Source organism: Argopecten irradians, chromosome 11 (assembly GCF_041381155.1).
Source record: "Argopecten irradians isolate NY chromosome 11, Ai_NY, whole genome shotgun sequence".
Lineage (NCBI taxonomy): Eukaryota > Metazoa > Mollusca > Bivalvia > Pectinida > Pectinidae > Argopecten > Argopecten irradians.
The window spans coordinates 1,784,153-1,856,241 of NC_091144.1; the positions used below are offsets into that span (position 1 = coordinate 1,784,153).

The following is a 72,089-nucleotide window of genomic DNA, read 5'->3' on the forward strand; positions in this document are numbered from 1 at the left end:
ATGAAAATGTAAAATCATGTGTGAAATACAATAGTCATATATCAGAATATTTTGATAACAAAATCGGTCTCTTCCAAGGCGAAGTTCTCTCACCAATTTTATACAGTCTTTTTGTGAATGATTGTGAAATGAATTTTATAAAAAAAAGTTGTCAACCGGTTGAAATTGGTATGATATCCCTGTTTTACTTATGTGCGCGGACGATACAGTGCTTATTGCAGAAAGTCCGCATGCTTTACAAACTATGTTGGATGCAGTGTTTTTGTATAATAATGAATGGAAGCTTACACTTAATGTAGAAAAAAATAAAATTGTAGTTTTTAGAAATGGTGGTATTGTAAGACAAGAAGAAAAATGGTTTTACAACCATAAAGAAGTAGAAGTGGTAGATGATTTTAACTATCTAGGTATGCTTGCAAGATACAAGATACAAGAAACTTTATTTAGTGTCGAATATATAAAAACATGGTAACATAAGCTCGGTCGAGCTTGTATTTCGACAAAACAAAGTATATTGTATATATAACAGAAAATTAAAACTAAAGCATCACAGTTGTCAGTAATTATAAGTACAGGCACTACATAAGCTATCACAGAATTTTTCACAAATTTATATTAAAAGGGGTGACAACACAAGCAACAAAGCAAACCAAAATAAAAATAAAATAAAGACATAAAGACATGTGTTACACCACAGGATGCAGGGAGACATTAAGAACAAAGTTTACACTTACAGTCCGGGCCGTCCCACTTACGGAGCAGCCTCCGAAACTCTGCATAGTTTTCAACCTTACGCAGGTCATTTGGGAGGCTGTTCCATATGCGGGACGCCTCGTACCTGAATGATTTCTTACCATACCTGGTGGTGTTAACTCTGGGTAGGTTTGCTTTGTTTTCAGATCTGAAATTATAAGTGTTTTCTTGTTTTTTAATAAGGTTACGTATGTAGTCAGGAGCAATATTGTTAAAAATTTTAAAAACCTCACAGGCCATATTTTAATCCTGTGGAAATGTAAAAAAGACAAATTTGATCCGGCTAGCAGTTCTTTAAGGTTAGAGGTGTGGTCATTATGAATGAATCGCAAGCCCCTCTCTTGCACTCGTTCGATTTTTCTAGTTGCAGAAATACTGCAGAAATGCCAAAAAAGGGGACAATAGTCAAAGTTTGATAAAACAAAACATTTGTAAATTAAAATTTTGGTTGCTTTAGGTAAAAAATGTCCGATCCTTTTCAGAACTGCTAGTTGCTTAGATGCTTTCCTGCATATATCTGAAATATGTTTATCAAATTTTAAAAGATGGTCGATTTCGATACCTAAAAGTTTAACACTATCTTCACAAACAATTTCAGTGTTAGAGATATTAAAATGTTTCACAGTGTTCTTACCCAGAGAGATAGCCTGAAATTTCTCTGGATTTGCCTTCATTCCATTTATGTCAAACCACTTAATTAAAACACTGGCTTCATCTTCTAAAACTTTCTTAAGATTGTTTATATTTTGACTAAAATAACCTAGGGTATTGTCGTCGGCATAGTTATATAATGAGGCTTCTTTGATGAAATAAAATATATCATTGATAAAAATGTTAAAAATCAAAGGCCCCAGTATCGAGCCCTGGGGGACGCCTTTAATGAGGGACACCCACTCGCTGGTGATGCCCCCCCAAACCAACCCTCTGCTTCCTGTTCCCCAGGTAGCTACCCATCAGACGAACAGCATCACCCGATGCCCCATAAGTTTGCAGCTTCCTGAGGAACAGGTCATGCGGAAGACAGTCGAAGGCCTTGGAGAGATCCATCAAAATAGCCCCAACCTGGTTGCGGCAATCCAAGGCCTGTCTCCAGTCCTCCAGCATGCGCAGCAGAGTGGTTTGGCACCCAAAGCCCGATCTGTAAGCAGCTAAAAAAGGATGGAAGATATCTTTAAAAAAGGATGACAGCTGATCATGCAGAATTCTTTCGAAGATTTTAGAGATGCTAGGAAGTATGCTCACTGGTCTATAATTACTTTTGTCTAAAGGGTCGTTTTTTTAATACTGGTGTTACTTGAGCATATTTTAATTGATCCGGAAAGGTACAGTGGGATATAGAAAAATTTAGAAGATCCGAAAGAATTGGGCTAATAGAATCATTACACGACTTCAGAATTCTGCATGATATGCCGTCATCCCCTGTGGCTTTCTTCTTTTTCAGTTTCGTAATAACCTTTGACACATCTTTATTTTCCACTCGAGAGAAAGTAAAATTGGAGGTACTGGTAGGGTTTACGTGATCTTCAATGTTAACAATACTTTCATGAGTATCAAAATTTCTGTCTACCATGTTTTGTCCTATGTTCTCAGCCACAGTGCTAAAATATGACTTAAAAATTTCACAGACTTTGGCTTGTTCGCTTAAAACTTGATCTCCATCACATAGTATAATATTGTTGTCCCCCTTGACAACTTTCTTCGATAAAAAAGGTTTGATGGTAGGCCAAAAATCTTTACACTGTGGACCTTCCCCACATCGAGCTTTGAAGTATTCTGAAATGGATTGCTTTTTTAATTTATTCACAAAATTTCTCTGTTTCCGGTAGCATTCCCAGTTTTTGGTAGTTTTAGAATTTCGATATTTATTAAAGCTCATACGTTTTTTGTAAATAGCTCGTCTGAGGTTTCCATTCATGTAAGGTAATTTATTTGGTCTGTTACGCCTCTCTTTAATAGGAGCATGATCATCAATGACATCCTTTAAAAGTTTCTCATGAGCCCAATACACATCATTTGGGTCATCAAAAATATAACAGACAGAAAAAGGTATTTTATTTACATCATTGTTAAAATTTTCTTCATCAAAATGATTTTTTTCTTTTCTTTTTAATTATGATGGTAAATTTAACAAAACTCAACAACATGTAGCTGAAAAGGGCAGAAAAGCGTATTTTGCATTATCAAATAAATTAAAAAGTCATAGTTTAAGGACAGAACCATTATGTTCAGTATTTGACACTTACGTAAGTAGTGTATTAGGTTATGCATATGAAGTATGGGGTTTTCATAGAGCACTTGAGGTTGAAAAAGTACATGTTAGTTTTTGTAAAAGAATTCTAGGCGTCGGTAAAAACACTTGTAACGATCTTGTATACTATGAGTTAGGTAGATTGCCTATATATGCATATTATCCGGAAAATGAAAATATTGAAATACTGGGTAAAACTTAAAGAAACCGATAATTGTATATTAAAAGCATGTTATGAGCAAAGAATATTAGATAATGATGATTGGATCATGAATGTACAAGCCGAACTGAATAAGCTAGGATTGGGGTATTTGTGGAATAGTACGTATGAGAGTAATATTGTATATAAACTAATTGAACAAAAAATTTTTGATGTATGTACTCAAGAAATTTTATACAGGATACAGAATTCCTCAAAAGGAATTTTATATCAACATCTAGTAGACAATTTTGGTTTACAATATTATTTAAAGAAACCCACTGATCAAAAGTATAAAAACAGTATTACAAGTATTAATTTAAATTTAAAATATATCCGGAATAGGAAGTGCATTACGTTACTATTACTAGTATTAACGCTGTTTTCTGGCTCACAAAGATGTTTGTAATGTGAAATTGTATACTAGAACCTACTCAAGCGTTTCAACGACATCGATGGTATAGGAAATGAACAACAAAAACATTTTACTAAACCGATCTGCTAACTGTCTCATCTGAAGTGACGAATTATGATTAAGAGGTCATGATGTCTTGAACAGATGTTAAGTCGATGATGTCATCACTCGCTTTAGCACTGCTTCTATTTGCCGGGTCCTTGTTTGGTGATTCTGAGGGAGAAACGGCTGGAAATGCAACGTGCAATGATGGAGAGTCAGGAGACTGTGACAACGGCGAACAATACAACCCACTGTCACCTTTAGTATTGTGTAAAAACTTGTAAGTCAATGAGAATATTGGGGAATAGATTGGGTACTTAAATTTTATAAATGGGTAAAACATACCAATACAATACAATACATAATACAATTTATTTTATTAAAGTGTCACATGTCAATTTACGTAAAACAACAAAGTACTGTACAAAATATTCAAATTTAAAATTGACACCCAGTCTATAACATAAAGGCTTATGAGACACTGATATCTATAGTTTGTACTTAAAAATTCATTTTTCTACTTACCTGTCATTGGCTGTCAACCCTCCCGTATTCTTCGAGAGTCTTCTGGAATATCAAGACACACCAAGGAATCTCCCACACTCGCTAAATCTCCCGGTATGCCCCGTTTTCCGCCATTCTTATTATGGGGGAAAACGGGATATTCCATGGTGTGTCTTGAAATTCCGGGAGGGTGGACAGGTATGCAATTTCTGCGCAGTGTGAATCCTGCCTCGATTGTTAGAGGTTAGACCCGACGTTATGATCAAATGGGTCTTCTCGTACTATACCTCTAACATTGTTGGAGAATTCATCCTCATGTTCTGATGAAAAAGATGTAAAATCCAAGTTTTCCAATTGAAATATGCCACATATCTTGTTGTTTATGAGCCGACTAAGGACTTTTTGCACATGGTCAATTTTGCAAGGGATCGTCATGCTCCAAACACACCTGTGGTCTGAATCTTAATCAGGTGGATGCTTATCTGCAGACAACACAGCGATGCCATATTCGATTGACTTGCTATAGGTTGTTTTTTTTTTTTTTTATGAAGGAATAGTGATTACAAATACAAAATAATTGCAACAATGGAATTTTTAAAAATCGCCTGAAAATGAGCAAGTAGGCAAACATTATTCATATCACTGACTTACATGTTTCATCATCCATGTTTTCATACTGCATGAGAAATATGTGACCAGACCTCGCCTGTTTGTTTACATTTGTCCACTATACAGGTAGTCAGATTTGGATATATAGCCAAATCTAGCTATATAGCCAGATTTAGCGGTGCTACCAGACCTGTTAAGATAAAATCAAAAATTGAAACACAGTAGTAGGCCCCACTAGACAGTTGGGAACACTCCCGTTTATTTTGCATTTGAGTAACTGTCCTGCATTTGAATAATCAATATTTACCAAAATGCAGGATTCTGTGAAATAAAAATGCATAAACTTGCTTTAAACATTTTTATCACATAACTTTTACATGACACCATCACTAGTACAACTTACTTCATTAATATGACTGAAGGCAAGGCCTTAAAGAGGGTGCAGGCAGATGTTTAAAAAGTGCAATTTATTGGAATAAACATGGACACCTGCAAGCCTTGACAAGCCTCGGGTTGGCATGTCAAAATCTTTCACTCAGGTTGAGATATTCCTGTCCACTTGACAGAATTATATTAGATTGTATTAGTCTTAAAGTGCTGCATTGTTTTTCTTCAGACCTTTGGACTTTCTCAACTGTAGTGAACCTCTGGACTTAGGAGGGAATGAGACCAAAAGGAAGGAGCTAGGCTATGGCTGTACTAAAGTAAGTCTCTCATCATTAAGAGATTGAAATAGGTTCTGATACAGCGATATTTCTGATTGTGTATCAAAACAACTTGTAACAGTAAAAAGTGTGGATCCACTTACAGTATCATTGTGAATGTAACACTTTGATAGACTAGAAGTTTGGGAAGTAGGCGGGGCCAGTGTTCATCAGTGTTTTTTAAGTTTTTACCAAAGATACACATAATTGCACAATACCAGAAAAAAAGAAAGATTTGCTGATTTGTTTCTCTCTTCTTTCTGCCTACATATAACCTAAATTTTAATTTAGTTGAAAATATGTGTTTTGCAAACTGAAATCTGTAATGAAACAGCAACAATATATGTACATGTATATTAACATTTGCTTAGGTAATCTCAAAGTATGATTTTCTGAAGCTTTTCATGAAATATCATTGGCAGACATGCAACATTACTATCAAAATATAGATATTTGAATGTTGAAAGTGTTAAAACTGTTAGAGGATGTTTTGAATATTCTGAGAGTTCTACATTTACAAATTTTCAGATTATTTATATACTGTATGATATGTATCAAAATACCATATCCAACCCTATAAACGCCCCTCACCCTTTTTGAGGCCTCATTTTCAATTGGCCAGACATAAATAAAGACCAAAACCTTACAAAACTTTATAGATTTGCATTAATTTTGTCTTCTCAGCCTCTATACATTTTTTTCAAATTTCAAAACGCCCTGGGCGCTTATTAAGTCGAATATGGTATTAGATATTTAGATGGTGAATGTGTTGAAAACTGTTAGAGAAAGTTTTGAATATTCATATACAGCAGCAAAAAATGGTTTGAACTGGTTTTAATAAACTTTCATAAAACATTTTCGCTTTGGTGTTACAGTGCTGTATTAGCGTTTTAATTTCTAGGTCAAATTTCAAATACCGTTGAAATTGATACATGTATATGGTAATAAATTGTTATTTTCCTATTTTATGTAACACATACAAAATGTAAACAAATTTGGTATCAAATTGAATGCTGCGTTTAGCGAGCGTGAACATTTGAATAGTATCTAAACAATTGCAAAGCAAATTGATAAAGAAATAAAGGATTTTTACTGGCAAGCATTGGTACCACCTACTGGCAAAACTTCTAGTCAATCAATGCAAAGTGTTACACTCATACCGATACTGTTCCCTGGTTGATCGGCAAATTAGAAACGTTTTGAAAACTGATTGTCGCCGAGCTGTGTGGGAAATCAAGGGGATCCAAACTATATACTGTTACAAGTTTGCTAAATAATAAGGTATGACTGTAGTAAAAACCATGATGTTCAGCATTTATTCTTCTGGTAACGTTGTAAATCATTTATGATAATACAAAATTGCATGCTCCATCATATCATCTAATATCGTTCAGGAAGTATTGTTCAAATCATTTATTATTTTGTTGTATTGTTTAGATTAGAATATTAACTTCAGCAACATTAATAATGTATTCCTCCTTTTAGTAAATACTGCAATCTTTTTGTACTTATATGTGCAATTAAAGTTATATGTGCCGTATTTTTCATACTCACGAATCAAGATAAGCTTTTAATATGTTATTCATCACCAAAAGTTATTAACATTTTGAAAATTACAGTACTTTCAATGCATTGGTTTTAATTTCACAACTATAAATAAGAGCAGAAAATGATTTTTAGCAGTACTGCCAAAAATCATTATATGTACATCTATAGTAAAGCGAAATGAGTACCTACGGTCAGACCATGAAGCCAAATTGTGGTCAACAATTTCATTTCACATATTTACAATGTTATTAGTAATTATAAAGCGATTTCTGCAGGAAAGTTTCCATCTAAATATACATAAGGCATAAAAAACAACAATTTTCCAGTACATAATTTCTGTCTTGTAACTAACGTTTATAAGGCATTTGAAGCCATCTGAATGATTTTCATGGCTTAATTAATCAAACCTTGTGATTTTCAATAGATTAACGAAGAAAAATCAACATGCCAAAATTTTCGCCCAGTTACGGCATATATTACTTTAGCTGCAATATTGTAGCTCAAAAGACTTTTGGACAGAAAATGATGTCGTCTTTAGAGCTACAATTGGTGCCTATTACTGCTAATGGAGCAAAGTAATGATTATGCAAACCATTATAAAACGTCTGTTTGCATTATATCGTACTTGTTTGATATTGCTTACCTGCTCGACAATAAAATTGAACCACATAAAATATCAAATTCTCATCGAGGCATTATTTTTTTTACATAATACATATGAAGGTCTTTCTGAAGGGAATTTATATGGCAAGTCCACAAATTGTGAATTTGACGTCTTGTGAGCGGAACGGTAGATATAAAGAATGGTAGTTATGTTTGTTTTGGACAGAAATAATATGTAAATGCATGTATACGCATAAGATAATCTAAAACCGACAAAAAAGTATAGAAAACTGTGCCCGAGTGATTTTCGGAGGGAGTGCTCCACTACAACACATAGGGACCAATTCGTACCCGGCCGAATGGTATAGTAGGCCGGGTACGTTTATTCGTTCTAATATAACTTTAAAGATTACAAATTGTAAACTGAGCAATACTTTTTTCTAAGAAGTCACTATGTCATTGTTTAGCTCATATACCATGTAATTTCAAACATAAATTGAAATATGACTTGATATAAAAGATAGAAACATTCATGTGTATAAAATAGAGTTTTTAAACCATTGTAAATGCCTGTTACATGTACAATAAATATGATAAACATAAATATCTCTACTGTTCCTACATTCAGTATGGGGGAGAGCGGTATGAAGATGTTCAGAAGACAGGAGTGATGTGTGATGTCTTACCAGGCATTGAGTGCTTCGGTAAACGGACATTTATACGTGAAGGATTTCCTTGTATAAAGTGAGTAAGTTGTATAACCCTGGTAGCTCGAACCGCTTTCCTCGAATACCCCCATTTGTTCAACTAATTGCATTGTCCCAACCGTGCTTGAACAGCTATCAATCAAATACGCCTTATTCCTCGAACAGAAATATATCGCTGTTTGATCAAATACATAGTATAAAACCATATATTCATCAAACACAGTAATTAAAATATCATTGACATGCATTTTTGTCATAGTTTGGGACAAGACATTTTGACTATCGATGACCAATCATGACCAACCTCTGATTAGTTGAATACTCTGTATTCCTTGACCTATTGATCTGGTCCCCTGTAGTTTGAGTTATAGGGGTTTTACTGTATTCCTTGACCTATTGATCTGGTCCCCTGCAGTTCAAGTTAAAGGGGTTTTACTGTATTCCTAGAACTATTGATCTGGTCCCCTGCAGTTCGAGTTAAAGGGGTTTTACTGTATTCCTCGAACTATTGACCGGGTCCGCGCTGTTACAGGGGTTTTACTCTATGTTTGTACACTCAGGATATCTATACGAGCATACCTGTATTAGTATATCACACGACATCTATAGTGAGTATGTTTGTACACCCAGGACATATATACAAATATACCTGTATCAGTATATCACACGACATTTATAGTGAGTATGTTTGTACACTCAGGACATATATACAAGCATACCTGTATTAGTATATCACACGACATTTATAGTGAGTATGTTTGTACACTCAGGATATCTATACAAGCATACCTGTATTAGTATATCACACGATTTGTACACTCAGGACATATATACAAGCATACCTGTATTAGTATATCACACGACATTTATAGTGAGTATGTTTGTACACTCAGGACATATATACAAGCATACCTGTATTAGTATATCACACGACATTTATAGTGAGTATGTTTGTACACTCAGGATATATATACAAGTATACCTGTATTAGTATATCACACGACATTTATAGTGAGTATGTTTGTACACTCAGGACATATATACAAGCATACCTTATGTATTAGTAATCACACAAACTGTATTTATATCACGACATTATAGTGAGTATGTTTGTACACTCAGGACATATATACAAGTATACCTGTATTAGTATATCACACGACATTTATAGTGAGTATGTTTGTACACTCAGGACATATATACAAGCATACCTGTATTAGTATATCACACGATTTGTACACTCAGGACATATATACAAGCATACCTGTATTAGTATATCACACGATTTGTACACTCAGGACATATATACAAGCATACCTGTATTAGTATATCACACGACATTTATAGTGAGTATGTTTGTACACTCAGGACATATATACAAGTATACCTGTATTAGTATATCACACGACATTTATAGTGAGTATGTTTGTACACTCAGGACATATATACAAGCATACCTGTATTAGTATATCACACGACATTTATAGTGAGTATGTTTGTACACTCAGGACATATATACAAGTATACCTGTATTAGTATATCACACGACATTTATAGTGAGTATGTTTGTACACTCAGGACATATATACAAGTATACCTGTATTAGTATATCACACGACATTTATAGTGAGTATGTTTGTACACTCAGGACATATATACAAGTATACCTGTATTAGTATATCACACGACATTTATAGTGAGTATGTTTGTACACTCAGGACATATATACAAGCATACCTGTATTAGTATATCACACGACATTTATAGTGAGTATGTTTGTACACTCAGGACATATATACAAGTATACCTGTATTAGTATATCACACGACATTTATAGTGAGTATGTTTGTACACTCAGGACATATATACAAGCATACCTGTATTAGTATATCACACGACATTTATAGTGAGTATGTTTGTACACTCAGGACATATATACAAGCATACCTGTATTAGTATATCACACAACATTTATAGTGAGTATGTTTGTACACTCAGGACATATATACAAGTATACCTGTATTAGTATACACACGACATTTATAGTGATATGTTTGTACACTCAGGACATATATACAAGCATACCTGTATTAGTATATCACACGACATTTATAGTGAGTATGTTTGTACACTCAGGATATCTATACAAGCATACCTGTATTAGTATATCACACGACATTTATAGTGAGTATGTTTGTACACTCAGGACATATATACAAGCATACCTGTATTAGTATATCACACGACATTTATAGTGAGTATGTTTGTACACTCAGGACATATATACAAGCATACCTGTATTAGTATATCACACGACATTTATAGTGAGTATGTTTGTACACTCAGGACATATATACAAGCATACCTGTATTAGTATATCACACGACATTTATAGTGAGTATGTTTGTACACTCAGGACATATATACAAGCATACCTGTATTAGTATATCACACACATTTATAGTGAGTATGTTTGTACACTCAGGACATATATACAAGCATACCTGTATTAGTATATCACACGACATTTATAGTGAGTATGTTTGTACACTCAGGACATATATACAAGCATACCTGTATTAGTATATCACACGACATTTATAGTGAGTATGTTTGTACACTCAGGACATATATACAAGCATACCTGTATTAGTATATCACACACGACATTTATAGTGAGTATGTTTGTACACTCAGGACATATATACAAGCATACCTGTATTAGTATATCACACGACATTTATAGTGAGTATGTTTGTACACTCAGGACATATATACAAGCATACCTGTATTAGTATATCACACGACATTTATAGTGAGTATGTTTGTACACTCAGGACATATATACAAGTATACCTGTATTAGTATATCACACGACATTTATAGTGAGTATGTTTGTACACTCAGGACATATATACAAGCATACCTGTATTAGTATATCACACGACATTTATAGTGAGTATGTTTGTACACTCAGGACATATACAAGCATACCTGTATTAGTATATCACACGATTTGTACACTCAGGACATATATACAAGCATACCTGTATTAGTATATCACACACATTTATAGTGAGTATGTTTGTACACTCAGGACATATATACAAGCATACCTGTATTAGTATATCACACAACATTTATAGTGAGTATGTTTGTACACTCAGGACATATATACAAGCATACCTGTATTAGTATATCACACGACATTTATAGTGAGTATGTTTGTACACTCAGGACATATATACAAGCATACCTGTATTAGTATATCACACGACATTTATAGTGAGTATGTTTGTACACTCAGGACATATATACAAGCATACCTGTATTAGTATATCACACGACATTTATAGTGAGTATGTTTGTACACTCAGGACATATATACAAGCATACCTGTATTAGTATATCATACGACATTTATAGTGAGTATTGTTTGTACACTCAGGACATATATACAAGCATACCTGTATTAGTATATCACACGACATTATATGGTATGTTTGTACACTCAGGACATATATACAAGTATACCTGTATTAGTATATCACACGACATTTATAGTGAGTATGTTTGTACACTCAGGACATATATACAAGTATACCTGTATTAGTATATCACACAACATTTATAGTGAGTATGTTTGTACACTCAGGACATATATACAAGCATACCTGTATTAGTATATCACACGACATTTATAGTGAGTATGTTTGTACACTCAGGACATATATACAAGCATACCTGTATTAGTATATCACACGATTTGTATGTTTGTACACTCAGGACATATATACAAGCATACCTGTATTAGTATATCACACGACATTTATAGTGAGTATGTTTGTACACTCAGGACATATATACAAGCATACCTGTATTAGTATATCACACGACATTTATAGTGAGTATGTTTGTACACTCAGGACATATATACAAGTATACCTGTATTAGTATATCACACGACATTTATAGTGAGTATGTTTGTACACTCAGGACATATATACAAGCATACCTGTATTAGTATATCACACACATTTATAGTGAGTATGTTTGTACACTCAGGACATATATACAAGTATACCTGTATTAGTATATCACACAACATTATAGTGAGTATTTTGTACACTCAGGACATATATACAAGCATACCTGTATTAGTATATCACACGACATTTATAGTAGTATGTTGTACACTCAGGACATATATACAAGCATACCTGTATTAGTATATCACACGACATTTATAGTGAGTATGTTTGTACACTCAGGACATATATACAAGCATACCTGTATTAGTATATCACACGACATTTATAGTGAGTATGTTTGTACACTCAGGACATTATATACAAGATATCAATACCTGTATTAGTATATCACACAGGACATATATTATACTGTATTGAGTATGTTTGTACACTCAGGACATATATACAAGCATACCTGTATTAGTATATCACACGACATTTATAGTGAGTATGTTTGTACACTCAGGACATATATACAAGTATACCTGTATTAGTATATCACACGACATTTATAGTGAGTATGTTTGTACATCAGGACATATATACAAGCATACCTGTATTAGTATGTGAATGTTTGTACACTCAGGACATATATACAAGATACCTGTATGTATATCAACACATTATTGAGTATTTTGTACACTCAGGAATATATCACATACTGTATTAGTTATCACACACATTTATAGTGAGTATGTTTGTACACTCAGGACATATATACAAGTATACCTGTATTAGTATATCACACGACATTTATAGTGAGTATGTTTGTACACTCAGGACATATATACAAGTATACCTGTATTAGTATATCACACGACATTTATAGTGAGTATGTTTGTACACTCAGGACATATATACAAGCATACCTGTATTAGTATATCACACGATTTGTACACTCAGGACATATATACAAGCATACCTGTATTAGTATATCACACGACATTTATAGTGAGTATGTTTGTACACTCAGGACATATATACAAGCATACCTGTATTAGTATATCACACGACATTTATAGTGAGTATGTTTGTACACTCAGGACATATATACAAGTATACCTGTATTAGTATATCACACGACATTTATAGTGAGTATGTTTGTACACTCAGGACATATATACAATATACCTGTATTAGTAGCATCACACGACATTTGTAGGAGATTAGGTATTAACAGCATACCTGTATTAGTATATCACACGACATTTATAGTGAGTATGTTTGTACACTCAGGACATATATACAAGCATACCTGTATTAGTATATCACACGACATTTATAGTGAGTATGTTTGTACACTCAGGATATCTATACAAGCATACCTGTATTAGTATATCACACGACATTTATAGTGAGTATGTTTGTACACTCAGGACATATATACAAGCATACCTGTATTAGTATATCACACGACATTTATAGTGAGTATGTTTGTACACTCAGGACATATATACAAGCATACCTGTATTAGTATATCACACGACATTTATAGTGAGTATGTTTGTACACTCGGGACATATATACAAGCATACCTGTATTAGTATATCACACAACATTTATAGTGAGTATAAGTGTATATCTCTTATGTTTCCTCAATTTTTTTGTGAGAACTTACGATCCCATTGTTTGATCCAATTCAAACTTCTTAGGCATGTAACAGAAGTGCTTGATTGGGATTGTTTTCAAGGTCTGAAAATTACTTTTACTAAAATAGCAATTCCTGTCCATCAGTGGGAAAACAAAATTTTTCTTATTTTAATAAGTGATAAAACACAAACTTCTTTTTTATAAAAGTTGCGTGCTAGTGATTCATTTTAGGTCATCATGAACTGTTCATCGTCGTGCGCCGTCAGCCGTGCGTAAACTTTTCATTCAAACGATGTCTTCTCTTAAAAAAAAAGCCCAGGATACTCATATTGGGCCTACGGCATACTGGCATGAAGGGCTACTTAGTATGTTCAAATGAATGACCTCAACCATCATTTAAAGTCACAGGCTTAGAGACCTTACATTGGGCCTGTGACATGCTTGAATGAAGGGCTACCAAGTTTGTTCAAATAAATGACCTTGATCTTCATTCAAGGTCACAGGGATCAAATAGGCTAAAATATTTCAACTACTTCTTATGAATAACTAAGAGGCCTAGAGACCTGATTTTGGACTTATAGCATGGTAGGGATCAAGGGACACCATCTTTCTTCAAGGTCTAATTTATCAAATATATCAGAACCTGGACTTCCTCTATTAAGAGTTCTTTTGTATTGCTTTCATTGTTTACCACTACTATATATACTTGTATTGTGACTATAGTCAGATGACAATTAAGGCCCACAGGCCTCTTGTTTCATGTTGGAAGGTCAAATGTGTTTAATATAACTGAAGTTTTTTAAAATGTGTTTCAGTGCATTAAATTAAATTTATGACCAACTTTTAGCAATGGCTTTCACTGAAACTTACTACAATGTAACAGTAGTTTGAAATGTATCAGTTACCTCCCTTTAAACACTATCCAATGGATCTAGATAGACCACATCATCCTATTTCAGGGGTTACTATCACTGTTGTTATATCCACCTCTGAAATATTTCATAGCAAACTTGAAGTAAATCAGAAGGTGTAAATTAAGCAATCACAGGCCTGTAGAGACTTTCATTGTAGGTTACTAAAACACTCACGCCAAACTTCAAAGTCTCACAGTCAACCGAAGTGTATGCTATTCAATTCTTTTGATGTACATCAAAGGACAAAACTAAATAACATATAAAACGGAAATAAAATTAATTTTCTGTCTTTTTCAGGTATAATGGCCATTATTTTGTGACAACTTTGATATATTCTGTTTTACTTGGATTCCTTGGAATGGACAGATTCTGTCTTTGTCATACAGGTAAATTTTCCATTGATAGAATAGTGTACGCCATGGCTATAATCTAGGTCACTGTTTGTCATGCCTTATAAAGGTCACTGTTTGTCATGCCTTATAAAGGTTAGTTTGTCATGCCTTATAAAGGTCACTGTTTGTCATGCCATATAAAGGTCACTGTTTGTCATGCCTTATAAAGGTCACTGTTTGTCATGCCATATAAAGGTCACTGTTTGTCATATCATATAAATGTCACTGTTTGTCATGCTTTATAAAGATCACTGTTTGTCATGTCTTATAAAGGTCACTGTTTGTCATGCCTTATAAAGGTCACCGTTTGTCGTGCCTTATAAAGGTCACTGTTTAACATGCCTTATAAAGGTCACTGTTTGTCATGCCTTATAAAGGTCACTGTTTGTCATGCCTTATAAAGGTCACTGTTTGTCATGCCTTATAAAGATCACTGTTTGTCATCCATATGTCACTGTTTGTCATAATATAAATGTCACTGTTTGTCATGCTTTATAAAGTATCACTGTTTGTCAATCTTATAAAGGTCACTGTTTGTCATGCTTTATAAAGGTCACTGTTTGTGTGCCTTATAAAGGTCCACTGTTTGTCCATGCCTTATAGGTCACTGTTTTGTCATGCCATATAAATGTCACTGTTTGTCATGCCTTATAAAGGTCACCGTTTGTGCCTTATAAAGGTCACTGTTTGTCCGATGCCTTATAAAGGTCACTGTTTGTCATGCCTTATAAAGGTCACTGTTTGTCATGTCCTATATAAAGGTCACTGTTTGTCATGTCTTATAAAGGTCACCGTTTGTCGTGCCTTATAAAGGTCACTGTTTGTCATGCCTTATAAAGGTCACTGTTTGTCATATCTTATAAAGTCACTGTTTGTCATGCCTTATAAATTGTCACTGTTTGTCATGCCTTATAAAGGTCACTGTTTGTCATGCCTTATAAAGGTCACTGTTTGTCATGCCTTATAAAGGTCACTGTTTGTCATGCCTTATAAAGGTCACTGTTTGTCATGCCTTATAAAGGTCACTGTTTGTCATGCCTTATAAAGGTCACTGTTTGTCATGCCTTATAAAGGTCACTGTTTGTCATGCCTTATAAAGGTCACCTGTTTGTCATGCCTTTTGTCACTGTTTGCATGCCTTATAAAGGTCACCGTTTGTCATGCCTTATAAAGGTCACTGTTTGTCATGCCATATAAAGGTCACTGTTTGTCATGCCATATAAAGGTCACTGTTTGTCATGCCTTATAAAGGTCACTGTTTGTCATGCCTTATAAAGGTCACTGTTTGTCATGCCTTATAAAGGTCACTGTTTGTCATGCCTTATAAAGGTCACTGTTTGTCATAGGTCTTATAAATGTCACTGTTTGTCATGCCTTATAAAGGTCACTGTTTGTCATGCCTTATAAAGGTCACTGTTTGTCATGCCATATAAATGTCACTGTTTGTCATGTCTTATAAAGGTCACCTGTTTGTCGTGCCTTATAAAGGTCACTGTTTGTCATGCCATATAAAGGTCACTGTTTGTCATATCTTATAAAGTCACTGTTTGTCATGCCTTATAAAGGTCACTGTTTAACATGCCTTATAAAGGTCACTGTTTGTCATGCCTTATAAAGGTCACTGTTTGTCATGCCTTATAAAGGTCACTGTTTGTCATGCCTTATAAAGGTCACTGTTTGTCATGCCTTATAAAGGTCACTGTTTGTCATTCATATAAAGGTCACTGTTTGTCATGCTTTATAAAGATCACTGTTTGTCATGCCTTATAAAGGTCACTGTTTGTCATGCCTTATGTCACCGTTTGTGTGTTTCATATAAAGGTCACTGTTTGTCATGCCTTATAAAGGTCACTGTTTGTCATGCCTTATAAAGGTCACTGTTTGTCATGCCTTATAAAATGTCACTGTTTGTCACTTATTGTCACGTTTGTCTGCCTTATAAAGGTCACTGTTTGTCATGCCTTATAAAGGTCACTGTTTGTCATGCCTTATAAAGTCACTGTTTGTCATGCCTTATAAATGTCACTGTTGTCATATATAAGGTCACTGTTTGTCATGCCTTATAAAGGTCACTGTTTGTCATATCTTTATAAAGGTCACTGTTTGTCATGCCTTATAAAGGTCACTGTTTGTCATATCTTATAAAGGTCACACTGTTTGTCATGCCTTATAAAGGTCACTGTTTGTAATGCCTTATAAAGGTCACTGTTTGTCATGCCTTATAAAGGTCACTGTTTGTCATGCCTTATAAAGGTCACTGTTTGTCATGCCTTATAAAGGTCACGTTTGTCAGCCTTATAAAGGTCACTGTTTGTCATGCCTTATAAAGGTCACTGTTTGTCATGCCTTATAAAGGTCACTGTTTGTCATGCCTTATAAAGGTCACTGTTTGTCATGCCTTATAAAGGTCACTGTTTGTCATGCCTTATAAAGGTCACTGTTTGTCATGCCTTATAAAGGTCACTGTTTGTCATGCCTTATAAAGGTCACTGTTTGTCATGCCTTATAAAGGTCACTGTTTGTCATGCCTTATAAAGGTCACTGTTTGTCATGCCTTATAAAGGTCACTGTTTGTCATGCCTTATAAAGGTCACTGTTTGTCATGCCTTATAAAGGTCACTGTTTGTCATGCCTTATAAAGGTCACTGTTTGTCATGCCTTATAAAGGTCACTGTTTGTCATGCCTTATAAAGGTCACTGTTTGTCATGCCTTATAAAGGTCACTGTTTGTCATGCCTTATAAAGGTCACTGTTTGTCATGCCTTATAAAGGTCACTGTTTGTCATGCCTTATAAAGGTCACAGTTTGTCATGCCTTATAAAGGTCACTGTTTGTCATGCCTTATAAAGGTCACTGTTTGTCATGCCTTATAAAGGTCACTGTTTGTCATGCCTTATAAAGGTCACTGTTTGTCATGCCTTATAAAGGTCACTGTTTGTCATGCCTTATAAAGGTCACTGTTTGTCATGCCTTATAAAGGTCACTGTTTGTCATGCCTTATAAAGGTCACTGTTTGTCATATCTTATAAAGGTCACTGTTTGTCATGCCTTATAAAGGTCACTGTTTGTCATGCCTTATAAAGGTCACTGTTTGTCATGCCTTATAAAGGTCACTGTTTGTCATATCTTATAAAGGTCACTGTTTGTAATGCCTTATAAAGGTCACTGTTTGTCATGCCTTATAAAGGTCACTGTTTGTCATGCCTTATAAAGGTCACTGTTTGTCATGCCTTATAAAGGTCACTGTTTGTCATGCCTTATAAAGGTCACTGTTTGTCATGCCTTATAAAGGTCACTGTTTGTCATGCCTTATAAAGGTCACTGTTTGTCATGCCTTATAAAGGTCACTGTTTGTCATGCCATATAAAGGTCACTGTTTGTCATGCCTTATAAAGGTCACTGTTTGTCATATCTTATAAAGGTCACTGTTTGTGATGCCTTATAAAGGTCACAGTTTGTAATGCCTTATAAAGGTCACTGTTTGTCATGCCTTATAAAGGTCACAGTTTGTCATGCCTTATAAAGGTTACAGTTTGTCATGCCATATAAAGATCACTGTTTGTCATGCCTTATAAAGGTCACTGTTTGTCATACCTTATAAAGGTCACTGTTTGTCATGCCTTATAAAGGTCACTGTTTGTCATGCCTTATAAAGGTCACTGTTTGTCATGTCTTATTAATGTCACAGTTTGTCATGCCTTATAAAGGTCAGTGTTTGTCATGTCTGATTATGATCACTGTTTGAAGTTTTTGATTTAAAGATGTTATTCTGACCAGCTGCCTTCAACATCATGTCTTTTCATAGATACAACATTTGCATCCTGCTGATCAGTGTTAATTGTATTTTTACTGTTTTAGAATTTTTTTATCTTTTTGATAAAATGGGTCTTATTCATGTACTACGTGATACCTGACAACGTTTGTGTGGGACTATTGTTTCTATTGATGATGGAATGATGTCAAAAGATGATATCCTGCACTAATGTAATTTCAGTGGGAATATTACAAAGAGTTACATTCCATCACCACTGGCGATACCAGTCTGCACAAAACTTATCGGGTATCAAGTGATAGGGGATTTAGTCCCATCAAGTATTTTCTACCCTATTGATGATTGCTCCTCTTTTTTCTGTAGGTACAGCTGTCGGCAAACTTCTCACACTAGGTGGCGTTGGTATCTGGTGGATTGTGGACATCATACTGTTGGTGAATGGAATCCTTTTACCAGAGGATGGCAGTAACTGGGTTCCATATTACTGACATTTGGCATTGTGTGAGGGATGGAAGGAAGTCCTACTATATATCAATAACTTTTAAACTTAGCATGTGAAATGACCAGCGCACATGTATACAGAGGTTTTCTATTTTGGATTGTTTTAGATATTACTAAAATGCAAACATTTTCTTCACCCTATATTTTTTGCACGCCATCATCAGAAGGTGGGTATTCAAATCACCTTTCGTCTGTGGTCCGTCCGTAAACAATGCTTGTTAACGCTATTTCTTGAGAAGTGCTTCACGGATATTTCTCAAGTTTTACATGCATAGTTCCCTTGGTCCCTAGGAGTGTCATGCTGATTTTGAGACTGATCGGAAAAACAATATGGCCACCAGGCAGCCATCTTTGATTTTGATAGTTAAAGTTTGTTACCTCTGTTTCTCAGAAAGTTCCTATGTAGCAAGATGGTCGCCAGGCAGCCATCATGGATATTGATAGTTGAAGTTTGTTACCACTATTTCTCAGAGAGTACTGAAGCGATCACTCTCAAATTTTATATGCGTTATGTCATCAAAGTTTGAAAAGCAGGGAAAAGATCCATCTTTTCATTGTCAGACATAGATAATATTTTGGTGGGCACCAAGATACCTCTGGGATCTCTTGTTTACCATCCTACAAATTATCCTTATCTTGTTCATCATCATCATCATCTTCATCATCTTCATCATCACTATCATCATCATCATATCATCTCCATCATCCTTTAATTTGTGTCATGATTAGATTATGAATAGTATGCCACGATTAAATAAAAAAAATCATGATATACTGATAGATCCTGGTTTATTTTTGATACACCATCATTATTTTGTTTAAAAAATACAAAACACACATATATATAGTGAGTTTTGTTTAGGTTATCTGATGTTTACGCCTTTGTTATTGTCTGTCTGTTCAAACAATTACTCAATGACCATAACATCAACGTTACTGATATTGAGTCTGTAGCATGCTTGGAAGAAGCACTACCATGTTTGTTCAAATGAATGGTCTTTGTTTTAGTTCATGGTCCAGTGTCAAATATGCTTAAATCCTTAAATGCCTCTCTTCAATAAATAAGGTGCCTATAGATGTACCATAGTATTCTGTATTGAATGTCTATTAAGTTCTTTCTCAAGTGAATGACCTGTACCGTCATTCAAGGTACATTTAAGGTGACAGGGGTCAGATAGGCCAAACTATTCAACTTTTTGGTCATTGCCTAAGTGGTCTAGGGATCTGATATTTGACCAGTATTATGGTGGAGTTAAAGGCAACCAATCTTGCTGAAACAGATGATCTTTACCTTCATTCACGGTTACAGGGGTCAAACTTGTTTAATACTTATAACTTACTTTGAAGTAATATGATCGTGCGGTTGAAGATAAACCTTGGTACATGTACGTTGCAAGTGATAAACAAGGGGCTCAAGGGCCTTAACGGTAATCTGACTACCTTGACAATAGTCTATAAGAAATTAATTAGAAAAGTTGTCATGGAAGCCGTCTTCGATTTGGGATTAAATAAAGATGTAGCAACACATTGTTGAGATCATATCAGGGTAATTTCAGACAAGATTCAGCCAAATCGCACCAATAGAACTTGAGAAGAATTTCAAAATGTCTTTTCAAGATGGCGGCTGTGGTGGTCATCTTTGATTTCGGTTCGACCCGAAAAATAACAACACTTGGCCGGGACCTTGTCAGGATCATTTAATGCAAGTTTCATCTAAATCGCACCGATAGAACTTGACGAGAAGTTTAAAATATGTTTTCAAAAAGCGATGGCGTTATTTCCTCACCTTGGATCCGTGTATTGAAGGCTGTATAACAGTAACGTTCAGTCCGATTACTCGGCATATGATGTTACATGTATGACACAATGAAACTACCAAACTCATAAAGCAAAAAATAAACACGGATAGAACTGTAAAACAGGTGTTTATTTAATGTATAACTAGTGCTCAAATCAATTTAAATATAAAGACAATGTAGGAGAATCATTAATCATAAATGATACAAATGTACTGGTATCATAAAATGTCAAGTAAAGTCATCCATGCATGTCAAATGCTTATCAGTGCTATAAAAACTGGTTTTACAAAAAGAGCGTCATTTTATACCCGCCCATTCTAACAATAAGTGGGTTTTTAACAAAAATGGTTGTCACTTCCGAAACGATGATCAATTTCACTGGTTTGCAAACTATTTAAGTTTTTGTTATCTTAACACAAAGTTGTTGGGTTTGTTATTTTAAATTGCATTGTCTGCTTTAACAAAGAAAACGATTGTTACATTTGTAAAGCACCCCTGCCAAGTGAGCTTCAGTCTCTCAAGTCTTTAATTCTACACCGAAAGTGTCGGGTACTGTGAACTAGCAAATTTTAACGTTAATTCAGTTTAACATTTTTACGCCTAACCCCATTTTTACGTAAACTTAATCTCGCGTTTTTACTCCTAATCCCATTTTATGCTAATTTAATTTCGCGTTTTTACGCCTAACTCCATTTTTACGTCAATTCAATCACGCGTTTTTACGCCTAACCCCATTTTTACGTCAATTAAATCTCGCGTATTTACGCCTAACCCCATTTTTATGTCAATCTCTCGTTTTTATCCCTAACCCCATTTTTACTTCAAATTAATCTCGCGTTTTTTCGCCTTACCACATTTTTATGTAAAATTAATCTCGCGTTTTTACTCCTAATCCCATTTTTACGTCAATTTAATCCCGCGTTCTGATTTCCCTCGAAACCCTTATATATTCGATTGCACTTCAAAAAGATGGCTTACAACTTAAATCGTTCTATAGTTGATAGTTTGACAGGATCGTCGGCTTCTCATTACTATAAAGCATTAATTAAACTCGTGAAAGGGCGACAAACATTAATATCACGAACTCTTTATAAAGCATGATGGTGTGGATACATGGTTATATCGACCTATTTCAAAGAAAAAATATTAACCGAGGACGTATTCCGAGGTTGATATTTTTTCATTGGTCGATATAGCTATGTATGTATTGACTGAAAGTAAAATGCTTTGTTTTATTATTTTTCTGAATTATTTTGCATCTTCATATGAGCGTGATTTTAAATAAGCATCAAATTGTAAATTCTACTTCATAATGATAAATTTAAAGTGAACAGTCGGGCAAGGATGGCTTAAGTCGGTAAAAATGGTGTGAATGTATCCAGTATAATTTCTTATGAAATGGAAAAATAAAATCTCTCGTCAAAATCTGTCTGCGTACGAAGAAATTAATTTAAAGTATGGAAATTCTAAAACGTCCTCCCGGCTCACTATGTCCGTGGTTACATTTCCACGCAGCCTCGCTTTCAATGCTTTCAACTTTTCTTTACTTTAATGGTCAGAACTGGGAAACTAAGCAGAACTTAACCGTCGTATTAATATGTGAGAACTTTTGGAAGGCCAATGAACGCATTTAGACTGGTTTTCTTTGCCCGACTATTCACTTTAATCTTATATTTTTATTTGATTATTATTATTATTATTTAAAACAAAATATTACAACAACATCAATTTATGCACTTAACGCTATTGTGACATGGCTATGCACTAGACACATGTGTGTAAATGCATACATGTACATGCAGACTCTACATGTACACCATTTAATACACCCGCGCTTCATGTTCAAATGTATATTTCCCTCTCTGTTGAAATAATCAACTTCGATGCCAAAAATATTGAGATCCATTCTTTTGTGCTTAAAAATGTTCATTATTCAGTTAAAACAATGATGTTCGTATACAGTATATAATGTTGTAACTTGCCTAGTCGGAATTTCAGAAGAAAAAAAAACCTATCAAACTGGCCTATATTCATTATTCAATGGCTCCAAGTACATAATGAACGCCATTCTATTTTCCCTAATCCCTTACCGTGTTTCTGTTGAAACTGTATAAAGTTTAAACTGTAGTCGTCAGCTGGTTGTTATCATCATCATCGGTCTTTGATGGAAACATCGTATGTCATAATTTGTGGTTACGCTTAAAACTCATGTCATCAATGGGTCCCCCGCGGTGGCCGAGTGGTTAAAGATGTCCCGACATATTACCACAAGCCCTCCACCTCTGGGATGCGGGTTCGAATCCTATGTGGGGCAGTTGCCAGGTACTGACCGCTGGCCGGTGGTTTTTCTCCGGGTACTCCGGCTTTCCTCCACCAACAAACCTGGCACGTCCTTACATGAACCCTGGCTGTTAATAGGACGTAAAACTAAACAAACCAAACCAAACCAACTCATGTCATCAAGGCGTTTTAAAGCGCCAGGAACATGAAGCGGTATGGTAACAAAGACGGTAACGTTATCTAAAATTATTTACAATTGCCACTGTTTCTGTATCGATAAATTATGTTAGGGTAGATCTGTTTATTTTCCAATAACTTGAGTGCTGAACATGACCCGATTCGGTGCGTATGAATACCTGTAAACTTTGGCGGACTTCCTTTGACAATCTCTCCCAGGGTGGATTACGGTCAATTTCACATGTGAATGTGAGGACCACATTGAACCCTGGGAGAGATTGCCTTTGACATTCCCCAAAATCACGTGTCAATGTTTACAAATAACACATTACGAGACATTCGGATACCTACAATAAAACATATTTATTTTTGGAATTTATTATTGATATTTGACATGAATAAAATAACTGAAATATGAGAACTATTTTTTGTGACTTCATGGAAAAAAAGGCGGGAGAAAGCTGTCGGTCAACTGCACGCTTTTTTGAGTGGCTGTTGTGCACGGATAAATATGACGACAGTATAATTTTGACGATGAATAACACAGGTAAATGATTGAATCTCACGTTCTTGTTGATTTTATTATTTAAAGAAAATATTGTAAATGTAAAGATTAACCTCTTACTTTGTTTAGTTTATGAGATGATAACCCCAAAGGAGCACGAGGTAAATTGCGTAAACGCGAATGAGAACAACACTAAACATTATACATCGAGAACAAGTGCAGTGCGGTGTGACTTATTACATACATACCACCACCAAACTCAAGTACAAAATCAAGGAATGCGTCACTAGGAAAACCTTGTATAAAGTATAAAACATGCTGATAAATTGATATATAATAAATAACACTAGTCAATATTTACAAGCGTTTGCATCCCACAATGAACAAATCTGCAAAACAAATGTCTTAGCCAGTCATATATAAACCCGCTTGGCAGGATTACACAACAAATTGTTGAAATGTTCTTTTTCTTCGTCCGAGTTGTAAAGTCGGATATCTAAATACTGTAAATACTGACCAGCCACGACGACTGTACTTACCAGGTTGATTCTGTCTTAAAGCAAAACAGGGACGTAATTATAAGGATTGATTTTTATTTTGACTAGTATACCTGTCTATAGTATGAACTAAGTTGGCAACGGACATATTTAACAATTAAAGGATTGTTCGATTGCATTTATATCTCCAATAAATGCAATCTAACAATCCTTTAATTGTTATATATACATTTTATTTTCTAGTTCAAAGTAAAACATAATTTTGATGCGAGTGAACAGTTGAATTTCCCGCTTTAGCCATTTAACCTCCACAGCCAAGTTTAATTTGATGAAAAATAATCCCTATAAAAAATTGAAAAGATAACAAAATTTGAATGTTTTTCAATAGCTTTTCAGTTAACTTTAAATTATCCAGACATTTTAAAATATTTTTTTTTGATAGTTTCATAACCAAACTGGTTCATTCAACTACAATGCCAATATTCCCGCGCGCACTAACATGGTGTCAGTAAACAAGACTTACATCAATTAATATAGATATAACTACACCAAGTTTAGGCTGCATTTATTGGCTCATAATGCAGATCACTATTATCATTAGAGTAATGGGAGTCGATGTGGCAAAATGTAAATATTCATTGATAGAGCGTTAACATTTTCAAAATAGAGACCAATTCTTAAAACACAAGGAAGTGGCTAAGCCACTCGCCTTTCACTTTCACCGGCCGGGGTTTGATCCCCAGCACGGACGTGAAAGTGCCAGGGGTCACCTACCCGATCACGTGGGTTTTCTCCGGGCACTCCGGTTTCCTCCCACTCTAACACCCCTCGCGCGCTTTCATCCATCCTATCGAAAGTGGTTTATTTAAGTTATTTAACTTATTTGCAATCGATGTAAAATAATTAAAGTTTGTATTTTTTATTATAAGTCAACTTCAGAGAGCGTATTAGTTATTCTATAGCAGACATATGCATGTGCAATATCAGGCTTTCCATCAAAAGGTTAGCAACCAACGTACCTACACTGTATATATATAATGGTTGGTATCATCAACTCCGACATAACAGCAGGTTATAAGCAGTCTAGGTTGTCCGATGTGGTGACTTTGTGGTAAGCTGTTTCATAAAAGAAAACCGTTCTTGGGGAAAATAGTTGCTGGTTCAGAACAACCGGTTCGACCGTTTGTTAACTTCATCATTTCAAGTAAAAATCCTGACGGACCTGCAGCTTTTGATCTAGGCCTGTGAGGGCTTTGTCAAGGGTCGTCTGAAAACTATATATAAAATCACTAGATTTGTTTTTAATTCATAAACGAACAACTAGGTCCATTAACCAGTCCATCCGTATAATCGAGGACGGCCTCTGAAGTGGAAGAGTATGACGGGGGTAGTGTCAAAGCGTCTGGTTGAGATCGGTGGGATTTATTAAGTGTGAATAACAATGAGATGGTTCACTATTTATACATAAGAACGAGGTCAACAGATTGACGTTTAACGTCTGTGATGCAGGCCAATGCTCCCGGGGCTTTCACGAGTGAATGTCTGTTTAGTACATATCTACCAACGTTTCTTATGAGTTGACTGTTAATGGTTCATATTGCAAATCTGTATTCGAGATTCGGTAGGACTCTTCTTTTACCTGTTTGTAGGATAGTGTCTTAAATCCCGCTTGATAAATCTCAGAATACGTGAAGTTTTAGAGGTGATACTATCTATGTGAAGGATATATTTCATATTCTCAAGTATGGATGATGCTTTGACGACTTTATTTAGTTTCCCACTATCGTTTATATTGCTGATAGGCCCACAACACCTTAGTTATGTTAAGGTATATTCATATTACAATTCAAAGTCGAGCAGTTAGACTTGTATCGGTCGCGATCGAAGGACTGTGTTTCATCCACAACAAATGTCAATCCTTTTCCCTTCCATCGGTGAAGCCTGACAGTTACCGGCACACCGTAACCACATGGTTATAAGTATTTACATGTGCGTTTCCATGGAATCATTGTCCGTTACTGGTCGAGTTTGACTTGATTTAAATTCAAATTTTCTCTTAATAGAAAAGCATCGTGGTGTTATTAATTTACACAAGGTCGAACGGAAGTGTGTGCTCATACACGAATATAGAGCAAAATGAAGCGGATAGGAGGCGAGAATCAATATATTAGACACAATACTTAGTGGTTCAATCTGATCATTCGGGATAATGGTTACTTCAAGAGACAATGCGCATGCGTACAATATCAAAAATATAGCGACTGGTAGTTCAACAACAAGAACGCTCAATACTATGAAACATACCAATAACGTTGTTACACGACTTTCACGTGATTCCTGAACATTTGTGCCTGGCAAGTTCATCATGCCGGACCTCAAGGTAATTCGTCGTCTTTCGGCAACTTTGATTTTGTATAGCACGATTCCATTGAACACTGCCATGACAATACACGGTACTAGTTGGACAACGATTGCCCGCAGCCAGTAGTATACCTTGAGATATTCTATTCCAGACTCAATCATCCAGTCATTGTAGTTATAAACACAGCCTCGAATGACTTCGCCAGGGTTTAACATCGAGTTCAATTTTACCGGAATTACGTCCTTCTCGAGAAAACGAGAGACGTTAGAACATATTGCAAGAAGGTATGTTACAATAATGATGATATAGGTTCTTGTTGAGTTGAACCAGATCTTCACGTTGAGAGGAAAACAAACACAAAGAAATCTCTGGAAGGCGAGAACGACCGTCAGCCAGATCGAGGCAGTGTGTGTAATGGCGGGGATAAAGTTAGTAAATAAATCCCACACCGTACAGAGCTCGTACAACAAGAACTCCTCATAATTACGAAGCAAATATATGTAAATAAAGCAGGGTGTCGGAATAACCACCGTCAGGGTATCCGAAATCGCCATGAACCGTAGCAGGATGTGTGTCGGGGACTTCATTCCGCTTTTGGCAAAAACAGCAACAAACAGAATGTTTGTTACCGTGACAACTATGGATAGGGCAGGAGTGATGTAGCCGTAGACCGGAAGTGCGTAGTCCATGTTAAAATAGTCGGGTATGTACACTCCGTACGGCGCGATGTCCAATGGAATCAGGTCAATGCTGGAGGGCAATGTCGCATTCATGGTCAGACAAATCTACCAATACTCTTTAAAAAAAACTAGATTCTGTATTTCACGAAGCCGTTTAGATAAATTGTGTTCCTTAGGTTTACCAATGCATGGCTATACATTCGGTCATTGTAGATTCCATATTACCGTTCTAAATGAAATATCCATGTTCCTCTATAAACATATTAAAAACTCCTTATAAACAATGTCAGTTTGGTAGAACACTTTACCCTTATTCTCCGGCTTTGAAGTCCGTTATTATGTTACTTTTGATAGATTATAACCCAACAAAGATGGTTCACATGCAGATGAACGTTATTTAAACTGATCGAAGTTCTCTTCTTGCTTATAGATGCATTCCGTCACATACATTTTCCGTAGTATGTTCAGAACACTCTCCAGAATTATGGTGATCATGTTACGGAGTCGGTACGATCGTCAGCAGTACACACTGGAGTGTTACAGATGTAGTTGTCCGCTGTCATCCGAATAAAACATGGCTTTATATCGTTAATTATACTGTGTGTGCCGAACGGTCATCTATAAACAATACGTCGTACAGTATCTAGACCCGTAAGATACTGACGGACACTGCGGTATCGACTCTGGTTAAATATTGGACCAGTGTAACTGATACTGCAGTCCTTGACATCAGGATGAGAAACTGTTCAAATATTGGCCTAACCACGCCTTCAGAAGCATGTCAACAATTCCCCTCACTTTCTATGAAATCTGAGGAATACCGGCCTAATGGCACCGTCAATTCGGCCCTTAAGCAGGCTTCATTATGTTCACATTTCCGGTGGTTCGAACCACATTTTATCAACGGTCGGTCGAAAGTCTTAAATGTTGTTAAAATAGAAAACGGACGTGTATAATTGTTTTATTGGTTCAATACAAACACACATAGGCTTGACAAGATTACCGTATCCATTCCGGGAGCCAACATGTCGGAGAGTGATCGTCAATGACACTACACATTTACGGAGAGCGTGAATGAAAGATACCAAAAACACTCTTCTATTACAAAATAATGTTTCTGTCATCACTTCGATTACACTAGATACATTTCCCATGCTAGCACAATGCCCTGAGAGTTTATCGTTTATTTGATAGCTTTATAGAAAACATAAAACCGTACTTTATGTTACATAATGTACACGGCTCGCCAATCTATATAAAAAATTAATTGTATCTCATTTATTTCAACGTTAGATGTTTTTTTTAGAATTGGACGATTCTCCATGTCATGATTGCCTCATCAGTAGACAAATATCATTTGTCATTTTGCTCGCAACATGCCATTTATTTGTGTTTGTCAAGGGAGACGTTAGGAAGAACAAAGTTAGTTAAAAAGAAGAGAAAAGATAATATCCTAAATTTAGTCGTCTTTTATGATCATGCAATAGGGGCAGGAGATACATTTGTAAAGCCCTACCTACAGGCCAACAAGGACTTCTGTATTAATAGGAGCAGGAGATACATTTGTAAAGCCCTACCTACAGGCCAACAAGGACTTCTGTATTAATAGGAGCAGGAGATACAATTGTAAAGCCCTACCTACAGGCCAACAAGGACTTCTGTATTAATAGGAGCAGGAGATACATTTGTAAAACCCTACCTACAGGCCAACAAGGACTTCTGTATTAATAGGAGCAGGAGATACAATTGTAAAGCCCTACCTACAGGCCAACAAGGACTTCTGTATTAATAGGAGCAGGAGATACATTTGTAAAGCCCTACCTACAGGGCCAACAAGGACTTCTGTATTAATAGGAGCAGGAGATACAGTTGTAAAGCCCTACCTACAGGCCAACAAGGACTTCTGTATTAATAGGAGCAGGAGATACAGTTGTAAAGCCCTACCTACAGGGCCAACAAGGACTTCTGTATTAATAGGAGCAGGAGATACAATTGTAAAGCCCTACCTACAGGGCCAACAAGGACTTCTGTATTAATAGGAGCAGGAGATACAGTTGTAAAGCCCTACCTACAGGCCAACAAGGACTTCTGTATTAATAGGAGCAGGAGAGATACAGTTGTAAAGCCCTACCTACAGAGCCAACAAGGACTTCTGTATGAATAGGAGCAGGAGATACAGTTGTAAAGCCCTACCTACAGGGCCAACAAGGACTTCTGTATTAAAGCCCTACCTACAGGGCCAACAAGGACTTATGTATTAAAGCCCTACCTACAGGGCCAACAAGGACTTCTGTATTAAAAAACATTTTAATCCTAAGCACGACAAGCTAAAGCAATGTCTTCCAACTTTGATTGTCTGATAGGAATGGTTGCCAGGTTGATAAAACAGGTGTTTCCTTTGACACAAATACACAATTGCAATCTGTAGTATGGCTGTAATGTCTGTATCAGCTCTTCTCTCTACAGACAAATTGTTCTGCAGTAACTGTGCTGTGATTTATTACATGGACTGACCAGCCTTCTGTCTACAGACAAACTGTTCTGCAGTAACTGTGCTGTGATTTATTACACGAACTGACCAGCCTTTTGTACTCCTCGTAATCCTGGTATATACCATATCTTCGGTAAATCGAACTTAAATGAGGCGAACATATCGATAATTATTTAACCGCTAAATAATCCAGTTGTAATTGTTGAATTTTACAATGAATCGACGTACAATTGTACTGAGGTTACGTGTACCCACAGACGAAACTGATGACAGGTCTGGCTGACGGAGTCTGGGTAAGAGTCTATATGACAGGTCTGGCTGACGGAGCCTGAGTAAGAGTCTATATGACAGGTCTGGCTGACAAAGCCTGGGTAAGAGTCTATATGACAGGTCTGGCTTACGGAGCCTGGGTAAGAGTTTATATGACAGGTCTGGCTGACGGAGCCTGAGTAAGAGTCTATATGACAGGTCTTGCTGACAAAGCCTGGGTAAGAGTCTATATGACAGGTCTGGCTTACGAAGCCTGGGTAAGAGTTTAAATGACAGGTCTGGCTGACGGAGCCTGAGTAAGAGTCTATATGACAGGTCTTGCTGAAAAAGCCTGGGTAAGAGTCTATATGACAGGTCTGGCTAACGAAGCCTGGGTAAGAGTTTATATGACAGGTCTGGCTGACGGAGCCTGGGTAAGAGTCTATATGACAGGTCTGACTGACGGAGCCTGAGTAAGAGTCTATATGACAGGTCTGGCTGACGAACCTGAGTAAATGTCTGTAAGACAGGTCTGACTAACGGAGCCTGGGTAAGAGTCTTTATGACAGGTCTGTCTGACGGAGCCTGGGTAAGAGTCTATATGACAGGTCTGGCTGACGGAGCCTGGGTAAGAGTCTATATGATAGGTCTGGCTGACGGAGCCTGGGTAAGAGTCTATATGACAGGTCTGGCTGACGGAGCCTGGGTAAGAGTCTATATGACAGGTCTGGCTGACGGAGCCTGGGTAAGAGTCTATATGACAGGTCTGGCTGACGGAGCCTGGGTAAGAGTCTATATGACAGGTCTGGCTGACGGAGCACGAGTAAGAGTCTATATGACAGGTCTGGCTGACGGAGCCTGGGTAAGAGTCTATATGACAGGTCTGGCTGACGGAGCCTGGGTAAGAGTCTATATGACAGGTCTGGCTGACGGAGCCTGGGTAAGAGTCTATATGACAGGTCTGGCTGACGGAGCCTGGGTAAGAGTCTATATGACAGGTCTTGCTGACAAAGCCTGGGTAATAGTCTATATGACAGGTCTGGCTTACGAAGCCTTGGTAAGAGTTTATATGACAGGTCTGGCTGACGGAGCCTGAGTAAGAGTCTATATGACAGGTCTTGCTGACAAAGCCTGGGTAAGAATCTATATGACAGGTCTGGCTTACGAAGCCTGGGTAAGAGTTTATATGACAGGTCTGGCTGACGGAGCCTGGGTAAGAGTCTATATGACAGGTCTGACTGACGGAGCCTGAGTAAGAGTCTATATGACAGGTCTGGCTGACGAACCTGAGTAAATGTCTGTAAGACAGGTCTGACTGACGGAGCCTGGGTAAGGGTCTTTATGATAGGTCTGTCTGACGGAGCCCGGGTAAGAGTCTATATGACAGGTCTGGCTGACGGAGCCTGGGTAAGAGTCTATATGATAGGTCTGGCTGACGGAGCCTGGGTAAGAGTCTATATGATAGATCTGGCTGACGGAGCCTGGGTAAGAGTCTATATGACAGGTCTGGCTGACGGAGCCTGGGTAAGAGTCTATATGACAGGTCTGGCTGACGGAGCCTGGGTAAGAGTTTATATAACAGGTCTGTCTGACGGAGCCTGGGTAAGAGTCTATATGACGGGTCTGGCTGACGGAGCCTGGGTAAGAGTCTATATGACAGGTCTGGCTGACGGAGCCTGGGTAAGAGTCTATATGACAGGTCTGGCTGACGGAGCACGAGTAAGAGTCTATATGACAGGTCTGGCTGACGGAGCCTGGGTAAGAGTCTATATGACAGGTCTGGCTGACGGAGCATGGGTAAGAGTCTATATGATGGATGTGTGGGCTGGCTGTAATTGATTGTTTGATCCTTATCTCCTGACCTCTGTTTGCAGGCTTTAAACACAGAACGCCGTACAGTGATCGGTCTCTGCTTACCAGTGCCCACTGATCAATGGTAATGGTATAACCTGACAACTGATCAGGTATAAGGGAAAGTCCCAATATCCGTATCTATCTTACTTTGTTCATGATTAAGAAGAATTTTGAAAAAAAAACATGTTGTAAATCATGCACAGACACCTGACTAAATCCAAGTCCGGGTCATGAACCTTCCTACTTCAGTTCGGCAATAATCGTAACTTTTATGGCCACCAGTTGAAAATGGAAGGCATGTTTACAAGTATCGAGTTTCAACAACTACTGTACCAAGAAATCATGTATATCCTCTGATATAACGTAATTTCATCTACATTTATAAACACTAACAATATCTAATCTAACTTGATTTTTTGTTGATAGTGACTTTAACCGACCGCTAAAAACCTATATAAGATGTTTGTATGTAAATAGGTAACATATGACGGAGAGTTATTTACTGTGTAGGGAAGGAATCTTTTTCAATACCAAGTATAAAAATGTGTGGACAACAGCGTACCGACATCATTAAACGGGTAAGCTAGGAAACGTGAAGTGTTGTCTCTAACACACTGTATATAAACCCATTGACATCGTCGTTTTAAATAATATTCTGTGAATTGAAATTTAATATAAATAAAGATATCACGTTAAATTAAAGCCGGCGTTGAAGTAGCATTATTTTCAATTGCAATTTTGCTATTTCATTAAACAAGTGTCATGTATTTCAGTTTGCTTGCTTTGCCTCATTGCAGCCCAAACTACATGTACATGCATGTCCATCCTCCTAAACATCAGTAGGTGCTATTTCACACATATTTATTGATAAGTATATAGCTGACATGGGGGCAAACTATGTATAGACAAATTGAAGACAATGTTTGTCATTGAGAGGGACTGCTTTAATTTGACTGCATTGTGCCATTCGATTTCCTTGGTGAAATAATGTTTTCTAAATGTTTATTGTTGTGTCATACAAGTTGTGGTAACATTAAAACGTCAAAATAATCACTAAAATGTCCATCATCAGAAAAAAAAGCTCGCACTCAAATACAATACAAATATACAACTGTTTCCAATTTACTGAAGGAATCGTAATTGTGATTCTCCACAACTACATTTCAATTTTGTTCTAGTTGCTGCTTAGTACTGAAATATGCATAACGATATTTTGTTTAATTAAATAAATTGAAATAACATTGTGATTGTTGACGGTTGTTTCTCGATGTACTCTTATTCGTTACTTCAGGAGATTTACCTGGTTTTCGTGAACAAACTTCATTAAAACAAAGAAACAGTAAAATTTAGACAAGGCGTCTATCAAATTGCAAGATAATAAATCAAAAACGGTTTGTATCTTTAAAGTATTTACATACGTAACTAAAGATCGTGATATTCTGATCAAGAGATAGGATTGGGTTTACTCAAAGTAAAACATTTAAATCAAACAGGTTGATATCTACAAGGTTCAAACTTCTAAGATTTTGCATTAAAATATTTCTTTGTAAAGGTTAAAATGGATATAAAAAGAAGACGTTATAGCATTTTCAATTTCACATCACAAAACAAGAAGGATTATCATTAAGATTCACTTGAAACAGATCTTATTGTAGATAGCTACACTCAGGCCTTAGTCTTGTATCACTTAGTCTTGTATTGCGAAAGTTAATAGCACGTAAAAGAAGGTTGGTTCTGTATTAAATGGTGTTCCGCCAGCTACTTTACTGTGGTATAAATAAAACATAAGTTGGTTTACCAAGGTACAGTAGTAAAATATGTATTTAGCCAGCTACTTTACTGTGGTATAAATACAACACATTAGTTGGTTTACCAAGATACAGTAGTAAAATATGTATTTAGCAGCTACTTTACTGTGGTATGAACAACATTATGGTTTCCAAGTACAGTAGTAAAATATGTATTTTAGCTACTTTACTGTGGTAAAAAAACACATAGTGGTTCCAATACAGTAGTAAAATATGTATTTAGCTAGCTACTTTACTGTGGTATAAATAAAACATTAGTTGGTTTACCAAGGTACAGTAGTAAAATATGTATTTAGCCAGCTACTTTACTGTGGTATAAAAACAACACATTAGTCGGTTTACCAAGGTACAGTAGTAAAATATGTATTTAGCTAGCTACTTTACTGTGGTATAACAACACATTAGTTGGTTTACCAAGGTACAGTAGTAAAATATATTTATTTAGCCAGCTACTTTACTGTGGTATAAACAACACATTAGTTGGTTTGCCAAGGTACAGTAGTAAAATATGTATTTAGCTAAGCTACTTTACTGTGTATCTAACAACACATTAGTTGGTTTGCCAAGATACAGTAGTAAAATATGTATTTAGCTAGCTACTTTACTGTGGTATAAACAACACATTAGTTGGTTTACCAAGGTACAGTAGTAAAATATGTATTTAGCCAGCTACTTTACTGTGGTATAAACAACACATTAGTTGGTTTACCAAGGTACAGTAGTAAAATATGTATTTAGCCAGCTACTTTACTGTGGTATGAACAACACATTAGTTGGTTTACCAAGGTACAGTAGTAAAATATGTATTTAGCTAGCTACTTTACTGTGGTATAAACAACACATTAGTTGGTTTGCCAAGGTACAGTAGTAAAATATGTATTTAGCTAGCTACTTTACTGTGGTATGAACAACACATTAGTTGGTTTACCAAGGTACAGTAGTAAAATATGTATTTAACTAGCTACTTTACTGTGGTATAAATAAAACATTAGTTGGTTTACCAAGGTACAGTAGTAAAATATGTATTTAGCCAGCTACTTTACTGTGGTATAAAAACAGCACATTAGTCGGTTTACCAAGGTACAGTAGTAAAATATGTATTTAGCTAGCTACTTTACTGTGGTATGAACAACACATTAGTTGGTTTACCAAGGTACAGTAGTAAAATATGTATTTAGCTAGCTACTTTACTGTGGTATGAACAACACATTAGTTTGTTTACCAAGGTACAGTAGTAAAATATGTATTTAGCCAGCTACTTTACTGTGATATCAACAACACATTAGTCGGTTTGCCAAGGTACAGTAGTAAAATATGTATTTAGCTAGCTACATTACTGTGGTATGAACAACACATTAGTCGGTTTACCAAGGTAAAATAGTAAAATATGTATTTAGCCAGCTACTTTACTGTGGTATGAACAAACATTAGTTTGTTTACCAAGGTACAATAGTAAAATATGTATTTAACCAGCTTCTTAACTGTGGTTAACAACGCAGATAGGGCGTTAGAATTGTACCTGCTGCCCCTATTGCATGATCGTAAAAGGCGAGTTAATTTAGGATCTTATCTTTTCTCTTCTTCCTAACTGACTTTATCTTTCCTAATGCCTCCCTTGGCACCGCCTCACTTTTGGCCTTGAGTTGAGCGTTCGCCCCTGTGAGGAAGGCTCTGGGATCTGTCCCCTGGCCGAGACACACAAAAAACTATAAAAGTGGTGGTTTCTGCTCCTGCTTGGCGCTCAGCACAAAGGGAGTGGGACGACTGGTTCGCCCGTTGTCAGTATAATGTGACCGGGTGGGGTGTGTTGCTTGGTGTCTTCGGCGGCATGCTTCAGTGATATAGCACTGGAAAGGGGGCAACAGTTCCACTATACAAGAGGACACAACACGAACATACCACAGTCTCTCAAAACACGCACCTCGCACTTCACACACGCTACACACTGCATACATGGGAGGCCGTCCTTGCATGACCCTGGCTGTAAATAGGACGTTAAAATTATCAAACAAACAAACAAACAAAAGGTTTGCCAAGGTAAAGTAGTAAAATATGTATTTAGACAGCTACTTTACTGTGGTATGAACAACACATCAGTTGGTTTACCAAGGTACAGTAGTAAAAGATGTATTTAGCTAGCGACTTTACTGTGGTATCAACAACACATTAGTTGGTTTGCCAAGGTACAGTAGTAAAATATGTATTTAGCTAGCTACTTTACTGTGGTATAAACAACACATTAGTTGGTTTACCAAGGTACAGTAGTAAAATATGTATTTAGCTAGCTACTTTACTGTGGTATAAACAACACATTAGTTGGTTTACCAAGGTACAGTAGTAAAATATGTATTTGGCTAGCTACTTTACTGTGGTATCAACAACACATTAGTTGGTTTAACAAGGTACAGTAGTAAAATATGTATTTAGCTAGCTACTTTACTGTGGTATAAACAACACATCAGTTGGTGTACCAAGGTACAGTAGTAAAAGATGTATTTAGCCAGCTACTTTACTGTGGTATAAACAACACATTAGTTGGTTTACCAAGGTACGTTACTTAAATATGTATTTAGCTAGCTACTTTACTCTGGTATCGACAACACATTAGTCGGTTTGCCAAGGAATAGTAGTAAAACATGTATTTAGCTAGCGACTTTACTGTGGTATGACCAACACATTAGTTGGTTTACCAAGGTACAGAGTAAAATATGTATTTAGCCAGCTACTTTACTGTGGTATAAATAAAACATTAGTTGGTTTACCAAGGTAACATAGTAAAATATGTATTTAGCCAGCTACTTTACTGTGGTATGAACAACACATTAGTTGGTTTACCAAGGTACAGTAGTAAAATATGTATTTAGCTAGCTACTTTACTGTGGTATAAACAACACATTAGTTGGTTTACCAAGGTACAGTAGTAAAATATGTATTTAGCTAGCTACTTTACTGTGGTATAAACAAAACATTAGTTGGTTTACCAAGGTACAGTAGTAAAATATGTATTTAGCCAGCTACTTTACTGTGGTATAAACAACACATTAGTTGGTTTACCAAGGTACAGTAGTAAAATATGTATTTAGCTAGCTACTTTACTGTGGTATAAACAACACATTAGTTGGTTTACCAAGGTACAGTAGTAAAATATGTATTTAGCCAGCTACTTTACTGTGGTATGAACATCACATTAGTTGGTTTACCAAGGTACAATAGTAAAATATGTATTTAGCCAGCTACTTTACTGTGGTATAAACAACTCATTAGTTGGTTTACCAAGGTACAGTAGTAAAATATGTATATAGCTAGCTAATTTACTGTGGTGGTATGAATGCACAACACATTAGCTATTACATAGGAATGTACAAAACATGCCGAATGGTTGTGGATAATGAATAAAAGAGCCAAAAACCGTGAACGGAACAGAAGCCGGTAATAAAAGAAACAATAATTCTAAAGTTTAATTTACATATCATGAAATGTCCATAAAATGCTCTTTATTACAACAACAAAAGAAGAAGATAACAATCACATGCATAAACAACGCAGGAAGTCATTTTTGTCTCATACATTTACATACAACTGCAAGTTGTATGCATCATTCACTTATCAAATATATTGGAACAAGCTATGATATACGTATACATTGTACGACGATAAGTGTTAATGGACACAGCAGGACAACGTCATCACAGGGAGACTGTATACAGGATATGGCACTGTGATGCAGTAGAAAGGATAACTCTTAGTGTACATTCGTTGGAATCCTTATACAAAGTCTTTCATCAACCCATGGATAGCGAGTGAGTGAATCAAGGACAGAACTGCAGCCATGGCCATTACGACATATTGACTGATTGTAATGATTTAAGATGATTATGTAGAAACGTGTCTGGCGCCACATTACCTATATATAGTGTAGTTCAAGGACGACTTTTGTAAACTTTTACCTATATTACTATATAGACCAATATGGAGATCGGATAGACTGAATAAGGCGTCACATTTTGTCAATCCTGTATCTTGATCTAGAAATGGTAAAGAGTAAATTAAAAATATAATACATGAATGCATTATCTAATAGACTTAATGTTCTGTAATACAATACACGTTATTTATTGAATGGCTTAGGGCCACCCTAATTATCTTATATCAAAAAATGAATAAAAACGGGAGTTAAGTAACATCCCTGGTTTTCTATTTCATAAAAGACCAGATGTCTCATATTCGGGAATCCAATCGTAGAAACGCAGTACAGCGGAAAACTAATTTGTATAAATTTTAGTTAAACTATTTAAACTTAACTATATTTTCCCATATGTACAAGCGCACTCTAATTCATAAACATGTAGACGTATTAGTTTTAACATTCGAATACATCGTCTTATTCATGACGAGCATGCGCACTATTGTTTCTATACGTTATGTCCGGTAAATGAGCAGGAAGTGACGACAGATTCGATTTTTCCTCACAATCTACCAACCACTTGACAATTCTCTGTGTACAATCCAGTTTCTTCCGAAAATACGAATGAAGAACCTTTTGAGTTAAATTCAGATGCTCTGTACTTTTGTCCAACTCATGAATGTCTTCAATATCTGCCACGGTAATATCATTTATATCCTTGAGTTTCCGGAACAGTGGGTTGGTGACCTGGTTCCGTGGAGTGAATGGTATCCTGGAGGTGTTGTTGTAAGGATAGCTGTCTTCATCTTCAGTATCACCATCTTTGTTTCCTGTAACACAGGATATTATAGTAAAATACGGTTATAACGAACATCGGGGGGGGGGGGGGTAAACTAGATTACTTCGTTATAAACAAAGTTCATTATATACATATGGCAAATATATTCTAATAAGCTTGCATGAAAATTAAAGTACTACGTAAATAAACTGTTCATGTTGATAAAGGTTAAGGCAAGCAGTGGGATTTATTGGAGAGATTTCCTAGGTTACAGCTAAACAAAGGCGACTCTCATCTCATTGCTCATTTTCAAACTATTAATTTTGATTGGTATTCTACTTTGGTTAACGTTTTTATAGCGCATTTTTTAAGATGCATTTTAGCAGGTAGCTACTTATTTAAGATACAAACAACAGAATAATTACTGTGTAATCGGGTATTATATTTTATGACGGAAAGATAGTATGATGCTAATTGTGGCATTTATAGCTTTCCGGAATGTATCAAGAAACAACTGACACTACGGTGTATATGTATAGAGTTAAAGTTTCCCAATGCGTGACAGTTATTTATCACGCGTAGCTAAATTCTGCCATCAAGTTAGTTTCGGTCGAATTACGGTAACCCGACTTTGACCAGACAGTTATGGCGGTAAGTCGAGTAATAACATAGCTTTTTGAGATAATCATATCAACCAGTCGAATTATACCATGACTTTTTGAGAAAGTTATGTCAGAAAGACGAGTTTTAATACGACATATCCACATATTCATATTGGAAAGTCGAGTTACACTATCTCGACTGACTATTGTGGATCTCGTCGTAATAAGTTAATTTTCCAGGATATAAGTCGACTTGCCGAAATAAATATCTCAACAAGTCTTGTTATAACTCAACTAGTCGACATAATCATCTCGGCAAGGTTAGTTACTTAACTCGACCTTAAATAACAGGGTGGCAGAAATATGCTACCATATAAATCATTTGAGTAGATCGTATACTTTATATTTGAGTCATTATTTTACATTTTTGGGAAAAATGGAAAATGAAATATTGCTCTTTGTTATCACACTTCACCCTAATAAAGGAGGTGTCCACAATTTTACTCTCCATTACAAATACTCTCAGGACATTTTCTGTTTATGTGTAAATTAGTTAAAAAAATTAAAATCCGAGAAAACAGATTTTGGATAAATAGCGCGTGCAAGCAACAGAACAATGTTTTGTAAATATACCTAGCTAAATAGTAGTAATAATTTTATTAATTTTGGATGCTAGATATAATGATATCAGTTTCAAAACTATCGGTTACCATGCTAACAAAAATGGAGGCCTCTGATTGGTTAATTAAATTTTGGTAATATCAGATTAAAGTGAAAATTGGTATATAGTGGTTATTAAGTATGCTGCATAACATAAGAACACTTTCGAAAAGCTTGGTTTCCATGGTAACAAAATGAGCGACTCTGATTGATTGAAATTTAGATATTTTAAGATATAAGTGAAAATTGGTACATATGGGTTATGAGGTATGCCGAATGCGATAGTAACAATTTTGAAATACTTTGTTGTCATGATAACAAATAAAGGGCCCTATTCTTTTTAGTTTAAATATACTCTATTTGAAAATCAAATGTAATTGTGTTTCGTTCTTTAATCGATATAAATTAAATTTCAAATAGCTTTTATCTACCTAAGAGGGAACGATAATCTTAATTTGTATCTTTAGAGTTTGAGTTACGAACGAAAACAAATTTCTTTCCAATTATTATTTCATTTCTGATATTAAAAGAGAAACCATTTGTTTCATCCAAGATCATATGTAGTTGTTAGAACTTTTTGTACCGTTAGGGATAATGTAAGTTTACAAATACACTTATGGAATATGTGTTAAGTTACCCGATTCCATCACTACTTGGTGTTTTATTACGGTAAATATGGTCAATTTTGAATTACAGTTACAGTTGGATATTACATATGGCATGTGTTTAAAATTATTTAAAAGTGTGGACAAAATCGATAACATGCCAAATATTTGGTGTGAACTCAATACCCTTAAATTTTATTTTGTCAAAAATTTGACATTGTTTGAAAAAAAAAATCATTTGAAGTAAAAATCATTAGTAAATATCAATAAAAATCAGTATACATTGAAGAATGAAGTATCTTTCGTTAACAAAACTAATTAAAATAAAACAAAATGTGTTCAAAAGGCGGCCACAAGAGCATTGTTAGAAAACATCATTTTAGACCATTTATACCCTTTTGAAATATACAAAATAGATAAAAAAAAAACACATATAAAGTAGTGATATACCTAGACCTAAAACACTGCAAAATTTCAAAAATAAAAAACACGGAGCGTTGGCAGATTTTGCGACCCCACCTTTGAAATTTAAGAGTTGTTTGTTTGTTCGTCCTATAAACAGCCAGGGTCATGTGAGGACGGCCTCCCATGTATGCGGTGTGTTGCGTGTATGTGTGCGATGTGCTTGTTTTGGGAGACTGTGGTATATTCGTGTTGTGTCTTCTTGTATAGTGGAACTGTTGCCCTTTTTATAGTGCTATATCACTGAAGCATGCCGCCGAAGACACCAAGCAACACACCCCACCCGGTCACATTATACTGACAATGGGCGAACCAGTCGTCCCACTCCCTGTATGCTGAACGCTAAGCAGGAGCAGAACCCACCACTTTTATAGACTTTGGTGTGTCTCGGTCAGGGCATAGAACCCAAAGCCTTCCTCAAAGCGGCGAGCACTCAAAAGGCCAAAAGTGAGGTGGTGTCAAGGGAGACGTTAGGAAAAAAGAAATAATAAGATCCTAAATTTAGTCGCCTTTTACAATGATACGATAGGGGTAGCAGGTACAATTATAACGCCCTAATTGGAGGGCAAAGAAACTCGAGTTTGATAAACACGAGTCAAACAACAGTTACGTGTTGGGAACCCCTGTTAATCATGCAATCCGCCTACATATTTTTCTAAAATGTGATATATGTTTGCAGGAAATTATTTGAGGCGTCATGGCAGAAACAATTTATTGAAGTCAGGATTTCGAGGACAGCGGGATCAAACGGCTGCCTTCGCTGGACTTTGCAGCCTATTTTGGCATTGACATTCTTTGAGGTATTGGTTGTTATAGTTATTTGATAAAAAGTAAATGGTATGATGGTCGTCTGGAAATTGTGATATTTGCAAAAATAAAAACTTCTAGGACTCGTTTTGTAAAATCTCGAAATGAATACTTATGTGAGATCCAATATATCTCAAGACAATTTGCTTCTTAAAACACTTCTAAAGAACTGAAAATAAAACATGTTTACATTTTAATAGGTCAGCAATGTTTTACGTACATATGTTATACATTGAAGTAACTCCAGTAAAATAAACGACAAGTAATGGAGACAACGTTAATGTGAACAATAGGGAACACGAGACATATACAGGTAACTTATTGGAGATATGCATGAAATAAATATGAGAGAATCAAGTAAACTATGTTTTGAGGAGTGGCATACACTCCTAACGTAATAGAATGACTACTGTACATGTGATATAAACGGTCAAATGAAGACAAAATTGTTTGTTCTTCAAGTCAGTAAATCATTTGCGAAACAGACTTTGAGTAGATGACCAGTCTAAACGCAGTTCTCTGAAATTGCGGAAGCGTATATATTTATTAAACAGATCATGTCGGTGTGAGCGTGGTGTTTGGAAGCCAATCAGATACTATAATGAGAGTTGACTTAGTACATGGACGATGCCTTATTATGACCTAAGACATTTTAGATTCACCTGGTGTCATTTATCTGGCTCATCAAAAAATGAATAAGAATAGCGATTATACACATATATACAGTAAAACATGTCTTAGCGACCACCTCTGTATATGACCACCTGCTTAATAAAACCAAATTTTAGGGTCCCAAGTGAGCACATCAACCTGTGCTTGTGTCATTTTCTAGACAGGTTTGACGGTACTTAGATTAATTCTGAAAATATACACGGAATATTAACAGATTTAATTTTTCATTGTACAAATACTTTTATCAATATTCGACTTGTTTATCGTCCTCAAGTTACACTATTCCGTCTCGTACACAACAGTAATCGTTATATAGTTTATTCATTCGTTCATGATCCTACTTTACGCGCAATAAATTCTGCGATTTACCTGTCATATGTTCCTGAAATCATAATATACATTCCTATCAATATGATAATTATAATGATGATTGAAAATATTCTAAACCGGTTTGACCTAAAAATCGATAGGGCCAAGTACCCAGGCGAATCCCCAACTTCGGTATTGAAATTGGCGAAGTATATAAATAATATGTATATTGTTTATATATCTATATAATTACATACTTGTAATGAATGAAGGAGTACCAGTCTGATTTACGATTGTTATGTAAGCAAAATCGAACATCGACTACCAGAGACTGTCTCCAGGTATTGTGAAAAGCTACAATTATTCACGCTTCTTATGAATTGTTTTTGGCAGAAGGGACATGATATGATTTATCAATAGACCATAAGAGAAGAGATAAGCATTTATGCAAATGATGACGGTTACACTTCATTGATGGAATGAGATGGAATGATGACAACAACAAACGTGGTGTAATGATCAGTAGTACAATGATTTCGGTGATGAGACGATATGTGTATTCTGAAGGCCATACGTTTACTCTTCCTGGAGACGTTCTGGCGGGACACAGACGGCCGTGTAGAATCCTGCCTCGAGATGTTGGGACGTTGGACAGTTTTTCTCGACGCACTCTGCCTCGAGATGTTCTGCCTCGAGATACTACGTCTTGGATGTATTGGCGATGTAGGTCGTTCCATAAAACTCGTGCCAAAAGCCACTTTTCTATAGGGCATGTCGCATTCTCACCTAGTCTTTCAGTGTGTCCGACATAATGTAACAGGGGATGAGCAGCCTCATACCGAATACTTTCCCACATATCCATCACAAACCGGACCCGCCATGATGTCAGAGAAATCCATGACAGGTGTAACGTCTGATTTCACTTTGTGAAATGAATTCGGTAAGTAATTTACGATTTGAATAGCAATTTAATCCTGGTTTAATCCGCTATAGAGGCTTTACAGGGGCATGTAGGGGAGAACCGACATATATATAAACCCCTACATAGGCAGGTAACCTCCGAATGTACACCTATTACTAAAAAGTTAAATACATTTAAAAAAAAATCTTAAAAAGAATATAAGATAAAATCAAACGTATGCGGTATTGATGCACGCACGTGATAAAGGATATTTAAAATAGCGCATTGGATGATTTGAATGATTTAAACATTTTATTTAAAAAAAATATTTGAAATAGGATCGAAGAGCAGCCCATATGAGTTATCTCCCTATGTAACAACTAGTACATAGCAAAAACATAAGATATTATGTTTGATATCTTTACATACATAATCGACCAATTTTACAACCACATGGATTGATTCTTCATTTATAAAACAATATATTTACTATAATTTTGAATCATGTGATAGAAATCTACACCTGTGTTTAGTTTATCAAATATATGTAGAAAAATCATAAATTTCATTATATTAAACAATGTATTTGTAAATTCATTTTTTTATTTATGATTTCGTACCCTATCTGAGGCCTCGTCAAAGATTGAGTGACCCCGTAGCTGACCTCCATATTTCGCCTGTATCGAACGCGTTAAATCGTTCCGATATAAAACATCAACCTAGAATGGTTTTATAACTTTGGTTTTTCAACCCGTCATCAAAGATTTTATAATTTGTACTTATTTACGATCACATCAACATTTCCACTTATCTATATCAATAACACTGATGCGACAGAAACGCTTCCTGATATGTATGACAGGTAAATTACAATACGATAGTATATATAAGTTGACTAGGCCTTCACTGACGGGTTTGTTGGCTAATCCGTCTATAGATTAAAACTAACAACAAAGTGTAATTATATATAACAATCGGATTAGACATTATAATTAGCTTTAAATTTAGTTTTAGTGTTTTAGAATGAAATTTAAATTCCTATTAATATATCATGGACTTCAGTAATATTTGGCAATGTCGATATACAGGTCCGATATTAAAACACTAAAGTCATTGTCTGGTAAGATTATTATATACAAAAATGTTGTTAAAAATTAAAACCTTATATTTGCATATATACATCTTTGTATAAATGTTTGAAACTAATATCACCTTTGTAGTTATTTTGTATACTTATGTGTCTGGACCTCGTCTGGCACTCCGTCTCTCGGTGCGTTCGACTTATCGTCGTTCGTCAACACTTCCTTTAAATCGCTACCAAGTTTTCAAATATGTTTGGATAAATGAATACATAATTTGAATAAATGGTTATTCTGACTCTGAACGGGGTGGGTGCGGGTTGTAGAGATGTCATATCTTAAATCACTAAGTTTTCTCGTTTTTCATGGATTTTAAAGGGACATGAACCTAAATAAACCATGTAAATTTGAGTAAAATACATATTTAAGACGTGTCAGATACCTTATTAAGTAATATATCAGTTATTGTGCAAATGTGTCAAATAAAATATTTATAATGGAAAGTCCATATTTCCGTATTTTGAACCGGCCCGGTCGAATTTTGTAATGATAGTATAGCAGTGTTGAACTTTAATGACCTCCCACAATGCACTGCACAAATTAAATGAATGTAAACAAAATGGTGGGTCAAAAACGTGGGTGAAGCGAACACAAGCGAATTCCGATAGAAAACAGTGTACGTCAAGAGTCAGTAACGTGCGCGATTGGGAAAGTAGGTAAATATAAATGGATCGCTGAAATGCAAGAGACGGGAGCAAATCCCCACTTTCTACTTGCGTGATGTGCATATGTGCAATAAGTCAGAAACCTCCCCTTCGCGGTGTTCTGTCAAATGAAAAGTCTCGTTTGACTTTTGACTTATCATTCTTACGCTAAATACAAATTGTTTTATAACAAATATGGCTTAAACTTCATTTGACAACCATCGTAAATTAGAAAATAATCTTAAAATGTGGAAAACTAATGTTCCTTGTCATGTCATCAAGTTTGTTGTTCATTATAATCTTGCTTTCGGCCAGCTTTCGTTTTGTGTTCCAAAAATAGAATATGACGGTCTATTTTTATCCTTTTCGAGGTAGGTATTCCCCACGTTTCCCTGTCGTTTTAGATAACCAATCATTGTAATAAAATATTCAAAAAGCATCTGAAAACCATATATAAGCATACATAACAAATTATTTAAGGTTCATGTCTCTTTAACCAACTTTGGTCAGAACATTCCTGAAATGAAGTTTATATTAATGCTGGCTATATCACCTCTGGGACATGAGAAGCCGGGCACAATAGGAAAATAGAGAGATAAATCCATCAATTCCTTTCTTTGCATAAGTCAGGAAAGCGTTTTAACCAAATATGGCCGGACACAACCTTGGGGAAGGGTAACAGAGCTTGAATAAATGTTTGCTATAACTTGTTGAGGTAGGTTCCGATAGGGGGTAAGTAAATGAATTGGCTATTTGTAACAACAGTTTTGTATCGATTTTACCATATACAATACATATACATATTCCCTATAGGGGAAAATGAAAGTAATAAACTTAAATCAGTACGTAAGTTGTCACAAACGTAAGAACGGATTTTTCATGAAAATTGAAAAGAAGTTTCCATGGTAACGTGGACAAAAGCTATAACTCTAACATCTCTCATCACCTGGGGCATTTGGAAGAAGTGATAATTACTATACATTGTACATCACTGTAATCACCTGATCATAAAGCACTTCATGGAAGTTAGTCAAAGCCAGCAAGAACCGTGTTCCGTGTTTAGGGAGAGGGAAATGTGTGTGTAAATAGAGGTTACACAGTGAGTGTTTGTTGGATATTGAATTTATTACACACGAGTGAGTTATTTTTTAAAAGTTAAAAAAAGACACGAGCTTTAGCAAGTTAGGTCATATTTAATGAAAGGTATATTCTGCCAAGTATGTATCTTCTGGATTTTCTATATATAAAGCAAGTGTTTTAGCTATTTATGTTTGTTTTATGAGAGTATCTCTAGCAACACCTGCATTGCAAGCATTTTAATTATGCATGCTGCTCCATTGTATGATCGTAAAAGGCGACTAAATATGGATCCTTTATCGCGTGGCTTTACCAAACAATATCATGTATTTAATATCTAGTGTTCACCATAAGAGAGTATTATCTTATTATCATTTACTGGTTTGAAGTGACAGAAAGGTTTTCCTGGGAAAGAAACCTTCTCTATATTTGAGACAGAAATCCAATTTATTTTGATCTAGGTAGCCACTAGAATTAAGATCCCAGATTTAGTCGCCTTTTCCTATCATGCAATGAGGCAGCAGGCAAAATTCTGACATCATACTTGCAATGTAGATGTTGCTTAATATTTTCTCTTACAACGAAACTTAAATAGCTTAAACACTTGCTTTAAACATGGAAATCCAGAAGATACTTAGTTGACAGACAATAACATTCATTGAATGTGACCCAATTTATACACGTGACCCTGCAAATATGACCATCCGATGTGTGTAATCTTAAGTTGATCGTGACTAAACACAAATCAAGTAAAATAGTTTCATCTCAATAACCGTGAAATTAAGATTCCTTTAGTCGCCTTTCACGATCATGCAGTGGGGCAGCAGGCATCATTCTAACATCCTACCTCAGTGAAGGCGTTGCTTGAAATTAAGCTAAAAACTAGTCTAAATAATTTTAAATCCTGCTTTAAAAATAGGAAAACAGCATATGCTTAGTGGACAGATGATACCATTCATTGAAAATGACCTACTTTATGTACGTGACCTAGCCAATATGACCCTAGGATATAATCATCTTAAGCAGGTCATGTCAAGATCCTTATGAAGTACTAAACATCAATTTCAAGCTATCAAATCTTTGAAAAATCCTAGTTTTTTGATGCTAAAATAGAATAAATGCTTAACTAGGTCACTGTGAGCTTCTTTTTGAACTTTTCATCAGTTTTCTGAACTGAATTAACAAACACACTATTTACAGGCAAAATCTGCAAAATGGTATCTCTATTCTAATATTTTATTAATTAAATATTGGGGTTACTTTGTTCATAAACGAAACTTGTAACCACTGTAAATGAAAAGCAACAGTCTCATTGCTATTTCATGTATGATGCATGTTAATTGATTCATTCGTGATGTGCTTTAAAGAAGTCGTGCTGTGCATGCTAGTACGAATGAGCAGACTACAGTTTTTTGATGATTTTAACGTCAGCTTTCAATGAAAGTATTCTTTTAAATTTAGTCAGTCAGACGAAAATTGCCCGAGAATAACTACGGGAGATGTTCAGAAACCATGACAATACATGTAACACTTTCCAAAATAAACCGCGAAAATCGGGTACGGTGGTACAAGCCAAAGCTGGCAGGGAGTGTTGAGAATAATTGGTCAATGATGATTCTTAGTGATGAAATGGAAGTGGTTTTAGGTTATGATAGGAAAATCTATGTATAGAGAAGACTGGCCGAGAAATTTGAAGCAGTCTGTTTGGGAACGTACGGAAGCCACTTTTCCCGCTCTGGGGTATCGGGGATGTTTGACGGCGGAACACTCGCGGAAGTTGATGGAAATATAAACTCTGACAAGTTTATTAATGTTTTAGTAGGTTTTTTTATGTTGCCAGTTGTAGCTAAATATTTCTCAAATACGTCAAAGATTTTTCAAGAGAATAATTGTCCAGTGCATCAGTCTTAGAGGACCCAAACGTGGTTAGCCTAGCCTAGTCAATCTCCGTATATCAGTATGATAGAAACTGTGTGAAAAGATTGGAAGACACCAAAGATAGGCCGACCTGAATATGCATTTTCAGGAGCAAACAATGCTGGAACAGGAAAACTTTCATATTGGAAGGAATTCCAGTCTACTGATGAGCCAGTAGAGAGCTTTTTCGCGAGCCTCGGGAAACAGAAACAACAGAAGAAAAACAAATCAGGATAACAAAAAAAAATCACGTGTTCTCTGTTCTGTCCAAAACATCTTTCACAGATATTGGAGAACTGCGATGTTGGATGTTCAAACAAAAACAGGCTGAGGCTGAGACATTGCATCACCTACTCAGTTAGGAGGGAAATGATAGCTATATCCCTGTCATGATATCAACTGCATCATGTGCCAGCAGCATTGATTGAACTCATTACATGCACGTGCATATTAAACAACTTGTTTTGTCAGTGTGAGGCAAACGATGACTAGTGTGAGGCAGACGATGACCAGTGTGAGGCAGACGATGACCAGTGTGAGGCAGACGATGACTAGTGTGAGGCAGACGATGACTAGTGTGGAAGTACACCTCTACTTGGCCTGTTATCTGGTGAACTCAATGATATGGAAAATAGATTGGGAATTTCATTTAAAAAAAACCTCAAAAGACTATTATTTTAAGGTTAGTCTATATCTGTATAACTGAGATGCACACTTGTATATGCCGTAATACCTAAGGCAATATTCTTATAATTAACCTTTGTTCTTACACAATTGAAGTAAAATACTTGCATGTCATATTATTGTACATCAATTGTAAAGCTTAAGATTTTTTGCAACAGATCTCTTCTGGAGATAACTACATTTTACATAAGACAACAATATACACTAATAGAAATAATCACCAAACATTTTAAGAATCTAAGATTTAAGAAAATAAGAATATCACCACCTTAGCATCATTCAAAGAAGTCCCACGGGAATTCATGTCGTATTGGAAATATGGCTAGCCATTCCTACCAAACAAAACTTTTATTTTGGTTAATACCAAAATGATTATGAACTGTAAGCACGGCAAAGGGGCACGACACGGTAGTTTAATATACATATAATTAGTTTACAAAAATATCCAGTTTCAAAACAGCACAACACCCAAACGACGTCATCATTTTGCGTACTATATTATCGCCACGCACTGTACCATACCGTTGGATCAACAATGCAATCAGCTGGGAAAATGTGAAGTGGGCGGAGCTTTGCAAAATCAGAATGCAAGGAGCGATATGATCGGCTAATGGGACAGAAGCGGATGCTCTAAAATTTCTTTTGTTAGATGACGTTTTTCGATCAATTATAAAGGAAAATACGACATGTATGCATCAAAACTAAAAAATGAACAATGACATTCTATCCTCAGATCAGGTTGCAACTGTCAGGTAACGTGATAAACGTGGATTACCAATCAAAGTTTCTGATAGCTTATATCCAACACGTGTGTTTACAAACACTTTATGTCAATATATCTGCTACTTACAGAAATATTTCTGTACACTTGAGGAGGAAATGGTGACCCTATGTTCTTGCAGTTCGATGAAAATAATAATGACTCGATGATGTCACCGGGCGTAGGAAAAGCACCATTTATATTACATGTACCCCATCCACTCCCGAGACCCAGGAAAAGACTTCATTTTGATACTGTATACAGTGTTAACTCATTTGAGTTTTGATCATATTGATAAAATGATTAAAACTGTCCGAAGAGGATTAATTTTATGCATCTAAGCGAACGAAAAGGGAAACAATGATGTATGACGTTCGTTCAAAGAAATAAATTTTAATAACCGTATTGTTTCCAATACATATGTGTAATAAATATTTACCTCCATTGTCCCAGCACAGTCGTGTGAGAGGTTGATCGAAAGGCACAGGAGTGGGACACCGGCTTCCGCTCTTCCCAGACCTGACCGGATTTGAAGGAGTTGCCGCCAGCATTCTTTTATACATTCCATTGGATGAATATACTTCCTGTGTATCACGTGGTACGATTGGACGACCATTTCCGGCTTTGCCCTCCATTGCTAGTTTATATCGCTCCCGTCGTGTTCCAACAATGGGGGTTTCCGGTCTGTTTTCATCAACCTCTCGAAGTATAGGAATAGAATCGTTCGTGTTAAATGCCTGGCGTTTTATTCTGTCTCTTTCCTTTAACCTATGCCCAGATCCACTTCTTGTTCTCGGGGCCGAAAATATGTCCCTTTGTGGTGATTCGCGGAAGGGATGAGATATCCCGGTAGGGGGCAATCCACTTGGTGGTGTCTCCTTAGCGGGGAACCTATTTTGTGGAATTCCATGCGAGATCTCAGCTGATGGTGTGTCCTGTCGCTGACGCCAGTTTGTTGGATTTGAATATTGAGGGTTCCGCTTTGACACTAATATTTTTTGAGGCGACGAAAACATCATTGTGACAGCTCATGTAATTTAGACTTTAATATAACCAACTCCAATCTGGTGTCAGAAGAAAGTCCTCAACAACGTACTGTGATAATTATAATCCATACCGATACCACCGCCACACCAATAATGTATCCCATCATGTATATCACTCACTGGCTGTATGTAGCGTTAGGAAACGAGAATTTTCAAATCCCGATAAAACTCGTGACTCGTTCAACACTAAACGCCATCTTGTTCAGGTACACGACATTAAAGAGGTAAGTACAGTGGTCAGCCCACGGGTCAGCACTGTTTACACATCGTTATATACATCAGACAATGGTAAAACACGCTACATGATTATTGGGCCTTAATACACAAACGAGTTCGGAAGGGATTACTATAATATTAGTGTACAGCATTAATCGGGTTAGCAACATGTTGAAATCCACAATGTGGTGTAGGAGTTAGCACGTGGTCCGCCTGGCACGATGGCGATCAGGACAAATTTAAAATTTGAAAGGTTAAAACAAAACATGAAAAATAATGAATAGTGTATTAGTTCGAAGCGCTGCTTCTGCAGACTGCTGTCATCAAGATACCAGTGTTGGATCATGAAATACGTTCGTTTGAACTTGAGAACAGGCTTGACAGTATGTGTGGTGCGGATAAAGGGAACATTTTATTGAAATATTGGACAAATCAGGATATCAATCACATGATATTGGATTAATATCTGAGTCTGACACAAACTCAATCAAGATTACTCTGTGGCTTCTAACAGACCATATCCTTTCCAAACACGCATAGGACTAAGAAGGAAACTACCCGCAATTTTGATTAGGTTTTATCAAGATCAATTTAGATCGCTTTAGATCGGAGGATAAAGCTATTAGTCAGATGAATTGGATTGAATTAGATCCGCTTTATTACTTATATTGTTACAAACTTTTCTAGATTTTTTTTTATTTTTTTTAATTTCAGGGGTCGGATGTTAAAATCTGTGATTCTGTATATTTTTTTGTGTGTGTCAATACAAATTATAACATTGGAAAAAATGATACTTTTGCAGTTTTCTCTAAGACGCTTTAATTTTAATTATGAGATTTAGTAAAGAAAACTGTCACCCCTGAAAGACCAATCAATTTCCATAATAAATAGCACTATAAAGTTCTCAATAGGTTGGCTCCTGAAGGTCGCATTGTATAACGTATACGTAATGATCAGTGATCTATGATGTCAGACTGACCTCATTTGCTTTATCTAAACATGTGTGTAGGTCATTTATTATTTTCATCCGACTTGTTTGAAATGTGGAAACGTGTGGCAATCTAATTCCGACAATGGTTTAGCGTGCTTTACATGAAGTCCTCGTCCATTGCTTTGACTAAAAATCATTTTCCCTTTCTTACAGTTGACCTTTGAAATTATCATCTATGTTTACAATGTAATACGATCACAGATAAACCGAAAGGAAACTTTTAAAATGGAATCATTTTACTCAAATCGATAACCTTTTTTCAATACATTATAAGGTAAAGTACCTTTTACAATCACTTCGCCTGCGACGTCTTTTTGATATATCTTATCTGTATTAAAAAACCAACCATATGAGTGCAAACATGGCTTCCAAAGGAACTTATTTAGCAAGATGTTTCTTCGACGGTAGGTGGAGGAAATGTTTTTAATATATATCTTTAATGTAATTATGTGCATTTGTTGTTAGAATCAAACTGATAATGGCCCGCTTGATTTTAATGTTTAAAATGGTAATGTAAAACGACATTGATAAGTTTGAATAGTTACAAATGTTCCTAGCTTAATGCTAATACAGTAAAACCTTCTTCAGGGGTATCTATTTCATACAAAGTCTTTGTTTATTACGAAGTAAAATCATGTTCCCGGTTTTGGCTCCTCTTTATTTATACTTCCTCGAGAAACGTATAGCGAATTTGGTTATAACGAATCCTTTTTTTAATACGATGTGATTCCGTGGTACTACACTAATCATTAACTTCTGAATAACTTAATTAAGATAGATTAAAGTTCATTTTTATAACGCGGGTCTCCTTATGTTTCCCGCCGTCGTCCTTATTACCACGCGATAGTTTACCATACTGTATCAGACTACAACACAGCGAATCAATCGTCACTGTTTACATAGCAGAAAATCTGCGTTTATTTGCTGTTGTAATTTATTGCTTTTAACATACCTTATGTATGTATTGTTTTTAGCTGTCTTGGTATGTCAATAGCATTGTGAATTTCAGTTCAGAAAATTGAAGAAGAAGTAGGTCACACTTTCATTTATATATAAGTATTAAAAACAGAGCACTTTCATTTTACAACGACTTTCCAGCTTCAGATTACTGTCAATTTTGATATGACATATTCAAATATTAATACCGTCTGGCAACTAAGTATTTTCTCGTCTACCTACGTTGAAAACAGGTTTTTAAGTTATCAAAGTTTGTTTTAATGGAGAATCCCAAGCAACACTTACACTGCAGGTTGGGTATTAACATTGTGCCAGCTACTACATTGTACATTGCATTATTACGTAAAGGCGACTAAATGTGATATCTTTCACCTTGTTGCTAACTAAATGTTGGTTTCCTCTTTCATGCCAAACAACCAAGACAAGGTTATATTCTCGGGAACATGTTCCTGTCACTGGAATCCAGTTAATCTCAAACACTCTCACACTGTTCAGTAAATGTTTTTACTGGAAGCCAGACAATCTCAAACATTCTCACACTGTTCAGTAAATGTTTTCGTTGTAGGTATGTCTATGGTACGTGTTGGTGCATATTTTATTATAATGTAGTGGTGTGTTTTCACTAGCGTGCATGACGTGTCAATACTTTAAATAATCTAAAATGTTATTTAAAAGAAAAAATTCTAGTACAAATATGCTTTGCTTAACGCTCAGCAGAAAGGGAGTGGAACGACTGGTTCGCCCGTTGTCAGTATAATGTGACCGGGTGGGGTGTGTTGCTTGGTGTCTTCGACGGCATGCTTCAGTGATATAGCACTATAAAAAGGACAATAGTCCCACTATACAAGAATAGACAACATGAATATACCGCAGTCTCCCAGTACACGCACCTCACACAACATACATGCAACACATAGCATACATGGGAGGCCGTTCTTACATGACCATAGCTGTTAATAGGACGTTAATTAATCAAACAAACAAACAAGAAAAAAAATATTTTTAAGCAAACGGTACATTACAGAAAAGACTAACAGATGTTGCGCAATATCGACCGTTATACTAATGGCCATCGTCGGAGAACCACGGATGATCGCACTACACCACGCTATACTTATCACCCATGGAACAGTTGATTTTGTCAGAGCACCGGTACAATGACGTCACTCTATAAATAGAAAACAATCTACATAACTGTTTTAAAATGAGAACTTTTCAGACTGGAGGGAGAATATTTATGGATATCAATGTTGTTTATGTTTCTGTGAAGGGTATGTTACCCCCAATCTCACTGGCTAAAAAATCGGGCCAATCAGATAGCACTTGACGAAAGCAGTGCATTGAGATCGAGCTGTCAAACGGATGTTAAGTGTAGCGTAGTGTAATGCAATCAACCATGGTTTACCGATAATGTCTAATGATATAATACTGTCGTATGTCGTCTTTAATATGCACCTTGATCATAAATGTACATAAAATATTTGTCTCAGATGTATTATAATAAGGACCGTCCTGTATTGTATATCTAATTAATACTCATATGGTAAAAGTATATGTTACATGTATACATGTATGTTATTATCCTAACTTACAATCCATATCATATTTCACGACTGCTGGTTTATTATAAATCATCTGTAAATAAACTTGAGACGTTTGAGCTATATTAGCAATAATAAAGTTGTGCTTTGTATTCAATAATATATTACAGTTTAAGTTGCATTCTATTATTTGAAGCTGAAGTTGTAGTCATAGTGTGTATAAAGAACTTCGAACACATTACGTTCCATATCGTTTTTATAATCCACACACACACATTAAAAACCAAGTCTGCAATCTCTAGCAATAGTAGGCGGTTGATAAATTATTTTTGTGTACGTAGTTATCGCGCCCAAAGTGCACAACAAAGCTTAATGTTTATGTATACTGGGATGAAATAGCGTTATCAATTTACGTAGCAATTTGTAGAAATTAGAGTGGTTATAAGGATCTGAATTTTAATCAGATTGTAATTTATAAAGCTTATATTCTATATTTATTTATTCTATATATACAAATGTATATCCGATACGCTGATAAAACATCTTATATTGCACCAACGACGAGAGCATTAGAGTAGGCACTTTAATTTATAAAGCTGATATTCTATATTTATTTATTCTATATATACATATACATGTATATATCCGATACTATATATTGCACCAACGATGAGATCAATAAATTTGACGTTTTAATTATAAAGCTGATATTCCACAGTGTAAATTGTAAAGTTTCCGAAGCCACTGTAATCCCACTACTGTGTTGTTTTTTGGGTTTTTTTTTTCGTTTTGTTATCCCTATCCAACAGTGATGACATCAGACTTTTGATTTAAGTACTCCTCGTCCCATCAGATGGTATGTTCACATATGTCTGTATCCTCTGATGGTGCAGGTATATCCACAGTTAGAGATGCTAACTCGGTATTCAAACTTGTGATGTTGTTTTGGGGTCGTTTGTTATTACATGATTCTGCGACTAAAGTTAGAACAGCTCCCAAAAGAAGACATAACCCTACAAAGGCAAATCATCCATAATCCTTTAAAGGCAAATCATCCATAATCCTTTAAAGGCAAATCATCCATAATCCTACAAAGGTAAATCATCCATAATCCTACAAAGGCAAATTATACATAATCCTACAAAGGCAAATCATCCATAATCCTTTAAAGGCAAATCATCCATAATCCTACAAAGGTAAATCATCCATAATCCTACAAAGGCAAATTATACATAATCCTTCAAAGGAAAATCATCCATAATCCTTCAAAGGCAAATTATCCATAATCCTTTAAAGGTAAATCATCCATAATCCTACAAAGGCAAATCATCCATAATCCTACAAAGGCAATTATACATAATCCTACAGAGGCAAATCATCCATAATCCTACAAAGGCAAATTATCCATAATCCTTCAAAAGCAAATCATCCATAATCCTACAAAGGCAAATCATCCATAATCCTTCAAAGGCAAATTATCCATAACCCTACAAAGGCAAATCATCCATAATCCTACAAAGGCAAATCATACATAATCCTACAAAGGCAAATCATCCATAATCCTACAAAGGCAAATCATACATAATCCTACAAAGGCAAATCATACATACATCTACAAAGGCAAATCATCCATAATCCTTCAAAGGCAAATCATCCATAATCCTTCAAAGGCAAATCATTCATAATCCTACAAAGGCAAATCATCCATAATCCTACAAAAGCAATCATACATAATCCTACAAAGGCAAATCATCCATAATCATACAAAGGCAAATTATACATAATCCTTCAAAGGAAAATCATCCATAATCCTTCAAAGACAAATCATCCATAACCCTACAAAGGCAAATCATCCATAATCCTACAAAGGCAAATCATACATAATCCTACAAAGGCAAATCATACATAAACCTACAAAGGCAAATCATACATAAACCTACAAAGGCAAATTATACATAAACCTACAAAGACAAATTATACATAATCAAACAAAGGCAAATCATCCCTAACCCTACAAAGGCAAATCATACATAATCATACAAAGGCAAATTATACATAATCTTTCAAAGGCAAATCATCCATCTTCCTACAAAGGCGAATCATCCATAACCCTACAAAGAAAAATCATCCATAATCCTTCAAAGGCAAATCATCCATAACCCTACAAAGGAAAATCATACATAATCATACAAAGGCAAATTATACATAATCCTTCAAAGAAAAATCATACATAATCCTACAAAAGCAAATCATACATAACCCTACAAAGGAAAATCATCCATAATCCTTCAAAAGCAAATCATACATAATCATACAAAGGAAAATCATCCATAATCCTTCAAAAGCAAATCATACATAATCATACAAAGGAAAATCATCCATAATCCTTCAAAAGCAAATCATACATAATCATAAAAAAGGAAAATCATCCATAATCCTACAAAGGCAAATCATACATTATCGTTATCTAATTGTGTTGGCATATGATACATGAACCATAACGAGACATAACCATCGACATATATTATGGGTCACAGAGGCTTTCAAACCATATCTCGAGGTTATAGATATAAATACGAAAACATGATACCCTCACGTATAGGATAGCGGCACTCTATATCTACCTTAGAAACATGATTTGATATAAATATTCAATATATCAGTCGATGTATTATCTTACATATTATTTGATATGAGGTCGTTAATGTTCTACTACGACGAGTGCAACAGTACATGTTTAGTGTCAACCAGCCTATTGAAAGTGACAGCATCAGCCAGATATATTTGCCAATGAAATGTTATTTTTAATGAAACACCTATGGCATATGTCATGTGAACACATGTCAATTTAAAATTTATAAAATAACAGATCCAATTAGACATGTATTATATTACTACAAGGTATGTGTATATGTAACCTTCCACACAGGGCTTATCGTGACCGTGCTTACCTTCGATACAATCATTATATAGTGAAAAGTCAGTTATAGACTAAACATAAACAGGGTATTCGTGTTAACGAGGTTCGACTATATAGGTAAATACTTAAACTGTAATATCTCTTCTTTTCATTTAGGGGTTGTCACAAAGATTTACGTCGATTCACAGTTTGCAAACTTTTTCCATGACCAAACCATGATTGATCTTTTTTTAAAATATTACACCATTGTTTATTATAAGTTTTTGTAAGCTGCTTAATAAAATACGTTTTAATGTGACATTGCATTATATTTCAAGGAATATTTTTTTTCCAAATCAATACGTAGTGTCAATGTCTGTTTGAGTCGGATTTTGTTGTTATTTCTTTTTTTCTGTGTATCGGTCATTTTCATACCATTTTTTGTAGAAATTTAGAAAAAAGAATCGGCTAATTAGAAATTCAGATTAGAGTGAATACACAAAAATACATCTTATTACCTTTACAACTGATTGTGAGAATAACTACACTAAATAACGACACTTACCTGCTATAACCAGTCCAATATCATAATTTCTTGTTGCATCAATAATCAAGCCTGCAATAAGCATAACCATAGTTACAGAAGATTGTATTACTTTCCACATTTAATTACAATATTTGAATTCCGCTCTTCTTATCTTTTCTTAGCTTTTTCAGGACTAAGCAACGTTGTTTGAGACATTTCAAAATATTTCAATTTGTTTTGTTGTAAATTAAATTTTGGAACAGAAGCAAAATACATACAAAACATTATATCCATGTTAATGTAGTCTGAAGGAACTTTATATATGGGCTACACGACCCATTGTGAAAGCACCCTTCATAACAAATGTCTCGATCAGCTCTACAGACCATGCTGAATCAAGAAAAACACTAAATGGTAGACTTAAAAATCCAGTACCTCAACTGAGGATAATATTTTCTTATACCGCCCTGATATTAACCGAAGTGTTTTAGGGTATATGTAAAGAAATCGATAACGTCATCTGGTAATGCATTGAATTACACGAACGATAGCCTGACACCACATTGAGGACCTCAATCATGGAAACACCAAGTTGATAAACAAGCTATCGACTTGACAATGTATTGCTCAATGTAAATTGTGGAGGCTATAAAGGTAAGTAAAATATATACCTATTGCTGGGGGTCCCGTCATTATTGCAATCCCCACCACGGCGAGTTCGATTCCGACGGCGGTGCCGAGGTCACGTAAGGGAAGATACCTCAAAGTAATGCCATTGATTACGGCATATAAACACCCGCCATATAGTCCAAAGATGACGGCAAACACGAACTGGCCGGTAAATGTATCACTGTAGGTGGGGAGTAGTAGCGACGATACTCCTGATATTGCATAGGTAGAAAACAAAAGTATGGGCTCGTCAATGGCTTTTGAGTTACAAAGTAGTCCTGCTAATATCCTAGACAGACCAAAACATAGCCCTATCACTGATAGTAGTAGCGCTGTCTCCATGGCGCTAGTCCCTTTGTGTGTCGTATAGTTAGCAAAATGTATATAAACTATATACGTACCAAAGTTAGCAACAAAAGTACTCAGTAACAAAATAAGGAAAGGCACAGTTTTAAACATTTGTTCTAAAGTCTTACAAAAAGACATTTGAGTATCATCATCAGCACCTTTGCGTTCTTTATTAACAATTCTTGACTTTGTTTTATGTTTTATTTCAAGAAAAGATGGAAAGAACATCACACTTGCGACAACAGACTGCAAGGAGAATCCCGCCAAACAGATAAAAAGGCCCTCGAGGGGGAACACTGTCATAAGGTACGCAAATAATGGAGTAAATACGAAGGTTCCAATGCCGACACCTGAGATAGCGAAACCCAATGCTAAATTGACATTCCGTTCAAAATTGTAGCCAATAGCAACGAAGAGGGCGGTGTATTGTATACCACTTCCCAAACCTGTTGACAGATATATGCAAACATGAAAATACAATTGTGAATAATACAACTTATCTTAGCAAAAACGTCCTCGACTACAAATAAAAATATCCAGACTGTACGTAAAAGAATGTTTTTTTGTGATCGCTGGCTTTTGTTACCGATACAAAAAACAAGAGGCCCATGGGCCTTAGCAGTCACCTCAGGTCGGATACAGGAATAAAAAAAAACCCATATAAACACTATATATTGGCCCATTAGGCCCTTGAAATCAGTCATAAATTTGACTTTTTAATCTATAAAGAGTATTTGGTTCCATCAAATCTGAATTCAAAATAAGATTTTTTGAAATTTTAGTAATTTTTTGACCGCGTTTGTCCCCGCCTCACTAGTCCCTGGGGAGTCAGCGAGGACTGATATAGATATTTTATAAAAATGCTCTATCTCGGGGTAATAATTCTAATCAAGTTTGACTCATTTGCTATGAAAATTGAGCAAAATAGGCTCATAAAAGTGTCTTTCCTATATAAAATATAGCAAATTTGATTCCCTCCCTAAGGGAAACCTTAGATCCCAGAGCTATGATTCACAATTTTCATAACGGGCCATTAGACCCTTTAATCTGTGAAGAATATGTGGTTCTATCAAATCTGATAATTCAGAAGATTTTAGAAATTTTAGCCAATTTGGCCCCGCCCTTCTTGCCCCTAGGGGTCAGCCAGACCCAACATGGAAATGATGGTAAAATACAATTTCAAGGCTAATAATTCTAACAAAGGTTGACTCATTTCCTATGAAAATTGAGCAAATAATGTTCATAAATGTGTTTTTCCAAAATAAGCTATAGTAAACTTGAATCTCTCCCCAGGGAGAAACGTAAGACCCCAGGGTCGCGTAATTTACAATTATTGTAAATAGCCTTAATACTTTTCCATCTATAAAAAGTATTTAATTCTACCTTTCTGGAATTTCAAAAGAAGATTTTTGAAGTTTTAGCCAATTTGACCCTTTTGGCCCATCCCTCAGGCCTTTGTTTGTTTGTTTGGTTGGTTATTCTAACGTCATGTAAACAGCCAGGGTCATGCAAGGACGGCCTCCCATGTATTCAGTAAGTAGCGTGTGTGTAGTGCGATGTGCGACTGCGGTATGTATAATCACTGAAGTATGACGTCGAAGACACTAAGCAACAAACCCCACCCGGTCACATTATACTGACAACGGGCGTACCAGTCGTCCCACTCCCTGTATGCTGAGCGCTAAGCAGGAGCAGAAATTACCAATTTTATAGACTTTGGCGTGTCTCGGCCAGGGGACAAAACCCTAAGCCTTCCTCACAGGGGCGAACGCTCAACTCAAGGCCAAAAGTGAGGCGGTGCCAAGGGAGGCATTAGGAAACATAAAGTCAGTTAAGAAGAATCCCTGGGGGCTAGGACCATATAATTCACAGTTTTGGTTGACCTTTAGTCGTGAAGGTTTCTGCAAAATTTCAACAAATTTGGTTTAGCAGTTTTTGAGAAGAAGTCAAAAATGCCAATTGTTTATCCCCATACGATGAATGACGGACAAAAAGCGATTAGAATTGGTCACTGGAGACTTCGTTTCAGGTGACCTAATAAAAGAGCATGCAAGTATCATCAAATGTAATCAGTAAATTTATGGAAGATTACACAATCTGGCGCTTGTCGTATTTGAGTTTTGATATCATTAACATACCAATCTCCTTCAGTTTACATGCAATTTCGGTTATTTAAAGACCATGACTGAAAGAAAAATAAGTTTTACTTTGTCGGATTATTTGTGCTTTCACTGAACAAGTCCTAACTTTTAAATATGATGTTTTGTTATTAGTACACAGTATAATACCTCCGACGACGCCAAAGGTGAAGATGATCCAATCCAATGACGTCATAAAAGCGCTGACAAACATCCCAATCGTCATCAGCAGTCCTCCAGCGACAGCCACCAGACGGCAACTGTACCGTCGGATCAGTAGTCCGTCACACACACCTGGTAAGTTAAGTATATTGTGATCAATAAAAATAATATCCACTGACATGAACTGTATAGTCCTAAACATAGACGGCTTGTGATTTATACTTCACTCGTGTTCACTTCCAAGGCCATATGATACAATGTACATGAATAAAGGTATTGCAGGAAAATGGTCGTTAGCTATACCAATTATGTAATAGGATTCCCTTCAGTCAATGGCACATAACAAACATGCACTTAAGAGACATTTCTGTCAAAGTTTTGGACAATAGATTTATCTTTAAATGCTTAAGATTTACAAACGTTTATATTTTTCATTATCATTTGAATCGAATATATTTCTCGTGTAATCGAACGGACCTATTGTTAATTGTTAAGGTAACGTGATCATATAAACTATTCACTCGTATATGCCAGCTGTTGTGATACCTTCGAGATAGACACACGTTAAGGTTTAACGTTGATTTTTGTGTTCACCAGGCTATCAACACTGATAATGAAACATTCCTTACCAGTCCACCTTTTTAAATGCATGACCGATCTGTTATGTTCTCCAAGCCAGGCATAAACATTAACTCTGTCAACTATTATTGACGTTACGATCAGTATGGAATCATAATATTTATAGGCACCTTATATACTGCGTTGACATGAGAACGAAGATCGGCTGCTATAGGTATCCACCTTCTACTCTCAATCACTATAAAAAACCTCGACTCATTTTGCCCCGTGTCAACAGTTTTCTTTCGTAAGAATTTACTTCACGATGAGGCAATGGGGTAAGTGAATATTTGACGGTAAACGAGTTGGGATGGTGACACGGCGTAGTTTGACCACCTCGTATACGTCTTTAATATGAGGAGACCAAAGATATCCAGAAGGATAACTGTTACTCAAATGGGAATCAAAATACATAGACGATACAATCACGTGTCCAGTTAAAAAAGAACAAGGAATTTAAACACTGCAACATATATATCAATTGTGGACCTTTGTTTAAGTCGATATGATGTTATATTATCCGAGAAGAATAAATAATGACCGAGGGCGTCCAATTATTGAAAATTAGCTTTTGATAAGATAATTAAAGCACAATAAACCTACCTCCACAGGAAAGGAATGTGGAGTAGAGAGATCCGACTAAAGACGTCTTGGCTATACTGTCGTGGAACCTATCCAGCAGTGCTATCTGAACCATGCCATACCCATAACAGAGGAATCCGTTAATGACGAAGATACTGAAGGCGGCCATCATGACCACCCATGCCCAGCCCGAGTCTGGCTTCGTCAGGACCATGTCTTCTGCAGTATATCTGTCACAGTATGGAACATCCTCGTGTGTATATACAGTGTATACTTAATGAAGTGTCTGGCTTCAATATGTTAACGAGTGTTTATAATCCATGTTTGACGATCCGTGTCAATTTTGTATTCGGAGAGGAATGTGTTGTAATGCATAAATCACATATTCAAAACCATTCTTCCGTTGACGATGGCACATACAGAAACGTCGACAAAATATAAACGTTTAAATGGAACATAAGATAGTTTATTACATAATTTGTTTACACCAATCTATATATGAGGAAATATAATATTTCCAACTATTACCGCGACCGTTCAATAAAACCTTGTTTTATTGCACAACAGTTCGACGTTATATTGGACGCTTCCATGGAAACGTTATATTGCACGGTTCGAGATGGAAACGTTTTATTTGCACGGTTCGAGATGTTATATTGCACGGCTTTTGGAACACCTCGCCGTTTTTGTCTAACTTTGTAGAAAACCTCCGAGGAATCGCGCGAAACGGTGAGTTACGTTATTATGACGTCACAAAGGTTCACGCTCAATTTTGCGTTTGCTTTATAGATTTGGCATTAAGGACGTCATAGGCATTGCTCGCTTTGCTTGACAGTTGGTTTTATCAAGTAGAGGACGAACACGACAAAACTATTGAATTAAAAGGCTGCATATAGTTCTAAGAATTTAAAAGAATGCAATACGACATGAAAAGTGGAGTTACGCCATGAAGTATGTGGACTAGACGCCAATCTTCAATGTGATTTGAAGCTTTTCCGTACGGTACGGCGGTGAAGATTTTGATCTGTGATTTTGGAATTCATTAAAAGCAACTAAAAACTGGTGATTATGTAATAAAACAAATATCTCATGGGTTACTGTGGTCTAGTTCATAATATTTACCCCTCGGTGATGGTAATCAATAAATGTTATATCTGAGTTCTGTTCCCTGGCCGAGACACACCAACGTCTATAAAAGTGGTAGTTTCTGCTCTTTAGTTTCTGCTCTTGCTTAGCGCTCAGCAAACTGGGAGTGGGACGACTGGTTCGTCCGTTGTCAGTACGATCATGCAATAGAGGCAGTAGGTACAATTCTAACGCCCTACCTAAATTAATCTGTTTTATTAACTTCAAATATCCTTATACAATAATGAACATTTTCTGTTCATAAAAATCACATTGAATAAGGATAAATTGCCATTATTAATTTACAGCATGTTTATGCTCCCATGTATTAGCACTGATCATGATGCTCGAACAGTTGGAAATGGCTCTATATAAAGATATCCCAGCTATGTCATCTTTACAAGGACTCGCAATGACAGATCGTCTCATCCAATTGTCCGTCAGCAGAAAATCGATGATCCATGGATGGCTTCATCGGTAATGGTTACGTAAAAGTTACAGTATTCCACACCAGTATAACAGCACTCCTTTCTAGCTGACCAATCGCTCTCTACTATATCAATATATCATTTTTCCAGAGACTTATTATGGCATATTATTTTTATTCCTTCCGCAATGTCTACTGTCAATATTGAATATTATACAGTCACTGATCCCACAATCGCCATGTCTACCTGGAAACAACATGAAGAATACATTTGCCTCGATCATGATGTGGGTCAGCAGGCGCCATTCTAACATCCAACATCATCTTGTTACCATTCAATATCACAAATACAAATACATATTATATATGGTGACCAAACTATGATAAAGTGTAAATTTACAATGTTATATGGTCGCCAAATATTGTCACATTGTTATATCGTATGGCCCCGATTTCTCAAGAAAAAAAAACTTAAGTCAAAAACTGACATAAAAGTCATATATTGCAATATAAGTTACTGACATAAGGAGGAAAACTTAAGTTTTGACTTAAGTCTGCACTTTTGTTTCGAGAAATCATGGCATGGTCACCAATTTATGATATAACATCACATTGTTATGTCATATAGCCAACAATTTATTATCTAGTGTCAAATTGTAATATCACATGGCCCCGATTTCTCGAAACAAACTTAAGTCATAAATTGCAATATAAGTTACATAAGGAGAAAAACTTAAATTTTGACTTAAGTCTGCACTTTTCTTTCGAGAAATCGGGGCCTGGTCGTCAAATTAAGATATAGTGTCTGAGTGTTTATTTATATGTTCACCGATTTATGTCGTATTGGCAATTTTTAATGTCATATGGTCACAAGTTCAGGGTATACTCCATTTTATATCTTTCGTTATCGTTTTACTAATTCCATTTGCGGGTTCATACCAGTTGTATCGAAATGCGTCGTACTAGCAGAACTGTACCTGTACAAGTGTTTTGTTTTTAGAAGCATGCCACTTGGATTCAAGATGGCAAACTCAACATTTTTCAGTTGTCATCGAACTGTTTTCTTTTTGATCCATTTTGCAGGGCAGTATCAACTTAGTACAACTGGGCCAAGTTTCATGAACATTCCTTAAATAAAGAATTCCTTAACTTAAAATTCTCTAATTGGGAAGCATTACAGAAGTAAAAAAGTATATTAATTTAAGGAGCCCTCTTTAACATTTGTAATGCTTTCCTATGGGGAATTTCGAATTTCGATTTAAGGAATGCTCATGAAACTGGGCCCAGGTACGAACGTACATTCGGAGAATCTCTTGTACGCTTGAAATCTAAAGAAAAAAAATATATATATAAAATGACCTAATTTATTACACATGTTTGACGAATGTTCAAACCTCATTCTGTACCTTATTAAAGACACCATTTAATATCTTACCAAAATATCAGTGTATTTCAGATATTGTTATGACCCAGAATAATAGAAATGAGAAACCAGCAGCTAAATTCAAAACACAATTTAATTATATATACAATAGTATACAGAGATGGTTTACAATATCTAAAGTGATTGGTGGTGGTACAAGAGTAATACGATAATTTAAAGTGTTACTTATCGGTATGCGAATGTCCTGATATAATCCTTGATCCTTCCAGGTTACAAATTAACAATAATCGCAAATCCGCGAGGAAAGTGAATGTCCACAGATGATATGTAAAGTTCCAGGCAATATGAATAAATCCACACAAAGTGTTGTAATAATCCACAGATAAAGTCACAATAGCTCTCCCAATAGAATCTAATATGGCGCTGTACAATTCTTGATATATCTAATTACAGGTCTCATTACAGTTCTGATTAGCCTTGGACAGCTGGAGTATATATAGCTGCGATGACGTAGCTCTGAACGACGGACGGAAGATTTCTGACAGATGTTCGTCGTCAGAGCTACATTGTACGATTCCGTCCCATTGACCGTAGTGTTGCAAAACATCCAGCGGTGAAAATGTTGCATTTAACGTGTGTCATGTAATTTTGTAATTAAATTCAACAATATTAAACATTTTAAACATAAAATGATTATCTATTTACCCACCTCCATGTCTAAATTATGTTTTAAAGCATTTTTGAATGGCTCACATCTCCGACACGGCTCACTTGGCCGCCATGATGCTTCTCGTTATAAAATCTCGCGCTCCAAATATGGCAATCAGTACCATATATGGAATGACCTACGAATTTTCACTACGAAAGAAATATAATGTCACAAAGTTTTAACATGAACTTTAAAAAAAAAATTCGCTAAATTCTAAATAATACTTACATTTGTACAGTTCCACTATTTTTATTCTTAGTTTGTTGGCTTTTTAAAACTTTTAAACATATTTTACCTGTTGAGTGTTTCATTTCGTCACGGTTTCCGGTAAATCAAACATGGCGGCGTATTTGAACAGAATAATACATGTGTTGTGTTTGCCTTGGATTTTACCACTAATGGTTGATGAAACATTATAATCGAAAGGTTTGTGAATTGAATATTGATCATAGTTGTCAGAACAATACAGTTACATAAGGATATTACCCGAAAAAAAATATTTTTATCAGTCTTAAAGTGTGCATGTGGATCACAGCGGGGCTTGCAACACTAGCGGCAACGGGCTGGAATTCATACCCTGCCGGGAACCGGAGTGGAGGCAGGGTATGATAATTCGTTCTAGAGTATATATAGCTAAACCCTAATTCAAGAATATTGGAGAACCTTCTACCTCTAGAAATATATCTATCTAAAAACAGTAAACAAATAAACACACAGAACTTTCTGGAAATAGATCAATCTAGATCCCTACTTATAATCAACATGTTTACAAATATATTTGTTTATACATGATAATATTCTAGAAAGTTCTATAACCTAAATTAATGATATGGCCTTAGGATGTATTGATAATATACAGTGTGGCTATAGGAGTTGTCTCCCTTATGCTCTGATTTTCAACTGTTTTCTTTCACGTGACGTTCAATATATGGCATATTGATTCGGATGTTTCCATTTTTAGAAACACCAGGCTAATATTCCTTTCTGAACTTCATTGCAAAACTGCTGCATTCTTCAGGGTGCCGTTCTTTGCCCAACGCTTTGTTATAACTAATATGCACATTTCAGAATGTTTTTACCATTTTTTGAAGACACGACATATCTAATATAAAAAATAAGGACCTTTGTTTCGGTTCATATGGTGTTATATCGCCATTGTCTAATTTAAAATATTTTTTTTTCTACTCGGGTAATGTCCATAATTGATATATAATTGTTTGGTGACCGTTCGATAAGACCATATTAGATGCACACACGTCGTTGTGTATAGACCTGTTTTGTTTATTTATATTAATATACATTGTATTATTAACTTATATTTCATAGTCATAACTTTTATTCCTCAAATTAGAACTACAGAAAATGATATATACATACAATATGTGTATACTGTATCAATGTGTATACATAAAAATAAAACTAAGCGACTTTCTTCTAATACTTTCGCCATGCCTTGATGGCTCTTCAGAAATATAATTGTGTTTACACGTATACATGCAGATAAACGATACAGGAAACAGTGCAAATATTTCAAACACCTCGTCTGATACCGCTGATTTCATTAGTTCTAATCATGATTTAAAAGAAGTTCATAGAATAGACATTAGCTTTTGAATTATATCCTTAATCATCATGTTAAGAATAAGCATAGATAAAACAATTTCATGTTACAAGACACCACTTTCAAAAAGAGTGATGATGTCATTAAAACACATTTTGATTTCGATATCGCTGTTTAAAATATCAAATGTATCGCATTTCTATCATTAATGTATCATAAAGATGCTAATTACTTACCACATAATGTTTAGTTTAAGTTTTGTGTAACCTAGCCATATCAGTTTTAGAATAATGTCTCCCAAATTCCAATATGGTCATCTTGAGGGTGTCCATCTTATATCCTAATAGACCGAAGGCCCGTTAGTCCGAAGGCCTGATAGTCCGAGAACACATAACGTATCTGGAATTCAAATGCGAACAGTACTCGAAATAAGACAAAATACTGCTAAGATATATACGTGACTATAAAAGATTTTGTGAAAGAGAAAAGGATTTTGCCCCATATACTATTTATATTTAATAATGTTATTTTTCAGTCTATTTTCTAGCCATTTAGGAATTTACATGATGTATGTACACCTACCATACTTCTCAATATCATGTAGAACGCCTACATTCAAAGCGTCCTTTCTAATGTGGTTAAGATGTCCCGACATATTACCACAAGCCCTCCACCTCTGGGATGCGGGTTCGAATCCTATGTGGGGCAGTTGCCAGGTACTGACCGCTGGCCGGTGGTTTTTCTCCGGGTACTCCGGCTTTCCTCCACCAACAAACCTGGCACGTCCTTACATGACCCTGGCTGTTAATAGGACGTAAAACTAAACATGTAGAACGCCTACATTCAAAGCGTCCTTTCTAATGTCTGTCACTGGTATGATGAACTGTATATCGAGGTTCCTCATAGATCTCGCTGGAAATTCAGAAAATATATCCAATCCCATTCTAAATTTCGGAACGTTCGCTCTGCTTGGTGTATCGACGTTACTGTTCCCCTAGCTACCATGGTACTAGTATATATATAGTTATATGCATTATTTTATTGTCACACATTATCTTGGGTAGGAGGGACAACTCGTACTGTCATACATTTGTTTACATGGGAAGCAACTGCCACTGTCGTCTGCATTATCGATATTATTAAATTCAGATGGTAAAATTCAAACATGAGGTTTATCACACATTGAGACCTCTCGGGTGGAATATTCCTATCCTATACACATATATGTTATTGAAGGAATATATTTTTATTTTGTCGAGGCTATGAGGGTATAATGATATTGGAGCACATGTTAATTATGTAACTCCGGCGAAGCCGGGTTACATAAAATTTTACAGGGGCTCCGTTATCATTATACCCTCATAACCTCAACAATAAAAAATATATTCCTTCTATTTACAGTTTTTCACGTAAATGAATATAATTTATTCCCGCGGCTGTTGCATATTTTTTATTAAAATTCACATTTTTTTCTCTCTCTCTCGTCATCGTCAACGATTGGAATCGAGTCATTCATATGTTCCCACTAACAGTGGGGTCATGACCCCACGTGCACGTTGCCACGCCATCGACTGTTCCCATAACAATAGAATCGCCGCGCGTGTTGTGCTATCATTATTTAAGGAATAGATGTTTATTTTGTTGAGGTTATGCGGGTATAATGATAATGGAGCACGTGTAAATTATGTAACCCCGGTAAGATGTTTATTTTGTTGAGGTTATGAGGGTCATTATACCCTCATAACCTCAACAAAATAAACATCTATTCCTTATATTTACAGTTTTTCAAGTAAATGAATATCATTAATTCCCGCGGCAGTTGTAATTGCATATTTTTTTTTATTAAAATACGCATATTTTTTTCTCTCCCGTCATCGTCAACGAATTTGATTGAACAGCTGATTGGAATCGAGTCATTCATATGTTCCCGCCAAAAGTGGGGTCATGATCCCAAGTTGCTACGCCATCGACTATTCACGTAACAATATAATCGCCGCGCGTGTTGTGCTAACATTATACACTGATAATGATGATACTAGAAAGCATGGTTTTTGAGTCCATGCCAGTGCAAACTGTAAATATAGTCTTATGATATAGTTTTGAAAATGGAGGTTATAAAGTTATATCACGATGTGCAATGTATGTTTGGTTTTGGTTTTTATAGGTTTAACGTCCTATTAACAGCCAAGGGCATGTAAGGACGTGCCAGGTTGGTTGGTGGAGGAAAGCCGGAATACCCGGAAAAAACCAGCGGTGGGCGGTCATTATACTTTCAGTGTAAACCGATCTGATTTTCAGATACAGCAGATTAAACTCTTCGAAGAGCAATGGAAAACTTTCAACGTCATCTGAAACCATCAAAATTAGCCAAAAACCGAAACTTACCGATTTCGCCGCCATCAATCTTTGATGACCGTAATATACCTGTATAACATATTACGGTTACTAGTGTGTGCACGGTGATTGAGTGGTATAATGTTACATGTATAAATCAATGTATAGATAAAAATGTGGAAAGTATATCTAAAACAGAGAAAAACTTATTAAATAAAGAAAATTAATACGAACAGCCTTTGATCAATATAATTTTGAATCATTCGCTAAGGAATGTTATTGTTGGTCATAGATATGTCCTTCATTGTTTTTCTCTACATGATTTAGTAAATGATTTTATTTATTGTTTCTGATTCGACGGGTAGGACTCCTTGGAAATACATATCCGTCTACAAGGCCACATACATGTTATGTAGTAACAGTATATTTCTCTTTTTAGGTCATCTGACCCGAAGGGTCAGGATGACCTATAGTCGTCATGTTTCGTCCATCGTCGTCCGCCGTCCGCCGTGCGCCGTGCGTTAACTTTTCACATTTTGAAATTCTTCTTAAGTTCTACCAGTCCGATTTGGCTGAAACTTGACTGAAATGATCCTGACATGGTCCCGACAGAGTGTATGTTGTTATTTTTCGGGTCGATCCGAATTCCAAGATGACCGCCACAGCCACCATCTTGAAAACACATTTTGAACTTCTTCTCAAGTTCTACCGGTGCGATTTGGCTGAAACTTTCATGAAATGATCCTAATCCTAATATAAAATGCGGACGAATGACATGGTGTCATTTGCTGGTGAAAAATAGTGAATACACATACGGAACGTGATACCTGTTTTGTGACGAAATGATTCACTGAGTGCCGTATACATAATAAGATTAATGTATATATATATATGTGTGTAAAGAAGAGTTATATAGATGCATGTCTTCAAAAGAGCTACATGAATCCATGACCCTAATCCATAGCATCATAATACATTGGCGTCAATTTAAAAGACCGTTAAAACCAAACACGATAAAATATGCATGTAACACATATTCATACTGTTGATTAAGTTCAGGAAATATCATTTTGAAACGCGCTTATTTAGTGCATATTTTGTCTGCTATGATGTCTAGGCCAGACAGACAAAGGGCAAGGTCTGTAGGAAGCTGATTGACATGGGTATCATGGGTAACAACTGCTGGGGAGTATCAGGTAAGTGGACATACTAATATAGCATAGATATAGTAGTCCCTTTAGTATAGGATAGGTATGGAAGTCCAGTTAGTATAGGATAGGTATGGAAGTCCAGTTAGTATAGGATAGGTATGGAAGTCCAGTTAGTATAGGATAGATATGGTAGTCCCTTTAGTATAGGATAGGTATGGAAGTCCAGTTAGTATAGGATAGGTATGGAAGTCCAGTTAGTATAGGATAGGTATGGAAGTCCAGTTAGTAAAGGATAGGTATGGAAGTCCCTTTAGTATAGGATAGGTATGGAAGTCCCTTTAGTATAGGATAGGTATGGAAGTCCCTTTAGTATAGGATAGGTATGGAAGTCCCTTTAGTATAGGATAGATATGGAAGTCCCTTTAGTATAGCATAGATATAGTAGTCCCTTTAGTAATAGGATAGGTATGGAAGTCCCTTTAGTATAGGATAGGTATGGAAGTCCCTTTAGTATAGGATAGGTATGGAAGTCCCTTTAGTATAGGATAGG

At 35.9% G+C, this 72,089-nt stretch overlaps 5 protein-coding genes across 7 annotated transcripts; 1 reads left to right on the top strand and 4 right to left on the bottom strand.

Moving 5' to 3' along the window:
• Positions 1 to 1,629: 1,629 nt before the first annotated feature.
• Positions 1,630 to 2,323, bottom strand: LOC138335657 (uncharacterized). Its single transcript, XM_069284821.1, has 2 exons — positions 2,137 to 2,323; positions 1,630 to 1,901 (listed from the first exon to the last, which is right to left on the bottom strand). The coding sequence occupies exons 1-2, from the start codon at positions 2,321 to 2,323 to the stop codon at positions 1,630 to 1,632; spliced, it is 459 nt and encodes a 152-aa protein (XP_069140922.1).
• A 1,316-nt stretch (positions 2,324 to 3,639) lies between these two features.
• On the top strand, positions 3,640 to 20,312 carry LOC138334274 (TM2 domain-containing protein amaretto-like). The gene is made up of 5 exons (XM_069282912.1): positions 3,640 to 3,937; positions 5,387 to 5,474; positions 8,254 to 8,369; positions 15,165 to 15,253; positions 19,395 to 20,312. The coding sequence occupies exons 1-5, from the start codon at positions 3,771 to 3,773 to the stop codon at positions 19,517 to 19,519; spliced, it is 585 nt and encodes a 194-aa protein (XP_069139013.1). The 5' UTR covers positions 3,640 to 3,770; the 3' UTR covers positions 19,520 to 20,312.
• A 5,174-nt stretch (positions 20,313 to 25,486) lies between these two features.
• Positions 25,487 to 27,925, bottom strand: LOC138335658 (sex peptide receptor-like). The gene is made up of 3 exons (XM_069284822.1): positions 27,095 to 27,925; positions 26,778 to 26,845; positions 25,487 to 25,637 (listed from the first exon to the last, which is right to left on the bottom strand). Exons 1-3 carry the CDS (start codon positions 27,923 to 27,925, stop codon positions 25,487 to 25,489), a joined length of 1,050 nt encoding a protein of 349 aa, XP_069140923.1.
• Positions 27,926 to 37,667: 9,742 nt separating this feature from the next.
• On the bottom strand, positions 37,668 to 51,436 carry LOC138335618 (uncharacterized). The gene is made up of 2 exons (XM_069284787.1): positions 50,595 to 51,436; positions 37,668 to 38,968 (listed from the first exon to the last, which is right to left on the bottom strand). Exons 1-2 carry the CDS (start codon positions 51,172 to 51,174, stop codon positions 38,616 to 38,618), a joined length of 933 nt encoding a protein of 310 aa, XP_069140888.1. The 5' UTR covers positions 51,175 to 51,436; the 3' UTR covers positions 37,668 to 38,615.
• Positions 51,437 to 55,149: 3,713 nt separating this feature from the next.
• LOC138334275 (monocarboxylate transporter 12-like) lies at positions 55,150 to 63,374 on the bottom strand. Of its 3 annotated transcripts, none has more exons than XM_069282914.1 (5): positions 62,971 to 63,374; positions 61,637 to 61,780; positions 59,003 to 59,794; positions 58,371 to 58,421; positions 55,150 to 55,919 (listed from the first exon to the last, which is right to left on the bottom strand). In XM_069282914.1, exons 1-5 carry the CDS (start codon positions 62,972 to 62,974, stop codon positions 55,756 to 55,758), a joined length of 1,155 nt encoding a protein of 384 aa, XP_069139015.1. In that variant the 5' UTR covers positions 62,975 to 63,374; the 3' UTR covers positions 55,150 to 55,755. The 3 variants fall into 3 exon arrangements, with proteins under 3 accessions (XP_069139015.1, XP_069139014.1, XP_069139016.1); XM_069282913.1 differs by having other exon boundaries at positions 62,870 to 63,374; XM_069282915.1 differs by having other exon boundaries at positions 59,003 to 59,212; positions 62,870 to 63,373.
• Positions 63,375 to 72,089: the final 8,715 nt, after the last annotated feature.

Coding starts and splice junctions, on each gene's coding strand:
- LOC138335657 (XM_069284821.1), bottom strand. CDS start 2,323: ATGGTAGACAGAAATTTTGATACTCATGAAAGTATTGTTAACATTGAA. Junction 1,902..2,136: donor ATGCAGAATTCTGAAGTCGT/GTAATGATTCTA, acceptor ATCCTTTTTTAG/CTGCTTACAGATCGGGCTTT.
- LOC138334274 (XM_069282912.1), top strand. CDS start 3,771: ATGATGTCATCACTCGCTTTAGCACTGCTTCTATTTGCCGGGTCCTTG. Junction 3,938..5,386: donor TTAGTATTGTGTAAAAACTT/GTAAGTCAATGA, acceptor GTTTTTCTTCAG/ACCTTTGGACTTTCTCAACT. Junction 5,475..8,253: donor TAGGCTATGGCTGTACTAAA/GTAAGTCTCTCA, acceptor TCCTACATTCAG/TATGGGGGAGAGCGGTATGA.
- LOC138335658 (XM_069284822.1), bottom strand. CDS start 27,925: ATGAATGCGACATTGCCCTCCAGCATTGACCTGATTCCATTGGACATC. Junction 26,846..27,094: donor GTCGTGTAACAACGTTATTG/GTATGTTTCATA, acceptor TTTTCTATTAAG/AGAAAATTTGAATTTAAATC. Junction 25,638..26,777: donor GATTCCATGGAAACGCACAT/GTAAATACTTAT, acceptor CACTTTCGATAG/GATGGATGAAAGCGCGCGAG.
- LOC138335618 (XM_069284787.1), bottom strand. CDS start 51,174: ATGATGTTTTCGTCGCCTCAAAAAATATTAGTGTCAAAGCGGAACCCT. Junction 38,969..50,594: donor ACTGTGCTGGGACAATGGAG/GTAAATATTTAT, acceptor CCTGTGTTACAG/GAAACAAAGATGGTGATACT.
- LOC138334275 (XM_069282913.1), bottom strand. CDS start 63,062: ATGGTCCTGACGAAGCCAGACTCGGGCTGGGCATGGGTGGTCATGATG. Junction 61,781..62,869: donor CACATTCCTTTCCTGTGGAG/GTAGGTTTATTG, acceptor TTAACTTACCAG/GTGTGTGTGACGGACTACTG. Junction 58,422..59,002: donor GACGGGACCCCCAGCAATAG/GTATATATTTTA, acceptor TGCTTATTGCAG/GCTTGATTATTGATGCAACA.